Raw genomic sequence first — 60,948 nt, forward strand, 5'->3', positions numbered from 1 at the left:
GAAGCGGATACGTGCAGCAATGGGGAGCCAGTGCAGGTCCCTAAGAAGTGGGGTGACATGGGCTGACTTCGGTAGGTTTGAGATCAGGCGGGGAGAGCAACAGCCAGGCGGGCCGCCAGACCAGCATGGGAATACTGTTTTCTAAATTGGGGAGGCTTTTAATCGTCAAGGTAAGAGGATTTTAAGTCATGGTATCCATAAACTTCAATCGGTTCAGATAATTTGAATGAAATGAGAATGTAAACAAACACGGCGTCACGTTAGAAAGTAGCACTGAAATCACTGCGCCCAGAGGAGTGGTTAGGCAAAAAATAGTTCCGAGTATATTTGCTTAGAAAACGTAATTGTCTAATTATTTTTTATTTCTCCACGTGGTAAATACACAGGTCACATCATGTTTACAGGAACGTTTGAGTTGTATTTGGAGTGTATTTCGTGACTGTAGGGCACTGTAGGGAACGTCAGGGTACAAGTCTGACCCACTTCCAGTGATGAAGCTAAGCTATGCTAACGGAGCGGCTGTTCCCTAAGCCTAATGCATGCACAGAGACAAAAAAGGTATGTATCTTCTTGTCTAACTCCAGGGAAGATGTTAAATAAGCTAATTTCCCAAAATGTTGGAGTTTTCCTTTAAATAAAGTGCGTCCGCAGGATTAATAACGTTAACGTTAGTTCGACCAGAGAAACAAATATACTAATTAAAATAGTTGGACCTGCAAGATTTGCACTTTGTAGGTCTGCATTTTAAATGTAAGGAGTAAAAAAAAAAAATTTCTCTGAAATGTAATTGAGTAAAAGTACAAGTATACAAACCTAATAATACTTGAACGAAGTACAATTACTCAAGTACTTTACACCCCTGGTGGTCAGTAACTGACCGGTTTGAATATGACGAGCTAAACATCGACCAGAACGAACATGTTACCAACCAGCAGCTGTAGGGGGGGCTACCAAGGCTGAGTGAGAAAGTGGCGGCCGCAGGAGGATGAAACTAGCCGGCCATTGCCACAGACCGAGAGCTTCCAGCCAGCAGGATGGTGCTGTGGGATCCATCACACGGACCTCGATCACGAGGACGTCCCACGCCGACATACGTGGACGTGCCGTGGAGAGATGCAGGAGTGGAGAATTCTGTGGAGCCCGCTGCGTGTATAGACGTCCGAGAAGACCGGAGACTCCGTTGTCAAGCTCGTCTGAGGACGACCAAGTGATGCAACACAGCCTGTGCAAATAAGGCCTATATTATAATTATTTTTTTTAATCCTCTTTCTCCTCCTGATTTTCTGTATTTTCCTCCCATCCCAATTTTGTCGTTATGCCAATTCCCCCCTCCCCTTCCTGGTTGTTGCACACATGTGCCCCCTACTGGTCGGTCTAGGGAGCCCTGAGGTCTATCGCATGCTTCCTCCGATACACGTGGAGACAGCCAGCAGCCTCTTTTCACCTGCCAGCGCGGACTCTCATTGGTGAGGTGTAACGCGTGGGAGGTCACACTACCCTCACCATTTCCCTCCCTCACTGTGCAGGCGCCCTGACCGACCTGTAGGAGTCGCTGTTTACAACGACCAGATCACCACCCACCGACTTCCCTCCCGCTGACACCGCCAATTGTGTCAGTATGACGACCGGCCAAGCCGGAGGCACCGCTGACAGCCGGATTCGATACCAGTGTCTCTTGCTGTGGTAGACAGACGCTTAGTCCGCTGCGCCACCCAGCCGCCCTTAACGCCTATATTTTACTTGTATTAATGAATTGAATTCCCATGGAAGGTTTCCTTCCACCTTATGACTGTTCCGAAAATGTTGCAATCCAAGTATAGAACAGAACTCCATGCTGGAATAGACTCAGGCCTTGCATGGAACATTTGTGTAGTTCCTTCTTCCAGCATGGCTGCCTGTAACCATCGGTAACCACTTTAAAAAGAAAATGCCTAATTTCTGTGCAGTGGTAGAGCGGGCACAACACTGGAAAAGCATGATGTCACTGTGACTTGTTTGAGATCCAATAATAAAACGCCAAATGATGTTGATATATTTATCATACATCAACACGTAACCGTTGTTTTGCACATAGCAACTGTTGTCTCTTCCATTACCATGTACAGACAAATAATGGTTGTTGCTAGGTTACAGGCGGCCATGCTGGAAGACAGAACTACACAAAGATGCTGTGCCATTGAGCCTTGTGAAATGAAAGGGGGCTCTGGTTATTTCTAAATACCTGAGGTACGTCAGAAGAACTCTCAAGTCTGTTTATTATTACCAAAGTCAAAGGAATTATTCAAGATGTGTATTATACACTGTGTATATATATATGTGCATCTGTAATCTGACAGCAGCTTCTGGTGCAGTGACCTGACCCAAAATCTGAAATAAAAAGTATGTATTGGCTGACAAAAATATTTAATTTACAAAATAAAAAAGGACAAAATTAACCATTTTGACAAGATTTCATTAGAAATGTAAAGTATTCACTGACTGACAAATGATTTGTTAGGAAAAAAACATTTCTTTTTACACCTGTCCATTCCATTTGACAGATGTCCCTCGTGACGCTTCCTATCTCAAAGATGCCCTCTTCTTGATCCTCCAATCACCACTGGAGGATTGAGAAGAGAGGGCGGGGTTTGAGATGAGTTAATAGGGAGGCTGTTGCTCTCCCCGTCACCGACTCGTGATGTCAGGAGGGAGGCGGGTCCACAGTCCAGTTCATGAACACAAAAGCCAGCGCAGAACGTCTCTATGTCAACGTGTCCTCGCTCCTGATGAACTCCCCCACGTCGGCCTGGTGGAACACCACAATGGCCATGGGGTCCACCCTCCGGCACTCCTGGGTGGACTTGGCCGCAACGCCGAAACCCTGGCAAAGGAGGAAGGTGCGTTTAGCAGGTTGTTTCTATAGCAGCCCAGACCACCCAAGATTGCTTAAATGGATATTTCACTTTCAAGTTTCAGCAGTCTTACCTCTATGTGAAGTCATCTACTAGTAAACTAGCAGCCTGGCCTCTATGTAAAGTAATCTACTAGTAAACTAGCAGTCTTACCTCTATGTGAAGTCATCTACTAGTAAACTAGCAGCCTGGCCTCTATGTAAAGTCATCTACTAGTAAACTAGCAGCCTGGCCTCTATGTGAAGTCATCTACTAGTAAACTAGCAGTTTTACCTCTATGTGAAGTCATCTACTAGTAAACTAGCAGTCTTACCGCTATGTAAAGTCATCTACTAGTAAACTAGCAGTCTTACCTCTATGTGAAGTCATCTACTAATAAACTAGCAGTCTTACCGCTATGTAAAGTCATCTACTAATAAACTAGCAGTCTTACCGCTATGTAAAGTCATCTACTAGTAAACTAGCAGTCTTACCGCTATGTAAAGTCATCTACTAGTAAACTAGCAGTCTTACCTCTATGTGAAGTCATCTACTAATAAACTAGCAGTCTTACCGCTATGTAAAGTCATCTACTAGTAAACTAGCAGCCTGGCCTCTATGTGAAGTCATCTACTAGTAAACTAGCAGTCTTACCTCTATGTGAAGTCATCTACTAGTAAACTAGCAGTCTTACCTCTATGTAAAGTCATCTACTAGTAAACTAGCAGTCTTACCTCTATGTGAAGTCATCTACTAGTAAACTAGCAGTCTTACCTCTATGTAAAGTCATCTACTAGTAAACTAGCAGTCTTACCTCTATGTAAAGTCATCTACTAGTAAACTAGCAGCCTGGCCTCTATGTAAAGTCATCTACTAGTAAACTAGCAGTCTTACCTCTATGTGAAGTCATCTACTAGTAAACTAGCAGTCTTACCTCTATGTGAAGTCATCTACTAGTAAACTAGCAGTCTTACCTCTATGTAAAGTCATCTACTAGTAAACTAGCAGTCTTACCTCTATGTAAAGTCATCTACTAGTAAACTAGCAGTCTTACCTCTATGTAAAGTCATCTACTAGTAAACTAGCAGCCTGGCCTCTATGTAAAGTCATCTACTAGTAAACTAGCAGCCTGGCCTCTATGTAAAGTCATCTACTAGTAAACTAGCAGTCTTACCTCTATGTGAAGTCATCTACTAGTAAACTAGCAGTCTTACCTCTATGTAAAGTCATCTACTAGTAAACTAGCAGTCTTACCTCTATGTGAAGTCATCTACTAGTAAACTAGCAGTCTTACCTCTATGTGAAGTCATCTACTAGTAAACTAGCAGTCTTACCTCTATGTAAAGTCATCTACTAGTAAACTAGCAGCCTGGCCTCTATGTAAAGTCATCTACTAGTAAACTAGCAGTCTTACCTCTATGTGAAGTCATCTACTAGTAAACTAGCAGTCTTACCTCTATGTAAAGTCATCTACTAGTAAACTAGCAGTCTTACCTCCATGTAAAGTCATCTACTAGTAAACTAGCAGTCTTACCTCTATGTAAAGTCATCTACTAGTAAACTAGCAGTCTTACCTCTATGTAAAGTCATCTACTAGTAAACTAGCAGCCTGGCCTCTATGTAAAGTCATCTACTAGTAAACTAGCAGTCTTACCTCTATGTAAAGTCATCTACTAGTAAACTAGCAGTCTTACCTCTATGTAAAGTCATCTACTAGTAAACTAGCAGTCTTACCTCTATGTAAAGTCATCTACTAGTAAACTAGCAGCCTGGCCTCTATGTAAAGTCATCTACTAGTAAACTAGCAGTCTTACCTCTATGTGAAGTCATCTACTAGTAAACTAGCAGTCTTACCTCTATCTAAAGTCATCTACTAGTAAACTAGCAGTCTTACCTTATGTAAAGTCATCTACTAGTAAACTAGCAGTCTTACCTCTATGTAAAGTCATCTACTAGTAAACTAGCAGTCTTACCTCTATGTGAAGTCATCTACTAGTAAACTAGCAGTCTTACCTCTATGTAAAGTCATCTACTAGTAAACTAGCAGTCTTACCTCTATCTAAAGTCATCTACTAGTAAACTAGCAGTCTTACCTTATGTAAAGTCATCTACTAGTAAACTAGCAGTCTTACCTCTATGTAAAGTCATCTACTAGTAAACTAGCAGTCTTACCTCTATGTAAAGTCATCTACTAGTAAACTAGCAGTCTTACCTCTATGTAAAGTCATCTACTAGTAAACTAGCAGCCTGGCCTCTATGTAAAGTCATCTACTAGTAAGTCACTTCACTGACTGACTGACTGAACTGTGAACGCTACACAGACACTCTGACCTCACTGTGACCTCACTGACTGCTGCTGTGACCTCACTGACTGCTGCTGTGACCTCACTGACTGAAATGACTGCTGCTGTGACATCAGAGTCACCTCCACTACCATTTCTTGCAATATTTGCAACAATGCATAGTGCACTTTATATCCCATGGACTGAATGTGCAACACTGTTACTCAGGCCTTATTTGATACTTTATTCATCTTTATTTTAGCGTTACACTTTTTCATAATATTTTGTATTCTAGTATATTCTAATATTATGTATGATGGGGGGACTAGCAAAGTCAGATTTTCATTGTACGCTGTAACTCCGTTTAACAGAGCATAATATTTATTTGAATTATGACAAATAAAAATCTTGACTCTTGATCTCCTGCCTGCAGTGCCAGCACCAATAACCACTATATAAACTCACTCTGTATTAGGGCTGACCCCTATTAGTCGATTAGTCGACTAATCGGTCGAAAGGAGCCGTAGTCGACTGGCCAACCTCTTAGTCGAATATATATATATAAAAAAAAATATATATATTTAATTTATATATATATATATATATATATATATATTTTTTTTTTGTATCATTCTTTCCAAAAGAAAAGAGGCCTAGAAGCGTGGCTAACGCTAATACCAGAGGCTAACTGCCTACGAAAACAGGCACAGAGGCACTGAAAGAGGATTTCACCCATCTAATGAACACACTAGACTAGACAAATATCAAGATGTATCCATCAGTGGACCAATTGCATGCTTTTGCAGAGGACGAGAAGCCTTCAGTCGACTCCTTCAGACATTAAGCACCCCCACAGCCCAAATGAATGATAAAAAAATTCAAAAAATGTAAAAAAAAAAAAAAAAAGAAGAATCAAAATATTATACTTTTTTTTGTCGACCAATAGTCGACTAACGGCAAATTTTGGCCAATGATAGTCGACCATCCAAATCCTTAGTCGGGGACAGCCCTACTCTGTATATGTTATTGATTACTCATTATACACAATTCTCTTGTCTAAATGATAAAGAAATTTTTTACATTTTCACTACTATTTGAAAATATTAATTGACAATTAGTTTAATTTTGACACTGTATCACACTTCCCATGTAGTGGACATCAATTATATTATCAAACATGATGTTCCATGAGCATATATTGCAACATATTGATATTGGGTGACTCACCAGGGCGACATCAGCCATGTTGTAGACCACCAGTCCCTGGTACTGCATGGTGTTTTCCGTGATCCGACCCAGACCCGACTTCAGCACATGGTTCCCATAGAGGAAGGACTGCTCCGCTCCAGGTTTTACCCACACCTTGAACTGAACATGAAAAACACTTAATCAAGGAAACTATAAAAGAAGGAAGGGTCATCACATCACTGTAGCCTGAACGCACACCGGTGCCATGTATGGAATCATCATCTCCTCCTTTAGACCCATCATTTAAAATTACCTCGGGTATCAGAATCATCTGCAATTTGTTCTAGTGATGCACGATATATCGGCCGATATGGCAGTTTTATTTTTTTTTTACACGTCGGTATCGGTCCGATATCAAGATAGGGCCTATATAAAAAAAAAATTAATTTGTTTCTTTTTTTTGTACATGTTTTTTATTTTCTTATTTTTTTTTTACATGTTTTGGCCTTAAATAGTTTCAAAATATCAGTCATTTCTGAAAATAAGTTACAAAAGTAAAAAAAAAAAAAAATGCGGTTTGGAAAATAGCTCTTTATTTGATTATCATAAAAAAGTGTTTTCTATACCGAGATATCGACATCGGTAAATATCGGTATCGGCCAGAACAGCAATATTAACACTTTGAATGCCCATCACGAGATATCTCGGGTTATCAGCCCGCCCCCTGAATGCCCATCACGAGATTTTTTATTTTTTTTTTATTATTAGCGATCTGAATTCACATTTCATCAACCGAGTCTACCGTTGGTAAACCTGCCCCACCAGGTGCTCAGATGTGAAAAAAGCGCCCCCTATCGTCTCCCAGATGGTAATGCACCCTTTTGGATTGGACTCAATGAAAATGGATGAGAAAAAAAAACTCCAGAATCCACATTTTACTTCTCACGCATGTAACCGGAGCCGATCAGATTCATTCTGGACCCTCAGCACAGCGTGTAATATGTGTTTTACAGTATACGCGTTGTATCAATAAAAGGATAGATTTTTGGAATGGCGATCAGGAATTGGAATAATCCATTTGGATACCATCTGATCTAGTGTTGTCAAAAATATCGAAGTATCGATACATATCGATACTGAATATTTAAAACGGCTTCGATACTCATTTCCCGAAATACCGATACTTTCTGCAGTATCGGTACCAGCTGGCGAGTGTTCTACAGCAAGTTGTTGACACGCTGTTCAGAGCGCGCTTGCCCGTCCGCCTGCTCCAGCCCTCCCCCTCACAGAGCCGTCTGTTTGTAAATAAACATTTTAGCAGTGCCAGCGCGGATCTCCATAAAGAAATGAAAGAGGTTCGTGACAGCTGCTCTTTCAACGTCACTGTGACTGAAGCATTAAACCATTAACTCTAGTTTAATACATGATACGTTGTCTACTGATGGCGCATAATATCAACAGCTGATTCGTTGTAACGTTACAGCTACCAGCTAACGTTAGCTACTGCGTTAGCTCCGTTAGCTTAGCTGGCCACCGTTATAATTACTGCATGGAAACGGAGTAACGTTAACGGTTAAACGTTATGTCGAGGTCATACAATACTACAGTCGACATAAGGTTAACGTTACCCCGTTTCCATCAAGTGTTTAAATAGCAGCAATCTTGTTGAAAATGTAACGTTACTAAAATGCTCCGAGCATAGTCTCTCTCTCTCTCTCTAAATAAAAATCGAAACTGTTACTAACTGTAATACAAACAGTTCAGTTTGTCAGGTACATGCAACACAGATTACAGTGTTTACATCTGTCTGCTTGAGAAAATACCATGTTCTGCATTTGCAATAAAAATGATTGAAGTGAGATGAACAGTTATTTTTAAATGTGTTATCTAAAGATAAACAAAGGGTTTTAAAAGTGTTATATTTATCTTCTCTTATAGTACCAGAGAGAAGCTGAGGAGAATCAACCAGCAAAAAAAGCTAAATTTGTTTAAAAAAATATATATATATATATTTTTTTTTTGTTTTTTTTTTTTTTGTTTTTGGTATCGAAATGGTAAAAAGTATCGATACTTTTCAAGGTATCGTATCGAAGTCGAAATTCCAGTATCGTGACAACACTAATCTGATCTAAGGTAAGGAATCTATTTTACCAGTCTTAGGATAATCAGACCTGTTTTCACGGAGATATAAGCTTTTCCCCTATATGTGATATGGCTGTTTGACTGTAAGAGCGATCAGGAACTGAGAGAATCGATTTCAGCTCGTGGCACCAGCATGCACACTAGGGCTGACCTTCAAAAAAAATTTGGCAATCGAAGCTTCGGGGCAGAGCTTCGATTTTAATTCGAAGCTTCGAATACATTTTTTTTTTTTTATAATATTTTTTATTTTATTTTTTTATCTTATGTTGTGGGACTTGTACAGCACTTTGGTAAACTTTGTTGTCTTTAAATGTGCTCTATAAATAAAGTGGATTGGATTAATGAATTAAGTAGCCCCTTTCGTGACTGTGTGATTTAATTCAAGGTGGATCGCTGTTGTTTTAAAACAACTTCAGATTTCATGGGAACTACCAATCCCCCAAATCAAGAATGTTTAAGATGAATGAAGTAAGATTTTGATTATTTGAAATATGACCCGTGTAGACTAAACTATGCACAGAATTATGTCAGTCTACAAGGTCCGGATTCAACATGGTCCGGCAATGTAGACCTTGTAGACTCCACTACAGACCAATTATCAGTGAATGTTCATGCATTTTTAAGAAGGGCTACTTCCACAAAAAAACAAAGAACTCACCAAAACATCTCAGTAGCACCTTATCTAAATGTTCTATTTCATATATGGAGATTCATATTTATTTATGTATTGCATGCATTTCTACATTTTATTTCCTATTTTGTTTATTCATCCCAGTATCTTTCTTTCTTATGTGTGGAATTCTACAAGGCATTTACATTCACATTTACATTTAGTCATTTAGCTGACGCTTTTATCCAAAGCGACTTACAAGTTCTGTATGACAGGTCATCAGGAAGGATACAACTCTATCAGCTGAGTAACAATATTCATCAAAGTGTTGCGTGTTACAGTGTAGGTTAGTTTATTAGGACAAGTGCATGACAGTAAGGTTAGTTAGGGTTAGATTTATTTTATTTAATTTTTTTTTATTTTATTTCAGATAATGGTTGAAGAAGTGCGTCTTTAGTCGACGGCGAAAGATTGGATGGGATTCGGCTGTCCTAACTGGGGTGGGTAGTTCATTCCACCATTGTGGGGCAAGGACTGAGAATAGGCGTGTAGGTAGTGCATATGTGTTTGAGGATGATATCCTTCAAACAGGCAATAGTGATGATATAATTTGGGCAGTGCTAAGCTGGGTTACTTTCCTCCAGTGTATTTGTCCCCCGGCCCCACCCAATGGCCCCATGCACACACACACACACACTGAAGTAAAAATTAAAATTAGATTTTTTTTTTTTTTATAAACTTCGATATTTTTTTTATGTTCGAAGCTTGTGCCATCGAACGAAGCTTCGAAGCTTCGAAGTATTTAAGACAGCCCTAGTGCACACGTACACATATACTATCGATAATCTAGCGTTTATTTGAAAACTATTCATAAATAGGCCGGAAAATGACAACGTTCTAGAATATTACAGTACAGGGCGATTATCATGGAATCTTTTTTTCCCCCTTGAAAACGAGGGCTTTTCAAAATGCTATTAAACGGAAATGAACCGATAAAAAAACAATCCGCTTCGACAATGTTGACTGGAAATGAGTCATTGATAAGCGAGGGGCAGATTAGACACATAGCCATAATTTAAAACATAGTGTAACTGAGGGGTACAATTCCCTGACTGTATTACTAGATATGATACTTACTACCACTACCTTTGTACTTAATATTCGGCCACCCAGTACTCGGCATAAATATATTATGATGAACACTGTCACGTAGATGAAACGGATCCAACACAAATGTACGAATTAGAAATAGGTCTTTATTTCTACACAGCGATGGTGTGTAGAGCAAGCACTTAATCAAATCAATCACATTTATGAATGGGAATTAGTATGCACTTTTATGGCAAGAGTATTCGTCGGTATATCAATAGAGAATGTCCAATCTCTGAAGGCGCAGGTGGTACATATACGACCTGGAATAGTTAAGGAATAACAGCAATGATACTTGAATGATTATATATTGGATACACTAGGGGGGGTTAATCCGGTCGCTTGTAAGCCGACAGGAGTAGGAAGGGGGGGGGGGGTAGAATCCGGCTGCCTCATCCGGCCAAGGGTATCCCAGGTGAACCCACTGTAGTGCCGTTCAATGCGCCGGCGATCCTTGGACCACAGATGAAAGCAGATGGACTCTTTGTGGGCCGGCGTCCTCCGGTCCACGGAGGAGAGACGTGAAGCGACCTCGTCTTGCAGAGCGTCTCCTCACCTTGCGTCCTCTCCAGGGGGGGGGGTTCCAACACACGGCAGTGTCGGGGGTCTTTATCCATGGAATAATCAACGTATACAAAGCATAATCCGTGCCTGGGAAGGCGGGCTGTCGTCGGTAGAATAATCCGGTATGCAGGTCCACTCGCTCGTCGGCTCTGGGGCTCCTCGGGTGCAGCTTCACGTGGGGTCAACCACCCTGGATAAGCAGCCAGTTCTCTGCCCGAAACGATGGGGTACTGACTACGGTAGTATTCTCACCGCACGAAGCACTATATATTAACAGACTATTATTAGCTTAATAGACTACGTCCAACTCGACGATATAGTGCTAAATATGACTATTCAAATATTAATATACACAATGTCTCAATACCGATGGTAAGCCGAACTTGGCCTTACTCCCACACGTGGCGTCGCGGGGAGGCTTTACGTCTGTGACTCTATTGGAGGGTAAGAAACTGGACTGAAAAGGAAGTCCTACTTTAGTAGCGCAGTATATATACGCACTATGAACAAATAGTCCCATTAGTGGTGCGGTAGCCAGATTCCTACGCGGAACTAGGACTTGTTCGTACATGTTGAGCGGTACGTTTGAACTGGGTCTGAGGGGTATGGCAGCCTGGCACCAAGGTCTCGACCAATAGTAGAATGGAGACTATTATGGGATGTTCAGTAGGCTAGAATGGATATTCAATGCATATTGTACAAGGAATATACAAGGGATATCAGGGAATATTAGAGAATATACAAATACAATTAAATATATATATATAAATAAATATATATATTCGGTTTAATCTGGCCCTTCACAACACATAGATTAGGCGATATTAATGCTAACATTCAAGTGGATGGTGGGCATTCAAGCACTAAATGTGCGCCCCCTGCTGGGCACTGAAAGTGTTAATATCGGTTATCGGTATCGGCCACAATTTTCACATCGGTGCATCACTAATTTGTTCCATTGTTAACTAGCCAACAGTTGATATATTGGGTATATTTCCTCAGATAGCTGGTATATTTTTTATTTTAATACAGACTTTAATAGAACTGGCAACAAAGTCTGGCACCAAGCAGAGCATAGAACCAGCCAGTCCTTTGATAATCACTGTTGATTCTTAGGCTAATGTTCCCCATTGACAGTTAAATACACGCATGTTCGAACTTCGAACTCATAAGTCTAAACGTAGAGAATGTCTTGTGTGTTTAATTCACTTTATTTAACATTTGTACACATTCACCCTATTAAATTAATACTAAATAATATGTAAAAAAAAATTGAATTAACCATTTAACCGTTAAATAATAATATTCCGTTCATTTAAAATGACTGGTTAACCGGATCAAATCAAAATCAAATCAAATTTACATTTACATTTAGTCATTTAGCTGACGCTTTTATCCAAAGCGACTTACAAGTTCTGTACGACAAGTCATCAGGAAGGGCACAACGCTATCAGCTGAGTAACAATGTTCATCAAAGTGTTGCGTGTTACAGTGTAGGTTAGTTTATTAGGACAAGTACATGACAGTAAGGTTAGTTAGGGTTCGATTTTTTATTTTTTTTTATTTTAGATAATGGTTGAAGAAGTGAGTCTTTAGTCGACTGCGAAAGATTGGACGGGATTCGGCTGTCCTAACTGGGATGGGTAGTTCATTCCACCATTGTGGGGCAAGGACCGAGAATAGGCGGCTTCACTTTGATGACCCTCCGGGAGCTTGGATAGGAGTAGGTCTGAGGCGGCCAGAAGATGCAGAGCGTAGGGTTCTTGAGGGTGTGTAGTTAGAGACCATTGACCGGAGGTAGGCGGGAGCGGTTCCCTTTGCCGCACGGTATGCTAGGTCGAGGGCCTTGAAGCGGATACGTGCAGCAATGGGGAGCCAGTGCAGGTCCCTAAGAAGTGGGGTGACATGGGCCGACTTCGGTAGGTTTGAGATCAGGCGGGCCGCTGCGTTTTGAATGAGTTGAAGAGGCTTGGTGGCAGTGGCCGGGAGGCCAGCTAGCAGTGCGTTGCAGTAGTCGAGGCGGGAGATGACTGTTGATTGGACGAGGAGTTGGGTGGCTTCTTTTGTCAGGAAGGGGCGTATCCTTCTGACGTTGCTCAGGAGGAATCTGCAGGTTCTGGTTGTCGCTGCGATGTGAGCAGAGAAGTTCAACTGGTCGTCGAGGACAACACCAAGGTTCTTGGCGGTCGGCGACGCGGTCACAGCTGCATTCTCGACTGTGAAATGTATTTGTATAGCCCGAGATCACAGCCCCCATGGGCTGTACAAGTCTTCTACAAGTCAAGAAGAAACATCACAAAAGATCAAAAACAAAAACCATAAAATCCAAATATGCCACACTCCCAGACTTTCCCCAATGAAGAGGAGGAACGACTCACTAAAAACCTAGCAATAGGGGGAAAAGCACCACAGGCAGCGTGGAGGAGAGACACCTCAGATGGGCCGTTCAAAGGGGATCGATCCCCCAACAGGATGTCTGTGATGATAATATAGTGTCGCAATGGCTGATAGATGGATGGAGAATAGAACAGGCAAATAATTGGTATGAATGTATATATATATACTAGGGATGGGTACCGAATTCGGTACTTTTAAAAAGGTACCTACCGAAACACGTCGGTACTACAGAGTATCGATTCACGCGAGATCCAACGGTGCCAAAAAATATTCATTATAACTTGGCTCTGCACTGCCACAGGTCGCTGAGAGACAACCATTGTTCATGTATTAATAATATATAATATTGCAGCAAGCGTTGTCTGCATCTAGCTTTGTAAAGTGTAACAACACTTGCAACCGTTTTCGGCTCGCCATTCCCCCGACTGCTTTACTGTTGAATCAAGTCAAATCGTCACTTTTTTTTCTTGTACAGCAGGGCTGTACACTGCGACGAGATTATCGCAAATTGCCCCTTAATTTGGCCCGTGCGAGTGGTAAATAATATTTGGGGGCAACCTTGCGAGTAGTGATTTCAACCCTTCATTCGCATTTCACTCCTAAATTAATTGTAAAAAATAGTAAAACATTAGCCTACAACCAGGGCTGTACAGTGCGACATAATGCCGCGATGCTATGAAAAAATCGGCAATGAATGAATTTACTGCCATAGCCTGTGTGGGGAAAAAAAGATTTGCGTGTGAAGTGAATCTGGGTTACGCTATTCTACTTGGTAGTTGTAGTCTATCGTGCGATTAAATACCATGTCCCCGTCTGGTAGAGTCCATACATCCAACACCAAATCCCATAATTCCTAGCGAACAATCGAATCGAAACAGAATGTGAACTTCCTTTCAATAAGTTTAAGCCGCTAATTTTGCTCTGCAAGAAGAACAGAGCGGATATCAGTCCATCTTATGACAACCACGTCCGATGTGGAGAGATGATAAGAGACCATAACCTGATAAAATGTGCCGGAGGGTATGGATTCGTACCTATCTTGATGTGATTTACCTAGATATATCTACCGCACTAATTCTAGGTGTTAATGAAGCCAGCATAGCAATCTGGTCAGAAGTGGTGGAGAGGATAAAGCATTATATGAACTATTAATCCTTGGTATCAAACGGAATAATGGATGTATTCAAGGGGGGTCCGGTGGGGGGGGGGGGGGGGGGGGGGAACGAGTAAGAGCATTTATGTGTTTTATAGTGGATTTCTACTGTAAATGTTTGTATGTCATGTCAAAAAAAATTAAAAACATTTGTTCACAAAAAAATTTACTTTTAAGAAAAAGTTGAAAAACGCTGTTATGAATGATGAAATACAGTTGAGTTATTGATTTATTTAGTTAGTATTGTATTTGTGGTCGGACCTGGCAGTGATGATCGACAGGGACACGGACACTTCGAACGTTCAGTTCAGCCATGCATTAGGTGAGTAGTAGCCCACTATTAGGACGTGAAATACTGTCTACTTAAATTTCCCTCCGGGGATCAATAAAGTATCAACCTATCTATCTATCTATCTATCTAATAATGAGACAATATGCAAATAAGATAATACTAATAATTGTGACGGTTCCCCGTATGAAAGTGGCTTGCAACTTACTGCTGGTAAAATCAACTGTTTATTTCTAGTTTTGCATAGTATTACATTCCTCTTCTATAAACAATCAAAGTCCTACCGTAAGAGCCTCATACGGGTCAAATAAACCTTTTTGATTAGTCTTTCCTTCTAGCTAAGTTCAACTGAACATTTCACTGTCAAAAGCGCAAACTTAAACAAGGTTGCGTCGCAACACGGTTTTCAAAATAAAGGTCACATATACAAATACCGTAGTAGGCCTCTCAATTCTTATAAAAAAAAAAGTCCCGGATATACATAAACATTAATTGGCATATATCTCTATAAACGGCCCAACACATTGATCACTTTAGGCACACCCTGAAACCAGTAACATCACAAATATGAAGCAGGTAATTACCCATAAAAATTATAAATCTTTCATGGGGTTATTTACAATAATAATAATTAATTTTATTTATAAAGCACTTTTCACTGTGAAACAAGGTATGCAGAGTTTCTTGTCCTCCTGATTAATGCAATGGTGTGTGTTGTGGTGATCTCATTCAAGGAGCACTACACAAGCGCGTGCGCACACACACACACACACAGTTTGTTGTTTTTGTTCTATTAGTGATTTACACACTCTCAGTTGGTTCATCATAAAAGATGAGAAAAAGAAAGCAATACGCTTGGACCAGCACTCACAGATTTTGATTATTTAATGGCAGCCTGAAACAAACATGTTTCGGAACAATTTATGTTCCTTCCTCAGTGTTGATGGCTAGCAAATGTTCTCACCGACAATAATGTTTATATACCAAGCAAAGCAGGAAGTGACGTCATCCACAGGTGTGTTGAGAGTTGCTATAAGGTCGAATTTGACCCAGGAAGTACTTTGATGCCAAGAGTCCATTCTTAAGTCAAAATTACCACAATATAGAAATAATAAATGTAGATATAAAATATATAAACATAAAATTGTTGTTATACTAGAAACAAAAATAACATCTAGTATGTATGGCTAGATAGATACACTCTAATGCCTTATTCATTTTAAAGGGGAACAAACAGGAAAAAACAGGAAATAACATCACCACTTCGGTGTACTTGAGGTTGTTGGTCAACTCACCTCTAAATATAGAGATATATCTTCAAGAGACACATATTAAGAATATAGCCAGGAACAAGTTACGCATGGGATGGGGATCACAAATATTTCAATCAAACTTCGGGGCCAGGGCCAGAGGGGTCGCTATTATTATCAAGAGGGGTGTCGTTTGATCATGAATGCACAATCGCGGATCCGAATGGTAGATTTATAATTGTATCAGGGAGACTTAATTGTGTTCCTGTAACATTGATAAACGTGTATGGTCCAAATTTTGATGATCCACTTTTCTTTGAGACAGTTCTGAATAGAATTCCTGACATCGGTAATACAAATATTATATTGGGTGGCGACTTCAATTGTGTAATTGACCCAGTGTTGGATAAAAAGTCATCAAAGGTATCCGTGAACAGGTGTTAAAAAGTGCCATGCACAATCTAAACCTGGTTGACATATGGAGGCTACGCAATCCTACCAATAGAGACTACGGTACTCTTTTTTCTCTCCAGTGCATAAATCCTATTCTAGGATTGATTTCATGCTGTTAGACTCTAAACTGATATCCAATGTTGTGTCCACACAATACCATACTATCCTGATAAGTGATCATGCTCCCATGTCACTGGATGTTAGGTTCACTAGACATAGAAAGGAACGCACCTGGAGATTTGACAACACAATCTTAAAAGAGAAGAGTTTCTTAAAATACATGTCAGCTAGGCTACCTGACATTATAGACACAAATGATACAGGGGATGTGGATGACTCAACACTGTGGGAAGCTATCAAGGCAGTGCTTAGAGGTAGCATCATATCATACGTGGCAGGTAGGAGAAAACAAATGTCAAAAAGACTAGTGGAGTTGGATGATTCTGTGTCTCAACTAGAACACCTGTACAGGGTCTCTGCGGATCCCGACATCCTGAATTCTATAGTATCTCAAAGAGATGAGTACAATACTATTTTATCTGCACAGGTCAATAAGCAATTGAATATGATAAAACAGATACAATTTGAAATAGGTGACAAACCTCAGAAACTGCTGGCACGTCAATTAAGACAGGCGCAAGCTTCCCGTGCAATACTAAAAATAAAATCAGACACAGGCACTGTTCTTACAGACCCTAAAGAGATAAATGCACGTTTTACGGAGTTCTATTCAAAATTGTATACATCAAATGGCAACCATGACATTGATGCTATTAAGGCATTTCTCTCTGAATTAAACCTACCTCAGCTTGATGGCGAGGCAGAAGCTGCATTGGAAAGGGACATCTCCATAGGAGAAATAGTAGAGGCAATTACAGAATTACCGAACAATAAAGCACCTGGCCCTGATGGCTTTACTGCAGAATTCTACAAGCACTACTCTAAGGAACTATCTCCGCTGCTGCTTCGTATGTTTAAACATGCCGCATCGGATGGTAGACTACCTCAAACGCTGTATAATGCAAATATTTCATTAATTTAAAAAAAAGGACAGAGATGAGTTAGAACCATCATCTTACAGACCTGTGTCACTGATTCAAATTGAAACAAAGCTGCTTAGCAAGATTCTGGCCAAGCGGCTAAAAGCTCACATTCAGAAGATAGTGCACCCGGATCAAACAGGCTTTATTCCTAATAGACATATTTATTACAATTTAAGACGGTTATTCAATATACTTTATACGAAACACAATACAGAGACAGTGGTGATTTCAGTGGATGCTCAGAAGGCCTTCGATCAGGTCGAGTGGCCATATATGTATGTGACCCTAGAGGCATTTGGTTTCGGGAAGGTATTTATTGACTGGATACGGATTTTGTATGCTCATCCCACAGCAAGTGTAGTTACTAACCAGGATATTTCCTCTCAGTTTCCACTATACCGTGGGACAAGGCAAGGAGATCCATGCTCTCCTTATCTTTTTGATTTAGTCATAGAAACACTAGCTACAAAAATTCGACAACATCCTAGAATATCACCTGTCTCCATAAAAGGGCAAAAGCATCATTTATCAATGTATGCAGATGACATTTTGTTATACGTAGGAGTCCCTTCCTCCAATTATGGAAGTGTTTCATTATTTTGGCTCTCTTTCAGGTTTTCAAATTAATTGGGATAAAAGTGAATTAATGCCAATACAAATAAATAAGGATAGCTCCTCACTGAACTCTATCCCCTTTAAGATTACCAAAGATAGATTTACTTACCTAGGAGTGACCGTTACTAAAAAACCTGAACTCTTACTGGAAGAGAATTGGAAAGTAAAAATAAAACAGTTGAAACAGAATATAGATTTTTGGAAGACCCTCCCACTGTCACTGGTTGGGAGAGTAAACGCTATTAAAATGGTGGTTCTTCCGAGATTTACATACATCTTTCAGTCAATTCCAGTATTCATACCACAGCGGTATTTCAAAAAATTAGACTTGATTATAATCCCCTTTATTTGGCAGAATAAAGCTGCACGTATTAGCAAAAAACACTTATGTAAAACAAAAAATGAGGGTGGCTTTGGTCTTCCAGACTTCAAATGTTACTATTGGTCTGCACATTTAAACAATATGGCTTTCTGGAGAAGTGCTAACCTTACGGAGGGCATGGAGGAGGTCACTCCTGCATGGCTCTCAATGGAGCGAGCAGCCTGTCAGGGAACCTCTCTCCTAGCCCTTTTGAATAGCCCTGTCAAGATAAACAAGTCATTATATGAAGGGAATTTTATAGTACATAGCTCCTTGAAGGTATGGAAACAGATTAAAACATACTTGAAAGCCCCAAATATGTATACAGACACTCCAATCTGTAATAACCATGCCTTTAAGCCATCCACTATGGACCAAGGGTTTGCTCAGTGGAAGGCGAAGGGTATAGGGAGCTTGAAGGACTTGTACCAAGAGGGCCAGTTCCTATCATTCGAGCAACTGAAGGTCAAACACGATTTACCGTCAACACATTTTTTCCGCTATCTACAGATGCGGAACTTCGTAAGGACTCATGTAGATACATGGTCAGACATTCCTCAGCATCAAGCACTGGAAAATATAATTAATGTTAGACCAGGTAGTAAAGGGGCGGTGACAATAATATACCAGACACTTTTCAATCAGGTAATAGTTAGCACAGAAAGATATAGGACTGAGTGGGAGTCAGAACTGGGGATACCCCTCAATGAGGAATTCTGGGAAACATGTCTTACAAATATTCACCGGTGCTCTGTAAATGTTAGAATCAACTTGATTCAATTTAAAGTGATACACAGGTTGCACTACTCAAAGGTGAAAGTGAATAAGATGTATCCTAGCGTATCACCACTGTGTAACAAATGTAAAAATCAAGATGGTACCCTTACACATCAACTCTGGTCTTGTCCCAACTTACACACATTCTGGTCTGATATATTTGACTTTTATTCAAAAGTTTTTAATAAACAGTGGGAACCCTGCCCCCTAGTGGCCATTTTGGGATATAGTGTCACTAAGTACTCTGAAAATGAAAAAAGGACGATATATCTAGGTGCTGTGTTGGCTAAAAAGCTCATTTTGAGACTTTGGAAGTCGGATGCAGCACCTTCATTTGAAATGTGGATGAGAGAGCTGGGGGAGACCCTCTGCTTAGAGAGGCTTAGATTTAAAAATACAGGACGGAGAAAGGTGTTTGATACGACATGGGGACCGGTGTTGGACTACTTAAAGGGTCTGAGGGAGGATGAAGAGGATATATAAGTTCAAAATGTTACTCGTATTACAGCAATGTCTGAAGGTACAATCTCTGTGGTGTCTTGGCTTTTGGCCTTTTTCTAATGCTCTGTTTTTTATTTATTTTTTTTTTGTCTCTTTTTTTTTTTATTTCCCAGCAAAAATCTAGCTTATTTAACTATCCTGTTTATATGTATGTATGGACCCGCCAAAAGAAAGAGAATGTTTATTCTTACTTTGAATATTTTTTTGTTATATGCCGCTGGACAATTGTTTTTGAACAAGAAAAAAAAATAAGATTGCATGTGTGCATCAACATGGAATGTAACTAAAGTAATGTGCAATAAAAATACTTATAAAAAAAAAAAAAAAAACTCACCTCTAAACAGGTTGTTGGTCAACTCACCTCTAACTACACCTGTTCGGTGTGTCTAAGGTTATTAGTCTTACGAATGGCTCTTTGAAATAGATCTATAGTCTAATCATTAATACTCCCTTATATACTTAGATACTTGTTGCTTAAATAACCAGATGCCCTTATTTGTTGGGCTAAATGGATCTTACTCATATTTACTGAACCAGGCTCACCCTTCATACATCATTCTAAAGATACTAAAACAAAGCTAAAACATGAACTAATAATCGGCCTTAATGGGAAAGGTATTTAAAGGAAGCAGGTCAAAACGTTCTCTTCATTCATCCCTCTTGGTTCTATACAGTTAAAGAGGTGAATATAATAACACTCCCTTTGCAATAGTAGCTTATGCCTGTCACCTCCCCTGGCGGGCCTATGAACTAACTCTAGACCCATGTAACGGAGATCTTTGACAGCATGCTTGCAAGTCTTGAAGTGTCTAGCTACCGCAGATTTGACGTCTGAATTTCTGATTGAACACTTATGTTCACCGATTCTTAATTTGAATGGTCTCGTTGTTTTGCCTACATATGAAAAATAAGACGCGGAGGAGCCAGAGAAAGAGGCCAACGGTTTCGGAGATGAGGACCACGTCCACATCCAACCTAGTGAATATTTCTAACACACAATTGAGCGACTTGCATCATACAGTACTGTCGAAAGGGTTATCATTTGTCCCGGCACGGAGGGTGGACTCTTTTACTACCAAGGTAGAGCTTTTTAAGTTTTTTCGCAATATTAAGTTGAAAGCCTTTTATGCCAGAGGGATAGTTAACAGAACCCAATATGTTACTAACATAAACGTGCCTGAAAATGTGGTTGTGGATGCAGAAACAGAGCCTGATACCCACTCTTTGCCTACTAGTAAAGTATTTAAGCCACGTAGCTTGTTTGTACCCCATCTTAACCCACCTTCAGTGGATACTTTTTGTAGACTGGTACAGAATGAGGTCATGAATTTATGTGATACCAGCCACAAGGCCCAGCTTTACCCTAATTTACTGGAATCAGAGTCGAGACTCGAGAGCGCTCAAGGAACTCATGGAAAAAGACGATTTAATTTTTAGAAAAGCTGACAAAGGTGCAGGAATTGTTCTCCAAAATAAGAGTACGTACGTGACTGAGATTATGAGACAATTGAACGACATTGAGGTGTATACCCAGTTAAATTCAGATCCAGTGTTCCGATTTTCTACGGAAATTAAAACAGTCCTAAAAAGCCTCAGATTAGCTGAAGTAATCACTGAAAATCAATTTAAATTTATGTTTGTAGAGCAGCCAATTACGCCTATCATTTACACCTTACCCAAGATCCACAAGGATCTAGTTAACCCTCCAGGTCGACCGATAGTCTCCGGCATAGGCTCTGCCACAGAGAAAATTTCGCAATATATAGACGCACATATTAAGGATCTGGCCTCTTCACAACGCGGGTATTTAAAAGACACTACTTCCTTTCTGAGTGGGCTTCTGGCCTGTAATATTAGTCCCACAGACTTTCTTGTTACCATGGATGTAGTCAGCCTGTACCCTAGCATTCCACATGCTGATGCGTTAGACGCACTGAGTTTTTATTTAAACTCGAGAGCAGAATCACTCCCCTCCACAGACGCGCTAGTTAGACTAGCTGATCTAGTGCTTACGAGGAATTACTTTAGATTTCAAGATACATATTATTTGCAGAACAGAGGACTCAGCATGGGCTCGCCAGCCGCAGTGAACCTAGCTAATCTTTTTATGTCCAAATTTGAACTAGAACATGTTTTTAAAAATAACCCGTTTGTGAAACACGTCAAATCCTACATGCGCTATATAGATGACCTGTTTTTTATTTGGTCAGGTACATCGTCTGAGCTTCATGACTTCCTTGAATATCTCAACTCTTGTAGATTAACGATAAAATTTACTTTGAAGTTCGATTTGCAATCGCTACCCTTTTTGGACGTCTTAATCAACAAAGCCCCAAGTGGGACTTCATTACATACAGAGGTCTTCAAAAAAGAGACAGACAGAAATTCGTTTCTCCATTTTTCTAGCTACCATACCCTGGCTTTAAAAAATAGTCTACCTTTCAGCCAAATACTCCGTTACAAGAGAATCTGCGACACGGAGGTCAGATTCAAGGCCCAAGCCGAAACCTTACGGAGAATTTTCACGACAGAGGATACAGTGATATTTTAACATCTAAGGCCCTGCGCAAAACTCAGCAGATTGACAGATCCTCGTTACTGGCCCCTAAGAAGAATAAGGTACACTCAGATAAAGTAGCCTTTGTGTCTACTTACAGCCCGATTACGAGAGACATACGTACCATTGTTAATAAATACTGGCATATTTTACAGTCTGATCCTCTAATCGGAACGGCGTTTCAACATTCGCCCAATTACTACTACAAAAGACAAGCGAATCTCTCAAATCTGCTTGTGAAAACGGATTTTCCCATAATAAAACCGACTCACTTTATGTCTAACATCCCAGATGGGAATTTTCCCTGTCAATCTTGTGTACATTGCCAAGGGATGATCAAAGACAAAAGTTATACACACCCAAAAACGGGCAAACGGATACCGGTTAAAGGACGTATTACCTGCAATTCCTCCAACATAGTATACCTGCTGAAATGTCCTTGTGATTTTTCATATGTAGGCAAAACAACAAGACCATTCAAATTAAGAATCAGTGAACATAAGTGTTCAATCAGAAATTCAGACGTCAAATCGGCGGTAGCTAGACACTTCAAGACTTGCAAGCATGCTGTCAAAGATCTCCGTTATATGGGTCTAGAGTTAGTTCATAGGTCCGCCAGGGGAGGTGACAGGCATAAGCTACTATTGCAAAGGGAGTGTTATTATATTCACCTCTTTAACTGTATAGAACCAAGAGGGATGAATGAAGAGAACGTTTTGACCTGCTTCCTTTAAATACCTTTCCCATTAAGGCCGATTATTAGTTCATGTTTTAGCTTTGTTTTAGTATCTTTAGAATGATGTATGAAGGGTGAGCCTGGTTCAGTAAATATGAGTAAGATCCATTTAGCCCAACAAATAAGGGCATCTGGTTATTTAAGCAACAAGTATCTAAGTATATAAGGGAGTATTAATGATTAGACTATAGATCTATTTCAAAGAGCCATTCGTAAGACTAATAACCTTAGACACACCGAACAGGTGTAGTTGGAGGTGAGTTGACCAACAACCTGTTTAGAGGTGAGTTGACCAACAACCTCAAGTACACCGAAGTGGTGATGTTATTTCCTGTTTTTTCCTGTTTGTTCCCCTTTAAAATGAATAAGGCATTAGAGTGTATCTATCTAGCCATACATACTAGATGTTATTTTTGTTTCTAGTATAACAACAATTTTATGTTTATATATTTTATATCTACATTTATTATTTCTATATTGTGGTAATTTTGACTTAAGAATGGACTCTTGGCATCAAAGTACTCCCTGGGTCAAATTCGACCTTATAGCAACTCTCAACACACCTGTGGATGACGTCACTTCCTGCTTTGCTTGGTATATAAACATTATTGTCGGTGAGAACATTTGCTAGCCATCAACACTGAGGAAGGAACATAAATTGTTCCGAAACATGTTTGTTTCAGGCTGCCATTAAATAATCAAAATATGTGAGTGCTGGTCCAAGCGTATTGCTTTCTTTTTCTAATATACTCCACGGGATTTCAGCACCCAGTGTTATATTTTGTGAGCGCAGTCTATCTTGACTTATCATTATAAAAGATACAAACCTGAAAACAAACGCACTTAAATGTTAAATAAAAGGACCACAGTAATGAGGCAGGAGGAACATATTTTTTTGCACTATAATGGTAAAATTGTTATTTAAAAATGTGCCCCTAAAAAATATTCTGTACCCCTAAATTTCTCATTTAGGGGCAAGTGTGCCCCTAGTGAAAAAGCTTAGCGTACAGCCATGTTAACAGTACCTAAATGTGGCACCGGCTGATCTCACATGAATCGGTACTCGGTAGTACCGACGTGATTCGGTCGGTAGCCCTAAAAGTACCGGATTCGGTCCCCATCCCTACGACTGGCTACACGTGATGATGATGTCACATGGTATGTTTACCTTTGCATAGGGAGCCAGGAAGTCCAGAGCAGTGATGTGCAGGCGGAACTTCTGGGTCTTGGTGAACTTTCCAAAGCAGGTTCCAACAGAAACAAGCTTGTCTCTCGCAATGTTCGTAGCCAACTTCAGAATCTTCTCACTGAAGGTGCAGATAATCAGGGGGTTGATGATACAGTATAGCTCTCTCAGTCAGAGGGACTGTTTTCATGCATTCAAGTCGAGATTTAACTCCAGTCATAAAGTCTCAATGGCTGCATCTCTCTGTCCAATACATTATGCAGACTTTCCTAAAGTTATTGATCACAGATTCACTGCGTTTGTCCTCCAGGGAAACCATGCTTGCACTTTTATAATAAAAAAAAGAAATCGCATCCTGGCATGACCACGGCACCAGGGCTAGAAGTAAGTTCATGACAAACTGCTGCAGATGTATGTGTGCTCTGGTAATAAATACAAAACATACCTCATGTAGTACACGAATAATAAATAATACAGACAGATTACCTCATGTAGTACACGCGGTCGTTGTGGAGCCTGAAGCAGTAAGTACCGTCAGGACGATCAACAAGGAGTTTGATGTTTTCACCAATGCTGAGGGAGAAAAGAGAAGACATGAGGATGATGGTCAGACAGAGAGAAGACATGATGATGATGGTCAGACAGAGAGAAGACATGATGATGATGGTCAGAGAAGGCATGATGATGATGATGATGGTCAGACAGAGAGAAGACATGATGATGGTCAGACAGAGAGAAGGCATGATGATGATGATGGTCAGACAGAGAGAAGACATGATGATGATGGTCAGACAGAGAGAAGACATGATGATGATGATGGTCAGACAGAGAGAAGACATGATGATGATGATGATGGTCAGACAGAGAGAAGACATGATGATGATGATGATGGTCAGACAGAGAGAAGACATGATGATGGTACCCATTCTGCAATCTGTTAATAAAGTTTTCATTCATTCATGGTCAGTCAGACAGGCTGGCAGCAACACAGCAGCTAGCAGCATTAGCTTAGCACGCCTCATGATGCAGTAGGCTCAGGCTGAAACACGTGTTATTCTTCACTCACTATTTAGAAAGCTTCTCAAACATGATTTTCGTCTCTTCGTCTGTCAGTGGCCTCATCGTGAGAGTTCAGCGAGCAGTTATGATGTGATATAATGGATGTTTGGATGGATGTTTATGTCCCGGGTGTAGATTAGAAACGTGGGTCCGACGGGAAGCTGTGGGGTTTTCAAACGGAACTGCTGCTTCTTCTTCGAGTAGGGTCCAGCTGCGGCGCCGGAGAAGCCTCTCACTCCAATAGGGGGTATCTGCAGAGCCGCAGAGCCAGGCTGGACGGGTTGGAGGCGGTCTGGACAAGTATTAGTGGTCTGGACAAGTATTTGCACTACTGCGCACCATTTTCAACTTCACTTTCGTCTCGTTTACATAGGTACATAGACAGTAATGTTACATCTAGACATTTATGACATGTAATAATAGAGTAAACTTGTAAATAGACAGTAATGTTACATCTAGACATACCAGATCTAGTAATAATAGAGTAAACTTAACTTTCGTCTCAGTAACAATGCTCATAAAGTGTACATCTAGACATGATGTGTACATAGACAGTAATGTTACATCTCTAGACATACCAGATCTAGTAATAATAGAGTAAACTTAACTTTCGTCTCAGTAACAATGTTCATAAAGTGTACATCTAGACATTTATGACATACCAGATCTAGTAATAATAGAGTAAACTTAACTTTCGTCTCAGTAACAATGTTCATAAAGTGTTGAGTGCTACAGTGTAGGTTAGTTTATTAGGACAAGTGCATGACAGTAAGGTTAGTTAGGGTTAGATTTTTTTTATTTAGATAATGGTTGAAGTAGTGAGTCTTTAGTCGACGGCGAAAGAGTTTAGACGGGATTCGGCTGTCCTAACTAACTGGGGTGGGTAGTAGTTCATTCCACCATTGTGGGGCAAGGACTGAGAATAGGCGACTTCTCTTTGATGACCCGACTTCTCTTTGATGACCCTCCCGGAGCTTGGATAGGAGTAGGAATAAACTGTACATATACAGCACTGTTTGAACCTGGCACACAACATACTTCACATGTAATTTTTCTTTTTGTGGAGACGAAGATGATGAGTACCGGTCTTCTCCTCAGACATATAAAATCAGTTTTTCAATACAAGTACGACTCAAGACACAGAACATTAGTATGCAAAATAAAAAATGAACACAGATTTTGAGTGTGAATGAAAACTTTATTTCAACAAGATTGCAGAATGGGTACCGTACAATACAGTACGGCTCAATACACACAATTGTTAAGGGGATGCAGACCAGAGAAAGAAGTTTTGTCTTGTCTTCTCGTACTAAAAACGTGACTGTTAGCACAGAGACGGCTGCAGTTACACACAGGGCCATTTTCGTTTCGTTTTCAGGGTCAGTTTCGCTTTTCAGAACGCAACGTAATGGCAGGCAAGTTAGGCCCAGTCCACACGAGCGCTGGATTTAATATAACCATGATTGTATGTGCGCAGTTGCACTGTTCGGCCACACACAACCGGGGATTTGCTACACTGCAACCCCGGTCTTTGAAAACCGGAGTCCAGGGTGAAGTTTTCAGCTTACCAAGGAACAGTGAAGTTCACTATTTAAGGCGGTGGGTGGCAGTTTAATAAGATTATTGGACAAATCATGCATGGTTTCAGTCAATAGGCGGCTAAACTTGAATTTAAGACATTTTAAGACTTTCTAAGGACCCAGGCATGCAATTCCACTTACTTGTCATTGCTGGGGGCAGACCTGAACCCGCTTCAGGGAGCACACCTTGAGCTGCTTCCAGTGATAGATCAAGGACTGCTTCCTGTGACACTGTAAGCAGATGACAAACACAGCTTAGTAAGGAACAGTGAACTTGATGAATGAAGACATTTATACATTATTTCCTAGATCAATTAAAAACAGGATTAATGCATTAAATATCTTTAATGCAAGTGCAAGTAGAAAATGTACCCAATACAGCCTGGTGGTAGCTGTTTATTGCCACCGCTGTCGTCCCAAATAACTTTTTGATGTTGTCCATTCGCTTCTTGTTTTTGTTGTTGTTGAAGTGTTCTAGGATGTTTCTCATCAGGAACAGATGGGTCGATGCTAGTTGCTGCGTTAAAAAGTAATTGTTCTTTCTCATTTGTGCAAACAGTTGTTCTGCAACTTGACTGTTTACATGTCCTGCAGTTTGAGGGACTATTATTATTATTATTACTACTAGATCTGGTATGTCTAGATGTAACATTACTGTCTATTTACAAGTTTACTCTATTATTACATGTCATAAATGTCTAGATGTAACATTACTGTCTATGTACCTATGTAAACGAGACGAAAGTGAAGTTGAAAATGGTGCGCAGTAGTGCAAATACTTGTCCAGACCACTAATACTTGTCCAGACCGCCTCCAACCCGTCCAGCCTGGCTCTGCGGCTCTGCAGATACCCCCTACTCTCTCACTGGGCAAGCCTGTGGCAGCCATGAACCTACTGTCTATAGAGGCAGCTAGTGTATGGAAGCAAATGAGTGCCATAAGTATTTGAATTTAATCAGACACCACATGTTTTCAAAGTAATTATTTTCAATGCTATAAATGCGGTGTCTGATTAAATTCAAATACTTATGGCACTCATTTGCTTCCATAAAGCTGGGAGGTGTTGTGTATGAATGAATGAATGAAAACTTTATTTAACAGATTGCAGAATGGGTACTGTACAATACAGTACGGCGCAATACACACAATTGTTAAGGGGATGCAGACCAGAGAAAGACGTTTGTCTTGTTTACATCAGGGTCCCCCATTTTCATTTCATAGTGACATTTATGACATACACAACATACATGACATTTATGGCATAGGGACATACATGACATACAGGTATTTAGTACTGTTACATTTGTGACATATACGATATGCAAAATTACAGTACTGTTACCCAGAGATCCTGACAGAGTATATACATGTGATGGGGAGGGGACTGTACATTAGGAGGGGGTGGGACTGGGTGGGCGGGAGAGAAATATACATACGGTGGAGAGAGAATATATACATGCAGTGGGGAGGAGACTGTCTATTAGGAGGGGGTGGGGGGGGGTTGGACATTTACGGTGGCCAGTTTCGAATTGCAGCCTCCCGTAGGTGCTCTTTAAAGGGGAACTATCTTATAAATGGCCTTTTTGAGTGTTTAGCATTGTTTCCTAGCTATGTGAACTTAATATGATCTATGTCTCTAATTCTCATATTGGCGCATTCTTCCAATTCTCCTCTCACAATATTCACCCTCACTGAACTGAGTCATCTGAAAATGTACTGTTTATCTGTATGTTGTGTATGTCATATATGTTATGATGAATTGAAAATGGGGGACCCTGATGTAAACAAGACGAAAGTCTTTCTCTGGTCTGCATCCATTGTATGTATTGAGCTGTACTGTACTGTACCCATTCTGCAATCTGTTAATAAACTTTTCAATCAATCAATCAATCATGGAACCTAGGTATGTAATTTCATCTTTCCTTGTGACAATATTGTCACCCACTGTAACTGAGAAGCCGTCGGTCTTGCTGAGTTTGTTATTTGAACCGAAGAGAATGGACTCTGTTTTACCAGGTGCAGATTCTGCCGAGTTCAGAGCTGAGGGTTTGTTCAACCTGCAACTTGTTCTTGTCAGAGACCAGCAGGGCTGAGTCGTCCGCGAACAAGAACAAGTTGCAGTCACAAGCTGCAACAGGTGCACTGTTTTCAGTGAGCATGTGTTATTGAATTGATTGATTGATTGATTGATTGAACATTTTATTAATGTCCGCCTTGTTTCGAACTGGTTATGCTTAGGACCTCTTTCGAAGTCGCCCTCTTTCGAAGTGGGTTATGCTTAGAGTTTGGAATCAGGGCTGGTGGCCTGCTCTAAAGATAAACTCTAAGCATAACCGACTTCGAAAGAGGGCCTAAGCATAACCAGTTCGAAACAAGGCGGACATTAATAATATGTTCAATGAATCAATCAATAAATCCAGCTGCTTCTATAGAAAGTAGGTTCGTGGCTGCCACTATATACCTGTATGTACGTCCCTATGCCATAAATGTCATGTCACTCATAAATGTCACTATGAATTGTCATCATTCATTCATTCACAGGCTTGCCCAGTGAGAGGATTCTCCGGCGCCGCAGCTGGACCCTACTCGAGTATCGTCTTCTTCTTGGTGCAGTGACGTCATCATAAAGCGCACTTCCTGGTTTTTTCCCCCACAGCTCGTCGCTCTGATCTGTAGCTGTAACTTCGACAAGAAGGTAGCGATCAAACTGGTAAGTTGTATTTCATTTACCAACAACAAACCAACACCAGGGAACCAAACGACCTAACTAGCTAACTTGTAAAACATTACAGTGTCATTTACACGTCACCCATTGCATCGTTAGTTCCGTTTTTTAAGCACTAAATTCAGTTTGCAAACGGGCCACTAACGTAACATTAGCATAGTTGGCTAACGATACCTGTCAGTCTTGAATTGATGCTACTAGCTTGATGCTAACTGTTTCACTCATACTACTAGCTTGATGCTAACTGTTTCACCCATACTACTAGCTTGATGCTAACCCTCTCTGTTTCACTCATACTATTAGCTTGATGCTAACTGTTTCACCCATACTACTAGCTTGATGCTAACCCTCTCTGTTTCACTCATACTACTAGCTTGTTGCTAACCATCTCTGTTTCACTCATACTACTAGCTTGTTGCTAACCCTCTATGTTTCACTCACACTACTAGCTTGATGCTAACCCTCTCTGTTGCACTCATACTACTAGCTTGTTGCTAACCCTCTCTGTTTCACCCATACTACTAGCTGGTTGTTAACCCTCTCTGTTTCACTCATACTACTAGCTTGTTGCTAACCCTCTCTGTTTCACTCATACTACTAGCTTGTTGTTAACCCTCTGTTTCACTCATACTACTAGCTTGTTGTTAACCCTCTCTGTTTCACTCATACTACTAGCTTGTTGTTAACCCTATGTTTCACTCATACTACTAGCTTGTTGTTAACCCTCTGTTTCACTCACTACTAGCTTGTTGTTAACCCTCTGTTTCACTCATACTACTACTAGCTTGTTGTTAACCCTCTGTTTCACTCATACTACTAGCTTGTTGTTAACCCTCTGTTTCACTCATACTACTACTAGCTTGTTGTTAACCCTCTGTTTCACTCATACTACTAGCTTGTTGTTAACCCTCTGTTTCACTCGTACTAGCTTGTTAACCCTCTCTGTTTCACTCATACTACTAGCTTGTTGTTAACCCTCTCTGTTTCACTCATACTACTAGCTTGTTAACCCTCTCTGTTTCACTCATACTACTAGCTTGTTGCTAACCATCTCTGTTTCACTCATACTACTAGCTTGTTGCTAACCCTCTATGTTTCACTCACACTACTAGCTTGATGCTAACCCTCTCTGTTGCACTCATACTACTAGCTTGTTGCTAACCCTCTCTGTTTCACCCATACTACTAGCTGGTTGTTAACCCTCTCTGTTTCACTCATACTACTAGCTTGTTGCTAACCCTCTCTGTTTCACTCATACTACTAGCTTGTTGCTAACCCTCTCTGTTTCACTCATACTACTAGCTTGTTGTTAACCCTCTCTGTTTCACTCATACTACTAGCTTGTTGTTAACCCTCTGTTTCACTCATACTACTAGCTTGTTGTTAACCCTATGTTTCACTCATACTACTAGCTTGTTGTTAACCCTCTGTTTCACTCATACTACTAGCTTGTTGTTAACCCTCTGTTTCACTCATACTACTACTAGCTTGTTGTTAACCCTCTGTTTCACTCATACTACTAGCTTGTTGTTAACCCTCTGTTTCACTCGTACTAGCTTGTTAACCCTCTCTGTTTCACTCATACTACTAGCTTGTTAACCCTCTCTGTTTCACTCATACTACTAGCTTGTTGCTAACCCTCTCTGTTTCACTCATACTACTAGCTTGTTGCTAACCCTCTCTGTTTCACTCATACTACTAGCTTGTTGCTAACCCTCTCTGTTTCACTCATACCACTAGCTTGTTGTTAACCCTCTCTGTTTCACTCATACCACTAGCTTGTTGTTAACCCTCTGTTTCACTCATACTACTAGCTTGTAGTGTTGTCACGATACTGGAATTTCGACTTCGATACGATACCTTGAAAAGTATCGATACCATTTCGATACCAAAAAGAAAAAATATATATATATATTTTTTTTATAAACAAAGTTAGCTTTTGTTGCTGGTTGATTAGAGAGAGAGAGAGAGAGAGAGCTAAGGGAGCTAACGGCTAGCAGTAGCTAACGTTAGCTGATAGCTGCCTGTAACGTTACTAACAACTTATCAGCTGTTGATATTATGCGCCATCAGTAGACAACATATCGTATCATGTATTAAACTAGAGTTAATGGTTTAATGCTTCAGTGACGTTGAAAGAGCAGCTGTCACGAACCTCTTTCATTTCTTTATGGAGATCCGCGTTGGCACTGATCTGTAACACCGCTTGCAAATAGCATTGGGGCATCTTCTTTAGCTTGTCCTTCGTTGTTTACTTCAAACCCGACGTACCTCCAAACAGCACTTCTGCTGTTTTCTTTATCCACAAGCACAAGTTGCGGATGCTCTGCATTTGCCATCTTCAGCTAAAATGTTTGTCGGCTCTGTGAGGGGGAGGGCTGGAGGAGGCGGAGGGGCAAGCGTGCTCTGAACAGCGTGTCAACAACTTGCGGTAGAACACTCGCCAGCTGGTACCGATACTGCAGAAAGTATTGGTATTTCGGGAAATGAGTATCGAAACCATTTTAAATATTCAGTATCGATATGTATCGATACTTCGATATTTTTGACAACACTACTAGCTTGTTAACCCTCTGTTTCACTCATACTACTAGCTTGTTGTTAACGCTCTCTGTTTCACTCATACTACTAGCTTGTTGTTAACCCTCTCTGTTTCACTCATACTACTAGCTTGTTGTTAACCCTCTCTGTTTCACTACTAGCTTGTTGTTAACCCTCTTTCATTCATACTAGTAGCTACCAGCTAATTATACAAGAAAAGGAGTCGGCCTGTTTGGAAAGTATTTAGTGTTTTTAGGTTAGAAAAAACCAAAACTATTTGTCTCTTTCTTCCACCAGGAGTTTTCGGCTGCCTGCCTGAGATCTGGACGACTGACAGCTGCCAGTTTATCACAGAAACCAGTGGTTTGTGTGTCTGCAACTGACTTCCGCTCTGTACTTGTTGCGTTGCTGCACGACAAACAGGAAGAGAGAGAGAGAGAGAGAGTGGTGAACGGAGAGAGGAAGCTGTCCTGATATCTGTGTCAGCCTCAGAATGACTGAGTTCTGGGTTTGTTTCAGCTGCTGCATCGCCGAGCAGCCTCAGCCGGTGAGTACTCATCACCAGCAGGGGGGGGGGGTTGGCATAGATATATATATATATAAAGATGACTCACCCACGCTGCTGGGCCAATGGAGACTGACGTTGCCACATGGTGGCCATCTTGCTAGCATGGTAGCACGCCCACTCATAACATGAATACTATTGAAATAACCATAGCTTGCTCAATTTTCAACCGTTTGGTTTGTTAAAAACGTCAGATGTAATTATCATACTGCATACTTATAATGGACTTTCATACGCACACACTCACTTTAAACAAACACACTGTAGCACCCACTCCACACACTTTATAGCACACACCCACTTTAAACAAACACACTGTAGCACCCACTCCCCACACTTTATATTTATGGATGAAGGATTGCACTACAACTCGTACACCTTACTGTACATTGTACCTAAAATTGTACCTCATCCCATTTCTGCTTTGCACTAGATAGTACTGTACATTAGTACACTGCATAGTATTGTGTATTGTATATTATATGGTAACTCAGAACATTGTACATAAGTCTATACCGAACACTGTGACCTCATTTTCTTCTTCTAAATTCATGCTATATTATGTTATTATGTTATTTGATACTATCTTGTCTAGCACAGTCTCTGGAGCGTAACAGTAAGAAGCATTTTGTATGAAAGTATTCTGTACTTCTGTATGACAACTATTAAAGAACTTGAACTTGAACTTGAACTTGAACATATGAAATAAAAATAAAATAAAATGCTTTATATATATTATCTATGGGGGTTGGAAGCAGGGGGGGGGGGGGCGCATCAGGCCAGAGACCAGGAGGAGCAGAGCTTCAAGCTCGACGGTGGAATATGTAATATCATCAAATCTCTAGGCAAAATATGACAACATAGTACTGTGCTTTGTTTACAGTTTTTGTTTGATGTGTTGAAGTGCAATACCAAGCAGGCTCTTTGAGAGGTCGCTGTTTGACTGCATTACAGATTCTACTTTTAATGACGCACTCCCTCCCAGTGGCTGAAATCTAAAATAATTTTCCAGTCAACTATTAAATAAAATGATCAATAACCTGTATATTAATAAATAACAACCACATTACAAATCCACTTTGATCCCAGAGAACAAATATTCATTTTCCCCCATCCCTAGTGCATAATGTGATATTTTGTTGCACTGGCATTGAAGAAGGTCGTTTACATTTTGAAACGGTGCTCTTTAAAATAGGTCTGAAAGAAAAAACATTTAGGCAGATCATAATTATTCTAATCCTAGACTTTTAAAAGTTTTATCAAATGTATTTCTAATGTTGTAGGCCTGTACTTTCTTTACAGCCTACTAGTATTACTGTTACCAAGAGTACTAGTATTACTGTTACCAAGAGTACTAGTATTACTGTTACCAAGAGTACTAGTATTACTGTTACCAAGAGTACTAGTATTACTGTTACCAAGAGTACTAGTATTACTGTTACCAAGAGTACTGGTATTACTGTTACCAAGAATACTAGTATTACTGTTGCCAAGAGTACTGGTATTACTGTTACCAAGAGTACTGGTATTACTGTTACCAAGAGTACTAGTATTACTGTTACCAAGAGTACTGGTATTACTGTTACCAAGAGTACTGGTATTACTGTTACCAAGAGTACTAGTATTACTGTTACCAAGAGTACTAGTATTACTGTTACCAAGAGTACTGGTATTACTGTTACCAAGAGTACTAGTATTACTGTTACCAAGAGTACTGGTATTACTGTTACCAAGAGTACTGGTATTACTGTTACCAAGAGTACTGGTATTACTGTTACCAAGAATACTGGTATTACTGTTACCAAGAGTACTGGTATTACTGTTACCAAGAGTACTGGTATTACTGTTACCAAGAGTACTGGTATTACTGTTACCAATAATACTAGTATTACTGTTACCAAGAGTACTAGTATTACTGTTACCAAGAATACTAGTATTACTGTTACCAAGAGTACTGGTATTACTGTTACCAAGAGTACTAGTATTACTGTTACCAAGAATACTGGTATTACTGTTACCAAGCCTACTGGTATTACTGTTACCAAGAATACTGGTATTACTGTTACCAAGAGTACTAGTATTACTGTTACCAAGAATACTAGTATTACTGTTACCAAGAGTACTGGTATTACTGTTACCAAGAGTACTAGTATTACTGTTACCAAGAATACTGGTATTACTGTTACCAAGAGTACTAGTATTACTGTTACCAAGAGTACTGGTATTACTGTTACCAAGAATACTAGTATTACTGTTACCAAGAGTACTAGTATTACTGTTACCAAGAGTACTAGTATTACTGTTACCAAGAATACTGGTATTACTGTTACCAAGAATACTGGTATTACTGTTACCAAGCGTACTAGTATTACTGTTACCAAGAGTACTGGTATTACTGTTACCAAGAGTACTAGTATTACTAGTATTACTGTTACCAAGAGTACTGGTATTACTGTTACCAAGAGTACTAGTATTACTGTTACCAAGAGTACTAGTATTACTGCTACCAAGAGTACTAGTATTACTGCTACCAAGAGTACTGGTATTACTGTTACCAAGAGTACTAGTATTACTGTTACCAAGAGTACTAGTATTACTGTTACCAAGAGTACTAGTATTACTGTTACCAAGAGTACTAGTATTACTGTTACCAAGAGTACTAGTATTACTGTTACCAAGAGTACTAGTACCGTTACCAAGATTACTAGTATTGTCAACGTCAAGACTTTTGGTTTATTTAATGTAAGGATCAGATCATGTAAAGGGGTCTAAATTATTTAACAGGTTTTCTGCTTGTGAGCATGCGCAGTTGGCACAGCTGCCTTTTTAAAATGGTAGGCGATGTCATTCTAACTGGAGCACTGACAGGAACACATCGCCCGTTGGTAAAGTAGACTTGATTGATTGAAAACTATTAACATGGCTATGTCACCTATAAACACAATCTAATGTATCACGTTGGCTGCTGGCTGCTAATGCAGCCTGCGGATAATATTTGCATGTGCACAGGGTTGTTGGTGATGGTGGTTAAATGAAGGATGATCGTTGTTGTGTTTGAATGTTTGCCGCTAGCTTGTGGCTAGGCTAGCGTACTTTGCCGATGGTGCACATCGGTCTGGGGCTTTGCCGGTCGGTCATGCAGAGATTCATGTGGGAACTTTGGTGTGTGTGTGCTCCGATTGAATGAGAGCTGCTGTCTTGTCCCGTTGTGTGGGTTTGCGCCGTGTTTGAGACGACGTTGTTTGAATGGCTTGTGTGAGATGCGGAGGAGGAAGTAAACATTGCCAGGCATTCTGGTAAATGTAGTTATTGTAGTTCTCCCTCGTTCGCCCACTGTTAAAGGGGACATGACATGCAGGTTTGATTAATATGTATGAAATGTATAGTGTATACAGTATATTCAATAGTAGTATTGAATACTATTGATGGTATATTAATATATATATAATATAACTTAATAATATGTTTAATTAATGTGTATGCTACTGTGCATTTTGTTCTGATTCACAGGTTTTTGACCTATGGTCAGCCATAACTACAAGCTATGTTATCTGTGGAAATTATAACTATAATCTATGGACAGTTATCTAAAGAGAGAAACTATCTCAACTGGTCTGTTTAAATAAACAAACTAATGACTAACCATTGAGTCATCCATTGTGTGGTGCCTGTCATACCCTTTCGGAGGGTTTCAAATAAGATATTTTTTTAAAGATCCGAACAAGTATTAGTGTTACCAAGAATACTGATATTATTATGTTACCAAGAGTACTAGTATTACTGTTACCAAGAGTACTAGTATTACTGTTACCAAGAGTACTAGTATTACTGTTACCAAGAGTACTAGTATTACTGTTACCAAGAGTACTAGTATTACTGTTACCAAGAATACTGGTATTACTGTTACCAAGAATACTGGTATTACTGTTACCAAGAATACTGGTATTACTGATACCAGTAGAGTAGAGATTTACTTGTACTTGCAAACTAGCCTTGGAATATCAAAATGAGAACTATTGTGAATCATGAACTTCTTTTGATTGTTGTGAATCATCAAGATCATCAATCGATATTATGATATTATCTCCCAGCTCTTATTAATGATACATTTTAGTGCAAAGGTGTGCAAATTGCAAAACACTTTCTTCCCTTCATTGTATTGTACTCACTGCCCACCTCACTTGTTGTATGTGACGTTGACTGTTGTAAACACGGCTCTCTGCTGTGACATGTAGACACACCTCTCTGTGACATGTAGACACACCTCTCTGCTGTGACGTGTAGACACTAGGGGTGGAACGGTTTGCATTCGAACCGTACACCGTTCGGTACGACCTCCACGGTTCGGGGCATGTGTGTATTGTTCGGTTATAACGTTAGCTGCAAGCTAGGCTAACGCTATGTTAGCCGCAAGCTAACGAACGTTAGCCGCGAGCTAACCGTGGAAACGCTTACAGCGAAGTGACTCCACGACACCATTAGTGTGGAAGGGGGGTATATTGACGAGGCTTGACAACAGAGGTTCAAAGATAACTTTACGTTTATTGGCTGTTTGTTTATATTATATCATCAGGGCTTCTCCAGGGCCCTATTCCCCGTACCTGGTTCAACTAAGTCGATCAAGAGTCCCATTATCCAGATTCAATTAACCCGATGTTTGAATCCGGGATTTTCCTGTTCCTCGAACGCTGATTCAGTCAAGTTCATTCAAACCAGACTTGAGACTCAGGATAATTGCGCGCGGCCGCTTCAGTTGAAAAGACAGCAGGTGTCGATAGCAGAAATCCTGATTTCCTAACGGCATTGATTGATTGATTTAAAACTTTATTAACGGATTGCAGAATGGGTACAATGCAGTACGGCTCAATAGCCTCGCAGACAAGTTAAATGCATAATCTATAGGCTAATTTTAAGTCCCTCATTACCCCAATCAATCAGATTATATTTCTTTAAACGTGCCTGCTGGCAGTAGGTTTATGGATTGAATAATCAAATGAGATCTTGCTAGCGAAAATAATTAGTTCAACTCTTTCAGAATTAGGATACGGCTCTCTTATCCATTGATGGATGTATGGTGGATGTTTTATTTGTCTGGCACCATGGTGTGATGGATGTTTCTTATGTCTCTCATGCGGACGACCCGCATTCGAATCCCCGTCTTTTCTAATTTATTTTCTTCTTATTGCAATGTAAATGCTTCAATTTGGTGCACTTTGAGAGCTATATAAAGAATGACATCCTCAATGCATGTAGATTTATAATATTTTAACTTAAAACTAGGCAACTTTTGCGTATAGTCTTAATATTATATTCCAAAAAAAATTATATTGGAAACGCTGGGTTTCGAACTAGGGTCGTCCGCTTGACAGGAGTGAGCACTAGCCGTTGCACCACTGTGCCAGACGGGATATATCCATTGTGTATCCATCAATACAAGAGACCCCTGTTTCGAATATTTTTCTTTTGAATGAAGTTTTATCTCTTTATTCTCAAATGCATTAATGTGACGTCAACGGCTCATTCAATTGCTCAAATCCGTCAAACAGCGCATCTCATTCTCATCAGACATTTTAATCCCAGTTACAATATCACAATAACGTGTGAGTGATGATACAATTCAACAATCCTCAGATTCCTCGTAATTCATAATCCACAAAGACCACAATCCACGCATAGACACTTCAATTTTATGCTTGAATGAAACACAATCCGGGCGCTCCGTTAAGCAAATCTACAGCGGAGAATATATGAAACTAATCGGAGCCAAACGGCCGATAGGTTTCATTCATTAAAAATATCCCCGCGGGATTCACATTTGCAATGCGCCGTTATTAAAATAACCACATGCAGCGTGTATCGCGACTCCGAGCGCCGTATATGACGTGCATTATTTTATTTAGGACAAAGTAAATCTATAGGCTGAATATGATTTATTATCAGCATTTAGTTCTATTATTATACATTTCAAAAGCCCCCTCTAGGAAAACGAAGCACAAAAACATAATTCAGAATGGTATACTATAATGGGATCTAGACTGTGAGAAATATTTCAGGAAGCAAGCTGGCATTTCTTTGCGAGGGCGTGGCCATGCAGGTTATCCAGCTAACTGAACTTAACCCTGCTCCGGACCAGGTTCAAACTTTCTGATCTGTTACCATGGTGATTTAGAAAATCCGACTTCGGGGAACAGAAAGGTCTGGCTTAAGTCAAGCTATGCTGGAAATTATCCGGCTAACTCAGTTAGCCAGGTACGGGGAACGGGGCCCAGGTTCCAACCCTGTGTTACTGTTGACTATTTACTTCCTGGTGTGACGTCACTTCAAATACGGCTACCAAGAATCTCAAAAAGTGAGTCTAGTCGATTAGGTATCATGCAGTGAAAAGCGGCATAAGGGCCCGTGTCGACCGGGGACGTTTTATGAGTTGTCAGCGCCTTTCTGTCATTGATTTCTATGCTACAGACGTGACAGGCGCGCTCTTTTTCCCAGCGCCGCGCCTCGCGTTTTAGCGCTCTCGGCGGAAGCATTTAACTTTTTTCAACCGGCCAATCAACATCGAGCAAGTGGGGGAGCCGCGGCAGTCGCGAGACTCAGGAAACCGCTCGGAGCTTTTTTTTTTTGCTTTTCAAATCGGTCCGTCTTGAAAAAAACGTCCCCGGTGGACACAAAGTCTCAGAGAATACTTAATAATGTTTCATGCAATTAAAAAGTAAATATATATTTAGTACACATGATTTATTTATTTTAAATAACAGTGACTTTTCCTTTTTGATAAAGTCTAGTGCTGGTTGAGCATATGCATACTCTGTGCATCCTCTTAACAATTGTGTGTATTGAGCTGTACTGTATTGTACCCATTCTGCAATATGTTAATACAATTATCAATCAATACTTTATGTTGATGGCCTTTGTCTATCAGGGCTGTACGTAGGGCTGGGCGATATAACGATAACGATAAATATTGCGATATATATATAATATATATATATATATAATACTCCCTTATTCAATAACAATGCACTCTTGTATTTTATTTTTTTATTATTTTTTAAACAAACATATAAACAAACATGACAACACACGATAAGATATACAAGCATTAATTGTCAGGGCACATCCAATGACATCACCTTTTAGTTAGTTGTCTTATATAAGATATACCCATAATACCTGTTATCTAAAAAAAAAACCTACACACATATGCTCAGCTCGAACCCCCCCCTCCCGGACCCCACCTTGAGAAGTACCTCCACTATCCCTCGCACCTAACCAGACACTACCATTATAAGCTAGCTTTTATTCTCTCCACCACTTCTAACCACATTGACATTTTGGATTCATTGAGACCCAGAATTCTTGCTGTAGATATTTCATGGTAAATTACATCGAGATATGTAAGAAACCAAACTTTACGGCACATTTTTTCCGGTTGAAACCAGCGTGATGCGATCAGCTTTTTGGCTACTGTGATACCCGATAAAACCAATCTCTTTAGCTGTGGATTCACTGCAAACTCAAAAACATCATTCAATAATAATACCGAGGGGTGTACAGGTATATTCCAAGATACGAGTTTTGATATTTGTTGGGTCACATCTTTCCAGAATGCCTTAACTGGTGAGCAGTCCCAATACATGTGCATAAATGTCCCTTCGTTCCCATTTGTACATTGGGTGCATTTGGAATCTTGTTTAAGCCCCATTCGGCACAGTCTTATAGGAGTCAAGTATGTCCTGTGAATATAGTTAAGATTGATTTGTTGATGATCCGGGTTCCTTGATGTAAGTCGGACATTTGCCCAGGCTCCTTGCCAATCAAAGTCATTTTCCAGGTCTGGTATATCCCTCCTCCAGACAGAGTCAAGTTGGAGGGTTTCATACGAGGACGTTAGTAATTGATGATAAAATTCTGAAACAAAACCTCTCATAACAATGCACTCTTGATTGGAAAACAACCTATAAGATTCCCTAGATGGGAAAAGCAAGGCATACACTCATTAGGAGACGTTTTCAACAAACAGGGTTTTTGTAGTTTCGATGAAATACGCAAAAAAAATTATCTCACCAAGTCCACATATTATTTTTACGCACAGTTATTGGCATGTTTGAAGGCTCACGGTGTTCCATTAAGGATACCAATTGTACACCACAGATACCACACATTTTTATATGAAAGAGAGACATCGAGAGGTTTTGTTTCAGATTTGTATCATCAATTACTAACGTCCTCGTATGAAACCCTCCAACTAGACTCTGCCTGGAGGAGGGATATACCAGACCTGGAAAATGACTTTGATTGGCAAGGAGCCTGGGCAAATGTCCGACTTACATCAAGGAACCCGGATCATCAACAAATCAATCTTAACTATATTCACAGGACATACTTGACTCCTATAAGACTGAGCAGAATGGGTCTTAAACAAGACTCCAAATGCTCCCAATGTACAAATGGGGATGAAGGGACATTTATGCACATGTACTGGGACTGCCCACCAGTTAAGATATTCTGGAAAGATGTGACCCAACAATTATCAAAACTCGTATCTTGGAATATACCTGTACACCCCTCGGTATTACTATTGAATGATGTTTTTGAGTTTGCAGTAAATCCACAGCTAAAGAGATTGGTTTTATCGGGTATCACAGTAGCTAAAAAGCTGATCGCATCACGCTGGTTTCAACCGGAAAAGATTTGCCGGAAAGTTTGGTTTCTTACATATCTCGATGTGATTTATCAAGAAATATCTACAGCAAGAATTCTGGGTCTCAATGAATCCAAAATGTCAATGTGGTTAGAAGTGGTGGAGAGAATAAAAGCTAGCTTATAATGGTAGTGTCTGGTTAGGTGCGAGGGATAATGGAGGTACTACCCAAGGTGGGGTCCGGGAGGGGGGGGTTCGAGCTGGAGCATATGTGTGTAGGTTTTTAGATAACAGGTATTAGGGGTATATCTTATATAAGACAATTAACTAAAATGTGATTTCATTGGATGTGCTCAGACAATTAATGCTTGTATATCTTATCGTGTGTTGTCATGTTTGTTTATGTGTTTGTTTAAAAAATTATAAAAAAATAAAATACAAATATTGCGATATATTTTAATAATCGATATCGAATATCGAAATTTAAAAGAAAAACTTTTTTTTTTTTTTGTGACCTGCAACAGGGCTGGGCAGTTTTAAAACAGAGACAGTGGACAGACTTGTCTTTCTTGCCTGCAACTTAAAGTAATGGCTTTGCTTGTCCAAATGACAATACTGACCAAATTGAGATTTATTTTTCTCTTGTCCATTTATTTTGTTTGCTTTCTAATTTAAAATACAGTTTGAAACCGTCTGTACACAGTAGGCTATGTGTGCTAGCAGAGCTAGACTCCAGTCACGGTGCACATGTGCGGTGGTTTGTCCACCAAAAAAGCGCCAAAAGATCGAAAATAAACTAGCAGAGCCAGAACTGTTCAACTCCCCTGGAGCCACAGCCAGCAGAGAAGCCGGGTTACTTTCGCTTTTAAACCAGCTGCAGCCTGAGAACTGGAGTGTGAGGGGATGTAACACTAAAGATGGCGGCAACGACAAAGAATTGCTGCAAAATAAACATACATCTGTTGTTTAAAAAAAAAAAGGAAAAAAAAAGTTTAATTTTTTTTTTATACTTATAACAATTTCGATAATTATCGATATCGAGAAATATGATAACATTATCATATCGTATATCATTTCCATATCGCCCAGCCCTAGCTGTACGTTAACTTTTTTTGCACATAGCACTGGTGCTACAGAGGTTGATAGTTTTGTAGCACAGGCCAAAATCTTGTAGCACAAGTATAAAACGTGTTATATTTGTAACAGTCACAAATGTGCCTATTGTATTTGTGTTATTTAGTTGCAGTGCCATGTTTGGCTGTCATTTAGTATATCGCCATGTGTTATTATTACTATAATACTCTCATATGCTATTTTCAATTAATATCATAAACAACATAAGGAATATTAGCATAATTTGAGTGGACTGAAGGAATGAGTCGGCGTTAATAGTTTTAAATGCAAATAATTTATTGAAACATAGAAGTGGGGTCGGTTGGGACACACACACACAATGGGGGACCCTGATGTAAACAAGACAAACGTCTTTCTCTGGTCTGCATCCCCTTAACAATTGTGTGTATTGAGCCGTACCCATTCTGCAATCTGTTAAATAAAGTTTTCATTCATTCATTCACACACACTGTTTCAACTCACCACCCCCGCATCATATTGTAGTCTAGTCTGTCTTCAAACTTCCACTCCTCTCGAAACTTTTTTATATTTGAATATCAACATTATCTGTCCATCCTCAGTAATCCTCAGTTTACTATAATATACTCCTGTCCTGAGTCCTCCTGACTAGTGACTTCATCGTCTTTCCAAACGCACGCACGCACGCACACAGGGAAGGGGAGAGAGTGCCCCCCCCATTTCCCTTTCCCCAGTCCACACTGTGTCTGCTGGCTCTGCGCCTCTGCCTCTGATCAGGATTAGCTTGTTAGCTTGCTAACGTTGTAGTGATTGTAATGGTACATAAACGTTAATTTCGGGCGATGTGCGCATAAAGGAATGGCGACGGTGCAAAGCATGTAGATGCATTTGACCCGTTGCGAGAGAAAAAAAACACCACAGACTTATTTCGGGACGTGTAGGCGCACTGCTGTGTTAACGCAGCAGTGCGCACCAACGACCAACGCGCTGCTCTGTTTGCAGAAGCACGGATAGGGCGGATATGACTCGTCGAGTTGTCAGTTTTTTCAAAATAAGAGTATCATATGCACCTGAACGTTGCTAGCTGTCGGAGCCTAGTTATTATAGCTGGAGCTGCGCGTGGGCAGAAATGAGACCCGCTACAGGATTTTCAAAATAAGAGTATCTATATGAACCGAATCCCTATCGCACCAGTGCTACTGAAGTAAATCCATTCATCGCACAGACCGCTGTTGCTGTACCACGTGCAATATATATGTCGCACTGTACAGCCCCGTCTATAATGTGGCCACAAAAATAGAATTATTTTGTTTGTTTGCACTAAATTTATACTTTGACAAATGTTGCCTATATTTTTCAGTCAGTTTGGTCTTTGTGTGCCAAACATTATTTAAGGCAAACCTTAAACTTTTTTTTTACCAAATAAATGAGAAGCATGTTTAAATCAGCAATGTCCCTCTTGTTGCTGTACCAAAATATCTCCTAGCTCTAACCGGTCACTGTCAAAATAATGTGCCTGATGTCAAACTGCCTCATTCTTTCAGTTTTTGCATTACTACGTCCTTGAGAATAACTGAAAAGTTGGATTATTTTAGGCTATATATCTTATGCTGATGTATGGTATTTTTGGAGTGTAAAAAAAGAAGAGAAAAAAACGTATATCGAACCGAACAGAAAACCGTGACGCCAAAACCGTGATATGAACTGAACCGTAGATTTTATATTATGGTAGTCGAGCATAATAATTACTCAACACCGTTACTTGAAAAAAAAGATAGCAAACTATTACTTGTGAATATGATCTTTGTTATTAAAAAATTTTAGATTTCTTAATATCATGCATGCCATGTGCGATCTCCTGGTATTCACCACATGTGGAGTAGCAACCATTTTGTGCAAAAAAAATCACAACCCTGTTACACTCAACCCCGTTACGTGTTTGATTGTAACAGGGTTGTGAGATTGTAACGGGGTTGTGATTTTAACACTGATTTTGAAGTTATACAATAATAGTACAATTTATTATTGAGCTTTTTCAACATGCTTATGCCACATACATATTAATTGTAATGTTCATGTTGCTGTGTGTGTGCTTTGTCACTGGACAAAAAGGGTCTATCTGGACATCTGTGAGTCTGTGATGGCACCAACAACAGCAGCAGAGAGAATCCACATCCCCAGCCAGCTAGAGAAGGGAATCCACATCCCCAGCCAGCTAGTGGAGGGAATCCACAGCCAACCAGTGGAAGGAATCCACATCCCCAGCCAGCTAGAGAAGGGAATCCACATCCCCAGACAGCCAGTCCACAAGCATAAAATGGAATCCAATGGGGAAACCCAGAGCTAATTGGGCAGTGGTGCATCCTGACATACGAGAATGATCTGTATCCAGGCATCATCCTTAGTACAGATGTAAAACATGTCCAGGTGAAATGCATGAGTCGTATTTGGCCAAATCGGTTCTTCTGGCCGACCCGGGATGATATCCTCTGGTACCCATTTGATGATGTCCTTGAGGTCATTCCAACCCCACAGCCTGTGACACAGCGCCATGTACAAGTCTTGAAAGAGGTGTGGGACAGACTTTCAGTTTGAGTGCCCCACAAAACTAAAAGGCACACATGCATGCACACACACACACACAATTGCCTCACACTCCATCTTGAATTACCTATTGGTCTACACACGGTATTCCCTGACAGCAGTGTGACAGTGACGACATGTCCACTCCACATGGGCTCCATCCCCTGCTTGTTTTTTGATACTCCATGTTCAGTCAGTTTACAAAGTGAGTTCAGTTACATTACAATGTTTTAATGTATGATTTTTTTGTTGAACAAATGTTTTTTATTTTCCCTTTTTAACCCTTTAATCGCCAAGGACGACTTTAGACGTCATTGCTCACCATGCTTAATCTGCCAATGACGTCTTACAGCGTCTTTGAGATCAATATTTCAAAAATCTGTCATGGCAATCATATTTCACCCACGGAGACTTGAGACTTGCTGTTGATCTCCTCTCAACTCTCCAACGGTTCAAGACCGCCATCTGGTGGCCGATCGGCGAATCGCCAAAACCGGAAGTGACACGCCGGAAGTGGTGCTCACCCATATTTCGTCCGGGCACTCGCTATCGCTAGCGGGACTCCATCTTGATACACTGGACATCGATCGGTTGCAAATAACTCGATAAACAACATGATTTGGACGCATATAGTATTATACAACCTGGAACTGGACCAACAAGATCGACATCCCATAATAGCGAACTTTCTGCTCCACGCTGATCGCCCAACACTACGAGGAAGCCGGGGTGAGTTTCAGCGTGTTTGATTATTAAACATGCAAACTGCTATGATCAATACATGACCCATACTACATGAATCATTTAACGTCGGCCACAGACTTATAAACCCCCCCCCCTCCGGTCACCAGCAGATGATGAGGCATGACGTGTAGGACCTTGTACAATTGAAATTTTTTAACTGACGTCAATCGGTATCAAACTACATTTGATGATCTAATACAGGGCTATTCAACTAAATTGTTCAGGGGGCCACATTGTCAGAAACCCAAGGGGCCAGGGGCCGGACTGCCACGGCGCCTCCCCGTGCTATGAATATATGTACACTTGACACAACACGCAACCACATTTTCACAACTTTTATTTAACTACATTGCAAAAGTAGTATACTTTTCCAAAAAAGTGCTTCATTTATGTGCCACATCTGCAACATCTCCTGCAAAAAGTGCTTCATTTATGACTGTGCAACAACTGCAACATCTCCTCTTCAACATTTCAATATAAAAATAAAATAAAAAACAAACAAGTGCATGATGTGTATCTGAACATTCTAACATCAACACTTGAACAAAAAAACACATTTATAGTGCAGCTGAGCTTATGAAAAAGTGCTTCATGTCTGTGCAACAACAGCAAATCACAGCATCTTATTAGCACTTATTGTCCACTCTTAACTCTCAAACATCAGGGGGGTGGGGGGCAGACAGGCCTAGCCTACATACACACATCTAATGAGAGCGATTGCACTTCTTTGACTGGGCAATGGCAGAGAAAGAGGGTTCATAGGAAGTGAGGGCTACCCGCAAACAGTGATGCAAATGCTCATTTGTCAAGGAGGCACGGTTGCTTGTTTTAATGGCATTCATGTGAGAGAAACTGGATTCACAGGTGTATGTTGAGCCAAACATTGTTAGCACAGATATTGCCAACGTTTTTATTTTGGGGAATGTCTTGACATGAATACACTTTATCCAAAATGTTGTGGTGGATTCATTCTCAAGTGCCTGCTTCAGAGCAGATGATGTTTGCATGTCAATTATTTCAAGTTGCAGGAGACCTTCATCAATGTGAAGTGATGCAAGGAACTCTTGTCCTTTTGTGGAAATAGCAGCTACATTGGTAAATGGGTTGCTCACAAAATGCATCAATTCTCTGGACATGTCAAATTCATCAAATCGACTTGCAAAGTTTTCCCTCAATTTATCAATGAAATCTGTCATTAATTGAGTGACTTTTGGCTCAATTGTGCGTGTTAACGTTGACATGAAAAGAAAAAAGTAAAAAAAAAAAATCATTATCATGTAATCTTTGGCGGGCCGGTCAGAATCATCCGGCCCGCGGGCCGCCAGTTGAATAGCCCTGATCTAATATATGTATTTAGGGCTATAACTCACGTTCTGCAGAATGCTGCAGAAAACGATAAAAACATATTTATACTTTAGACCGTATTTTAGTATGAATATGTGAATGAAAAAGTAGAACGTGGGCGCCCCAGTGGCGAACCACATAGCGATTCCCGAACCCGTCGTTTATTTGCCGAATGTCTTCCCCCCACTCTGTCTCCCATTCCTCCTCTGTCTCTATCTACTGGACTGCCCAGTAGAAATAAAGCAATAAAAACGCCAAAAAATTTATCTTTAAAGAAAAAGTAGAACGTTGCTAGTACATCCTAAACGATGGATACTTTTTTTTTTGTATTTTATTTTTTTTATTATTTTTTAAACAAACACATAAACAAACATGACAACACACGATAAGATATACAAGCATTAGTTGTCAGTGCACATCCAATGAAATCACATTTTAGTTAATTGTCTTATATAGGATATACCCCTAATACCTGTTATCTAAAAACCTACACACATATGCTCCAGCTCGAACCCCCCCCTCCCGGACCCCACGATGGATACTTGACGTTGAATGGGCCATAGTAATGTCAATTTAGCAATACAATTTGAAAAGTTATAGCCCTGCAAAGAAGGGGAACATCTCCATAGACAAATAGAGCTGGCAGAGGACGGTATAAGGATGGATATAAGCGTGGCAGAGAAAGGGTTCATAAAACTAGACAAACAATACAGTAACAGTAAACATCTATGATAAATCACAGGACAATGACAGAAATAATAATAACAACAATGACAGTCCAGTAATTAAATCAAAATAAATGTAGATTAAAAGACATAAAAATAATAAATACAATACAATAACATTTTTAATGTATGATTTTAAAGATTTTTTATGATTTGAGTTTTTCCTTTGATTAATAAAAATCAATTCATTACAATTTATATCTATTGTCCTTCTTAAATAGTTAAATAATGAAATGCAATGATTATGGAAAGTCTTATAGAAATGTAAGAGTAAAAAACTACTATTTATATGTTAAGCAGTATTTGTATATTCAACCCTGTTACCCTAGACGCAACCCTGTTACAGCTACATTAATTATTTCTTTAAGTTTATGAAAAACATTCAACTTTTGAATAATTGTCTGAAACGTTTAGAGCAAACATAAGAATATCGATTTTAGTTCAAAATCTTAGGTCAAATCACATTTCTGATAAAAAAATCTTGCGGCCGCTGTCAAAAAAAGGCAAATTTCAGGGTTCAGAATAGCAAAAGTGTAGGATTTTACGTAATTTTTAGACGAGCAATTATAGAAATGGTGTGAACATCTAATTATTATAGGAATGTTGACTTTAGCACAAATACATGTTTTAATCTTATTCAGAGTGTCCATAATGGGGTTGAAGAATAATGGTGTCCATATCATACAATAATGACCAAAAATAATAGAGATTTCATGCCTGAGATGGGAAAATATATTTTTCTGGAAGTAAAATATGTCATTCATCTTGAGGGGTGTTCAGAAAAGTAATACCTCAGTCCAAATCGGACTGGATTGGTGGAATGACTCCTCTACTCTTCAAAATATTAGGATATGCTGTGCTAGAGGGTAGACGCACGCTCCCTGTGCTCCCGATGCCAATCTTATTATACTAACTTAAATGCTTGCCTAAATAGTTGACTAATGTCACTGTTAGACTAAAACCGCCCTGCCTGCTTGGACATTTAGTTTATTGTCGGATTTAATATAAATGTCATTTATTAAATGAGTAAAGGTCTACGGAGCCAAGGCCCTCCCGACACGCTTGCAGATATCCAGCCAAGACGACGGATACGTCACACGCCGCCAACAGTCATGACAGACTCAGCGGCATTAAATCTAGGTGATTTAATGAAGGCAATCAAAGACGGGACTGATGTCTCAAACAGAATTGCCTACCAAGTGGATAAAATTCAATCTGCCTTGACAGCCATGGATGGTAAGCTGACAGGTTTGACAACAAGAGTCGATACAATGGAACAGCGGGTCAGTGACGTCGAGGACCACAACCAACACTCTGTCAACCGGCTTCAGAAACTTGAAAAAGAAGTCATATATCTGACGGAGAAAAACACTGACCTGGAAAACCGCAGTAGAATGTTTAACCTCAAAATCCACGGTCTTCCCGAGGGGAGAGAAGGTCCCGATCCAATCGCCTTTTTTGAGACTTTCTTTTCGAATCTGTTCGGCTCCGACGCTCCGTTCCCGAGGCGCATCGAACTACAAGCGGCCCACCGGGCCCCAAACACGCGTCCAGCCGCAGGCCGTCCACCTCGCAATGTTTGGGTTCGCTTTCTTCATCTCCAGGAGAAAAACAAGATCCAACAGCTGGCCAGAGAGAAGCGTTCCCTCACATTTGAAAACGCGAAAATCCAAATATTCCAAGACATTCCAGCGTCTATTCAAAAAAAGAGGAAAGAGCTGTTTCTTGAGGCCAAAATCGCCCTACAAGACAATAACATTGTCTACAGAATGCGCTGGCCCTCGTCGTTACAGATCGACTTCAAAGGGAAACAAACAATGTGTCACTCAAAGGAGGACGCTGATGTATTTCTCAGAGAACAATCTCCTTCCAAAAGCGAATAAAAGCGTCCCAGCAACTGTTGAAGACTAAGGCCAGTCTTGCAGCGGACAAACGACGGATCAGCTAAGTGACTGTTCTATGAACTTGAACTGTTTCTTCTCTATTTAATTTTTTTTCTCACCTATACTATAGGCTATGCCTACTACTAATATTGGAGGAGAAACTATCACTAAATAACTGTCAACAGCCAACTTGGTTGCGTTTGCCGTTTGATCAATATGCACATGCAGTGCAGCTGAATGGTTTCGTTCTATTTGTCAACACTGTCCTAATATAGGTTAATTAGCGGGCTTTGTTTATTATTATTATTATTGTTATTGTTATTGTTATTGTTATTATTATTGTTATTGTTATTATTATCATGATCATTATAGCCTGTCCGGCTTTAACACTTTGACTGCCGGGACACGTCTTTTCACGTCTTTGCTGGCCATGCTAAAGTTGCCGGGGGACGCTGTACAGCGTCCTTATATCAATATTTCAAAAATCTGCGATCGGATTCATATTCCCCCTCCGCTGGCCTGAGATCCACCAGCAGGACCCACTGAGCTCTCTGGCGGTTCAGGAGCGCCATCTGGTGGCCGATCGGCGCAATCGCCACACAGGATATTGAATAGAGGTTGTCATGACGACCGTAGTACTTCCGGGCGCTCGCTATGGTTCATGGGACTCTGGCTCGTCACGCTACACGGTGATCGATTGGCAATAACTCGATAAACAACATGATTTGGATGTATATACCATTATACAAGCTGGAGATGGACCGGGTAAAAATATATCCCATAATGATAAAATTTCTACTCGACGATGATCGCCCAACGGCGCGCGGAGACTGGGGTGAGTTTTAGCGTGTAACGTTACCATCTTAGATACTAACTGCTATTATCAACATTTGACCCACATTAGATGATTGGTATAACGCTGCCCACGGAATTATAAACGCCCCCTCGCCCATCCGGTCAACATCAGATGACGTGTAGTAACTTCTAGAAGTACGTCTAGTTGGAATTTTTTATATCGCGCTGATTGCCATCAAACTGTATTTCATCATCAATATAATGCATTTGGGGCTATATATCACGTTCTGGAGAAAGCTGCAGAAAGAGATGAAAACATACTTATACATTAGACCATACTTTACTATGAATATGTGAATGAAAAAGTTTAACGTTGCTACACAATGAACAATACATATAGGACTTTGAATGGGCCCTAATAATGGCAATGTAGCAATAGAATTTAAAAAGTTATAGCCCTGCAAAGAAGGGGACTTTCTCCATAGACAAATAGCGCTGGCAATCTATGGTATATCATTAATTTAACCCAAGGCAACCAAAGTGTTAAGATCAACTGGCCAAAATCTGCTTTTCTTCCACTTAATGAGCCTGCAAAGGCTACCATCTTACCGGCAAACATGCTTATGGTGGAGCACTTTAAATGTCTCGGGATTGAAATATTCCCCACTATTGGCCAGACGGTAAGGTATAATTACTCCAGCTTGGGTGACAGGATTACGAATGACTTTAACAGATGGTCCAAATTAAAAAATTCATTACAGGCCCGTGCGTCAATAATTAAAATGAATATTTTACCCAGAATTAACTTTATCAGCTCCATGCTCCCGTTACCTCCTCCTGTTGGTTACTGGCAGGAATTGCACTCTGCCTCGTATAAATTCGTTTGGAACAATAAACGCCCGCGCTTGAAGAGATCAACTGCCCAAAGGAGTAAACTCGATGGGGGCTTAGCATTTCCAGACTTTAAATATTATTTTCAGGCTTTCTCTCTGAGACCTTTGATCACTTGGTTTGATGCTCAAGCAGCTGTATCTTGGCGACCATTGGAGGAGAAGTTGGTGTCCCCATATAGACTTCAGGATATTGTGTATATCAACATATCAATTAAACAATGTAAATTATGATTTGGCCCTTTAATCACACATGTGATCCAAACTTGGCGTGACACTCAGAAAGTGGGTACAAACCGCCATCAATGGCACACGCATTCCCCTCTATTTAATAAAATCTTCTCCTTATTGGACAACAACCTATTAGGTACCCTAGATGGGAAAAGAAAGGCATCCACACATTGGGGGATATCTTTGATAACTCTGGCCTCCGATCTTTCCAGGATATATCCAACGGATATGATCTCCCCGGAACCTCCTTTTTCTTTTATTTACAAATAAGAGCAGCTCTGAAGGCTCATGGCGTGCCATGGGATGCTCCACTAGTGCATCACCGCTTTCACAAATTATTTTATGACAAGGAGACATCGAGAGGCTTTGTCTCTGACTTTTATCGCCATTTACTCATGACCTCGTATAAAGAGCTCCCCCTGGATACGATTTGGAGAAAGGATGTTCCGGAGTTGGATGTAGATTTTGATTGGGATGCAGTCTGGGAAAATGTTCGGTTATCCTCACACAACCCAGATCACCAACAGATTCATCTAAATTTTATTCACAGGACTTATTTAACCCCTAGACGATTGAATTCAATGGGTCTCAGACCTGATTCTCTATGTACCTTGTGTCCAAATGGCGCCACAGGTACATTTATCATATGTACTGGGAATGCCCTCCTGTTGTGATTTTTTGGGGAAATGTTACATATCAGCTCTCAGACATTTTCTCTCTAACCATACCTGTATCTCCTTCTGTATTATTACTGAATGATCTCTCTAAATTACTGACCTCTATACAGGTGAAAAAACTCATTTTGGCCGGCCTCACAGCCGCAAAAAAATTGATTGCCTCACGTTGGTTTCATCCAGATAGACTCTGTCCAAAGGTATGGTTTCTCACCTACCTTGACGTGATCTATTTGGAGATATCCACGGCACGTGTTATAGGGGTTAGGGAATCTGATATCGTAATTTGGTTGGCTAGTGGCTACAGTGGCAAAGTTGAGGGAACGCATATAAGTTTGGAAATGTTTGTTTTGATTCTTGTTTTTTTGCTGAGTGATGTATTGTGAGTGTGACTCATGTTGAGGTCCTGGGGGGAGAGAACGAGAGAGTGTCCATGTTAGGATGATCACTGTACAGTTGTATCAGTTGTTGTCTTGTCATGTGGTATTGAGTTACTGTCTTGGGAAGTCTTTTTATGTATTGTTGTTGTTGTATTGTGATATGTTTTGTTTCATGTTGGAAAAAAGAAAAGAAAAATATTTGATAAAAAAAATATATATATATTAGGATATCACATATTAACATGAAAGAGGGAACTATTCTGGACTGGGCTGAACTGGGCAGTGAAAGATGCTGGGCTGGACTGGGTTGGGCAGGGAAAGTTGGGCTGGTCTAGGTTGGACTGGGTTCGGCTGGGCAGTGAAAGAACCAAGCATTTCACTGTAATGTAATAGCTAAATAAAACAACTTTAACTTGACTTGTTACATTTGCACTCTGGTTAGATGCCAAACGTATTCTGGTTGTACTGTACTTGTGCTGTATGATGACAATACATTGGAATTAGGGCTGGGCGATAAAACGATAACGATAACTATCGCGATAAATTATTTCCTTGAAATAAACATGAAACGTGGTCGCAAAGTTTCGATATATCGATTTTCCAAGCTTGGATATGAGCACACGCACTAACAACCAATCAGTGAAGGAGATGGCCGACAGCGAAGGAGACCCGCGCTGCACCTCTGGGTAGAGAGGTAGGACTCCAGTAGTAAACAAGGCTGGCTAGGATAATTAGCTTGCACGCCGCTATTTTATAGTTTACGTGCCGAGTGGGTGTGTGGCGTGAATTCTGAGGCCACGGTTAGAGTAGTGTGGGGTATGCGGTGGACGTCGTTGCAATGTATTGGGGCGGAACAGAGTATTTTAGGGTGATATTTAGTACATTGGAAACAAGGCTGGCTAGGATAATTAGCTTGCACGCCGCTATTTTATAGTTTACGTGCTGAGTGGGTGTGTGGCGTGAATTCTGAGGCCACGGTTAGAGTAGTGTGGGGTATGCAGTGGACGTCGTTGCAATGTATTGGGGCTGAACGGAGTATTTTAGGGTGATATTTAGTACATTGTCATGGGATACACCGCTTGCTCTGGCTAACTGCTAACGTGCGCGGACTGATGACGACATCAACTCGAGACATTCGCAGCAGCAAAACAAGTCTATTAATAGCCCGTCCATCGGCGCCGGGCATAAGAAGTTAATTAAACTTGACAGAAATTATATCGACGATAATTATCGATATCGAGTTATATGAAAATAATTTTATAATTTTATTGCGATAACGTTTTTGGCCATATCGCCCAGCCCTAATTGGAATCTAATCTCATGTCAACGCTAGGGGTTCAGCAGGTGTATTCTGAATGACAAGTATGACGACATCACCGTTGTGAAGGGCATATGGGCGAGTGGTGATATGGGGGGAAACCCGGTAATAATAAAATGTCACTCGGCTGCATTTATAGTTGTCCACTATGTTGAATGCGCGTTATGGTAGCTTGTTACATGCTAGGTAGCTAGCCGGCTAATGCTGGTTGACTTGAGTGAGTGGAATCGTTAGCCCCTTTCGTGACTGCGATGCAAGCCTCGCTTGAATACGCAGTCACTGGTTCCCACGTTACTAGCCATGTTAATGTGCACATCAAGCACTGCTTAAAAGCGAGCGGTGGGTCCAAAATGTATCGGATATAAATTTCAAAGGTACCCACCGTTGTATTAGGGTTTCACACACACGCGCGGCAGGATTTGAAAGCTTGGTGTTGCTAATAAACATTTTAAATCATTTTTATAAACGAGTAAAAAAAAATCACTGAGCTAGCCTTGGCTAAAATGGCTGCTTCCGCATTTTCACGCAGGAGCGCTGTGATTGCTGGCTGCTTTGTCACGTGCCTGGTGCGCCCAGCAATCACAGCGCTCCTGCATTAAAATGCTGAAGCAGCCATTTTAGCCAAGGCTAGCTCAGTGATTTTTTTTACTCGTTTATAAAAATGATTTTAAATGTTTATTAACGTCTTTAACCAGTGCTTGATGTGCACATTAACATGGCTAGTAACATGGGAGCCAGTGACTGCGTATTCAAGCGAGGCTTGCATCGCAGTCACGAAAGGGGCTATTGAATCGTTAGCCTCACGCCCACTTGTCATTCTCATCCGACTTGAAGGAGACGCGACGCGTGCTGTTGTTCGCCCCCATGTCAGACCGCACTGATATCCGAAAGCAACGACTCTACATGCAATTATTTTCACTGATGAGACCGGCAGATCTGCTTGGGGGAACATGTGGGAGGGGACAGCCTGGGGGAACATGTGGGAGGGGACAGCCTGGGGGAACATGTGGGAGGGGACAGCCTGGGGGAACATGTGGGAGGGGACAGCCTGGGGGAACATGTGGGAGGGGACAGCCTGGGGGAACATGTGGGAGGGGACAGCCTGGGGGAACATGTGGGAGGGGACAGGCAGCCCTGGGGGAACATGTGGGAGGGGACAGCCTGGGGGAACATGTGGGAGGGGACAGCCTGGGGGAACATGTGGGAGGGGACGCCTCTATAATAAAGGCAGCGCAAGAGTCCTTCCGCGTTTCTCTGATTGGCCGCGACGCCCCACGCTGCCGCGGCAGTGCGGAAATAGGCTGCATTCTATTGCCATGCTCTGCGACAAACTCTAACCTTAACCAACTCCGAAACAATGCCTAAACTTAACCCTAACCTTAACCAACTCCGAAACAATGCCTAAACTTAACCCTAACCAACTCCGAAACAATGCCTAAACTTAACCCTAACCGTAACCAACTCCGAAACAATGCCTAAACTTAACCGGTGAAAGAATGCACGTTTATAAAAAAAAAAAAAAAAATGAAGGGATTCGAACTTGTCACCGCAGGTTCCACAGCAAGGCGGCGAGCGAGTTGAGCTAACCGTCGATGTTAAAAGAGGGGGGATTACGGCTGCATAATGCCGCGGCAGAGCTCCGCGGCAGACGCGCGGCGTCGCGGCCAATCGGAGAAACGCGGAAGGGCTCTTGCGCTGCCTTTAAAGAAGAGGCGGAGGGGACAGGCAGCCCTGGGGCAACATGTGGGAGGGGACAGCCTGGGGGAACATGTGGGAGGGGACAGCCTGGGGGAACATGTGGGAGGGGACAGCCTGGGGGAACATGTGGGAGGGGACAGCCTGGGGGAACATGTGGGAGGGGACAGCCTGGGGGAACATGTGGGAGGGGACAGGCAGCCCTGGGGCAACATGTCGGAGGGGACAGCCTGGGGCAACATGTGGGAGGGGACAGCCTGGGGGAACATGTGGGAGGGGACAGGCAGCCCTGGGGGAACATGTGGGAGGGGACAGCCTGGGGGAACATGTGGGAGGGGACAGGCCTTGGGAGCTACTTTTAGTGCTGTAGATAACATGTGTGTCTTGAATGGAGGACAGAGGATTGCCCTGTGATAGAAGGGGAGAGGCTAGAGTATTGTATATATTGTACCTGTATTTTATTTAGTTTCAGTTGTATGTCTTGTGAATTGCACAATGGAAAATGTGTGAAAAGAACATAACCAAGAACTGGAAACTAAAAACATTGTGTGAAAAAAATAAACTTGTACTCGCTCTTCTTTTTTGTCATTTATTAATTTAAATATTTTTTTCTCTCTCTTTTAGAAGAGAAGGCGACGAATAGATCGCTCCGACATCGGAGAGCCGACTAACTTCGTCCACACCACCCACGTGGGCTCGGGGGACATGGGCGTGGGCGTGGCTTCGGTAACCATAGAGACATCTCTCCGGCAGACACAGTAAAATCGCACAAATCGGTGTTCCATGCTGTCAGTAATCAATGTCCGACTGTAACTCTGTTCTGTAGGTGGACCTGGTTCAGGCGCAGATGAAATCTAAAGGTGGATATGTACACGGAGGTTCTGAGGGCTCTCAGTTATAACAAGGTGAGATTGATTGATTGAAAACTTTATTAACACTTTCAGTGCCAGGCCGTGTTTTCCTTTTTACCCCGTTGATGCCACGGTCCACGGCACGTTAATATCGCCTAATCTATGTTTTAAATTATGCTATGTGTCTAACCTGCCAATCGCTTATCAAAGAATCATTTTCCAGTCAACATTGGCAAAGCAGATTGTGTTTTTATCGCTTAATTTCCTTTTTATAGCATTTTGAAAACCACTGTTTCGAAGAAAAAACAACACATTCCCTGATAATCGCCTTTTACTGGAATATTCCAGAACGTTATCATTTGTCGGTCTATTTATGAATCGTTTTCAAATAAACGCTAGATGGTCGATAGTATATGTGTGCGCACGCTCGTGCCGTGCGCTGATAATCGCTGCTATTATTTCCTCATGGCTTTTACAGTGAAACAGCCATATCACATATAGTGGAAACGCTTATATCTCCTCGAAAACGAGTCTGATTATCCTAACACTGATAACATAGATTCCTTACCTGACATCAGATGGTATCCAAATGGTATATTCCAATTCCTGATCACCATTCGAAAAAATCGATAAGTATATTGATCCAACGTGTGTACAGTATAACCCATGCTCGCCGCGGCTCAGAGGCTCCAGAATGAACTCTGGTAACTCCGGCTGCATCAGTGGACTGGAAAATGCGGACTGAATTCTTTTTTTCCCCCATCCATTTTCATTGAGTCCATTCCAAAAGGGTGATTTACCATCTGGGAGACGATAGGGGGCGCTTTTTTCACATCTGATCGCCGGCGGCCCCTGGATCTCCAACGGTAGGCTCGCGTGATGCAATATGATTTCAGATCGCTAAGTCGCGGGGGAAGTCGTTTCTGATTATTGATTACTAATAACGGCATTCGTTATTGCAACATCATACGCTGACCGGGTGGATGGCTATGAGAACAAGGCCCGATCAGATTGAAATTGACGTAAAATCGCTCTTACCTGTGGCCGGTTGGATTCCAAAAAGAATTTCCCAGTTATTTGATCGCCATCTGGTAGATCTATATGTCCATTGGCTGATGCTATATTCCTTTACTGCATACGGAATTCGGCGTCGCAAAAAGTATTTCAGGCGATTGGGTAAAGCCCTCGCTTCAGGCTAACAGAAAAGCTAACCCGGAGTGAAAAAAAAGTGACACCCGGTCTGCAACAGGGGAAACTGCATTATCGAGACAGCGCCAATACCAGGATCTGGCCTGTACTGCACTTTCGGAGTCCCGATATGCCATTTCCAGCCAACATACAGCTCTGTGACATTGAGTAGGATATTAAAATGGAATAAAAGCAAAACCGAGTAGTAACACGTATATACGTGGTTGGCCGTTTAAGGATGGCGCCCAATAACGTATACATACGTGGTTGGCCACGAAACGTTTAAGGGGATGCAGACCAGAGAAAGACTTTCGTCTTGTTTACATCAGGGTCCCCCATTTTCAATTCATAATGAGACACACCGTCCCCAATCCTGTCAATCAGATTCCGTTATCTGTCACCTAGGCAACGGCTATTCTTCCTGGGGTTCACATGGAACAAAACAAAAATATTAGGGGTGGGACTTGATTAAAATGTTAATCGAATTAATTCGAGACTTTATAGTTAATTAATCAAAATTAATCACTTTTTAATCGCATATCAATATTTGATGCGAAAAGCAACATTTTTCAATTCAAATGGATTTAGGTATAAGAGTGAATCAATGAATATACATACGTTAAGTAGCAAAATCCTGTATTAGCTACTACACAGACCAACAGATCAATGCAATCTTTTACAAAGTGCAGACGTTTTAGGAATTATATATATATATATATATATATATATATATACAGCGCAAAGGACCTTTGTAAACTCGAGCACTTTCGAGCTAAAAGTAAAACGCAGTACTTTCAGTTTCAGGTACATTCCAGAACAGTTGACCATTAAACCATTTATTATACTTATAGCACATGCATGAGTCTGGTCTCCTTTGAAAGGTAACATTCTTACACAATAAAGAAAAATCATCATGCGATAATTTTTTTTTACTTTTAATTCTTTCTGTAGTTAATTAATCTAAATGAATGCGAAGTCCCAGCCCTAAAAAATATACATACATACCTATATTTCCAAAGATTCAATATAAGAAATGAACCCTCTAAAGCCCATAGACAAAGGTTCACCTGGACGTAGTGTTATATTTGAACCCTCTAAAGCCCATAGACAAAGGTTCACCTGGACGTAGTGTTATATTTTAACCCTCTAAAGCCCATAGACAAAGGTTCACCTGGACGTAGTGTTATATTTTAACCCTCTAAAGCCCATAGACAAAGGTTCACCTGGACGTAGTGTTATATTTGAACCCTCTAAAGCCCATAGACAAAGGTTCACCTGGACGTAGTGTTATATTTTAACCCTCTAAAGCCCATAGACAAAGGTTCACCTGGACGTAGTGTTATATTTTAACCCTCTAAAGCCCATAGACAAAGGTTCACCTGGACGTAGTGTTATATTTGAACCCTCTAAAGCCCATAGACAAAGGTTCACGTAGATATAACGTAGTGTTATATCTCTGCCAATTCTGACCTTATTCTTTGAGTCTGTAACAATCTCGCACCACTGCCTACAACCTGGGCAGAGAGTCAGGAAACATGGAGGAGTATAAGGCTACAGTCTATACTCTGCGCAAGGCTGTTAAACTTGCAAAACGGACGTATGCTGACAAAATGGAGACACAAATGGCACAGAATGACACAAGAGGCTTATGGCGGGGACTGAGGACGATAACAGACTACAAAGTCAGCGGCCCCTCAATGGGGAGCGACGACGCCTCTCTCGCGGACAAACTCAACTCTTTCTACGTTCGGTTTGGTGCAGACAGTGGCGCCGCTAGCTCAACGGCTAGTGACGTCACTGGCGTGTCGGCTGTTGTGGAGGGGGGGGGGGGCATCCGCGGGGGGGGGCGGGGACGCTCTCTCATTGTCGGTAAACAGTGTGAGAAGAGCATTTATGCAGGTGAACACCAGAAAAGCTGCTGGCCCAGACGGAATAACAGTACCGTTACACCTCTAGTGAGCAAACAATATTTGACATTAAAAATAGGATTGTAGAATAACTCTATAGTTACCGGGAATTATTGTTTTTTTCAACATGTAAAGTTCTATTTAGGTGTTTTGAACCTCCTTGTGAAATATGGTGCAAATACGTACACCTTTTCCTCAGTGAGTGACAAATATACTGTAAACTAAAATATGTATTGAAATATGCTGTAAACAAATACTGTAAAAGGATGTATTATAGATGGGTTTTCTCATCCTCAAATTGATACAAAAATTTACAATTGTAATGATTTTTGATGCAGTTAGTCTTGTTTACATAATGTTTGTAAACATTGACAAAATGTTTATTATTATTGAGTTTCAATTAGTTAATAATGGCTTATTTTTCATGCAATTTAAACTCTTGGATAATTAATGTGCATACAGCCAACATTGATGTGGTAAAATTATACACTGGACCTTTAACGTCCGCTTGTTCTACTTTCTCTCCCTCACAGACCTGCCGACGCTTGTGGAAACTACTGTTGTGGATTTGATGAAGCATTTTGGAAAGCAGTTGTGTCTAAAATGGACACACGACCAAAATAGGAAATCACTGCTTTGCCACGATGTTGTATATAGTTTTTATTTTTTTATGAAAGCACTGCTATCCATTGCCTGCCATATTGTTGCACTGTAAGAGTAGATGGGAGGGTTTAGTTCATAATTTCAGTCGGACGTATGCTTGTGTGTATGAGGAAAGTATTTTCTAAAGTACTTGCTGTTGTAGCCTATTTGGATGCCTGTGTATTTATTACCTGATTTGTAAACAGACCTCATGGTGGCTGGGCCACTCTGGAGAGTTGAAGCGGTCACAGTTTCATTCTAAAAATGTCAAAGCTTTTCACAAGACGGACTAGAGGTAGCAAAGCAAAAAGCAACTGTTCACTGTTTTATTCTGGAAGCTACTCTTCACTGAGTTTCCTTTCAGGAGTAAAGAATGCTGTTTTATAATAAAGTTGAAATGAGTAGAGCACACTGGACCATATGTTGTACACTCCTATGTTGTACAACTCCTAACTCCTGAATGCCTATGAATTTTGCATTGATCTCAACCATGTATGTTTTTTATATGGACTTGGAATTTCCCTTAGAGGTTTAATAAAGTTAGAAAGATCTAATCTGCCTTAGAAGTCATTGTACATTCATCACTGCTTGTGGCCAATCATGTTTCCTAAGTATTATTAAAACAACATTGCTGGGGCAATTCCTTGAGCACAATTGCCCACAGAGTAGCCCAACATACAAATATGCAGTTTTGCCAACAATAACTATCACATTTTAATGTATTTAATTGAAAATACCAATTCATTTCAAATGTGTGGTGTGTTTAAATTGT

At 40.6% G+C, this 60,948-nt stretch overlaps 2 protein-coding genes across 2 annotated transcripts; one reads left to right on the forward strand and one right to left on the reverse strand.

The window, feature by feature from the left end:
• Positions 1–2,210: 2,210 nt before the first annotated feature.
• On the reverse strand, positions 2,211–25,350 carry nip7 (NIP7 nucleolar pre-rRNA processing protein). The gene is made up of 5 exons (XM_084337601.1): positions 25,190–25,350; positions 24,610–24,696; positions 24,106–24,244; positions 6,380–6,520; positions 2,211–2,860 (listed from the first exon to the last, which is right to left on the reverse strand). Exons 1-5 carry the CDS (start codon positions 25,243–25,245, stop codon positions 2,741–2,743), a joined length of 543 nt encoding a protein of 180 aa, XP_084193727.1. The 5' UTR covers positions 25,246–25,350; the 3' UTR covers positions 2,211–2,740.
• Positions 25,351–29,411: 4,061 nt separating this feature from the next.
• On the forward strand, positions 29,412–60,724 carry LOC311247253 (CDC42 small effector protein 2-like). The gene is made up of 5 exons (XM_084337602.1): positions 29,412–29,472; positions 32,326–32,575; positions 56,213–56,314; positions 56,415–56,493; positions 60,068–60,724. Exons 2-4 carry the CDS (start codon positions 32,522–32,524, stop codon positions 56,487–56,489), a joined length of 231 nt encoding a protein of 76 aa, XP_084193728.1. The 5' UTR covers positions 29,412–29,472; positions 32,326–32,521; the 3' UTR covers positions 56,490–56,493; positions 60,068–60,724.
• The last annotated feature ends 224 nt before the right edge of the window (positions 60,725–60,948 follow it).

Source organism: Notolepis coatsorum (assembly GCF_963971535.1).
Source record: "Notolepis coatsorum genome assembly, chromosome: 20".
Lineage (NCBI taxonomy): Eukaryota > Metazoa > Chordata > Actinopteri > Aulopiformes > Paralepididae > Notolepis > Notolepis coatsorum.

What these genes read in the sequence shown, in the direction of transcription:
- nip7 (XM_084337601.1), bottom strand. Translation starts at nt 25,245, where the DNA reads ATGAGGCCACTGACAGACGAAGAGACGAAAATCATGTTTGAGAAGCTT. An exon ending in TCCTGGCTCCCTATGCAAAG is followed by an intron (nt 6,521 to 24,105) that starts GTAAACATACCA and finishes TTTCATGTTCAG; the next exon opens with TTCAAGGTGTGGGTAAAACC. An exon ending in ACATGGCTGATGTCGCCCTG is followed by an intron (nt 2,861 to 6,379) that starts GTGAGTCACCCA and finishes CTCCTTTGCCAG; the next exon opens with GGTTTCGGCGTTGCGGCCAA.
- LOC311247253 (XM_084337602.1), top strand. Translation starts at nt 32,522, where the DNA reads ATGACTGAGTTCTGGGTTTGTTTCAGCTGCTGCATCGCCGAGCAGCCT. An exon ending in TCGCCGAGCAGCCTCAGCCG is followed by an intron (nt 32,576 to 56,212) that starts GTGAGTACTCAT and finishes TCTCTCTTTTAG; the next exon opens with AAGAGAAGGCGACGAATAGA. An exon ending in TGGGCGTGGGCGTGGCTTCG is followed by an intron (nt 56,315 to 56,414) that starts GTAACCATAGAG and finishes TCTGTTCTGTAG; the next exon opens with GTGGACCTGGTTCAGGCGCA.